This window comes from Protomyctophum bolini (genome assembly GCF_963924005.1).
Source record: "Protomyctophum bolini genome assembly, chromosome: 3".
NCBI classification, from domain to species: Eukaryota; Metazoa; Chordata; class Actinopteri; order Myctophiformes; family Myctophidae; genus Protomyctophum; species Protomyctophum bolini.
In genome coordinates, this window is record NC_137864.1 from 42,896,618 (window position 1) to 42,968,706 (window position 72,089).

The 72,089-nt window shown below is 42.8% G+C and overlaps 1 protein-coding gene across 1 annotated transcript; it reads right to left on the reverse strand.

Annotated features, from left to right (window-relative positions):
* Window positions 1-36,064: 36,064 nt before the first annotated feature.
* On the reverse strand, window positions 36,065-54,545 carry LOC308312449 (neuronal acetylcholine receptor subunit alpha-3-like; the record flags this gene model as incomplete). Its single annotated transcript, XM_080759056.1, has 8 exons — window positions 36,065-36,190; window positions 37,994-38,269; window positions 38,933-39,562; window positions 40,076-40,283; window positions 41,811-41,920; window positions 48,413-48,457; window positions 52,426-52,565; window positions 54,458-54,545. The coding sequence occupies 8 exons, from the start codon at window positions 54,543-54,545 to the stop codon at window positions 36,065-36,067; spliced, it is 1,623 nt and encodes a 540-aa protein (XP_080615182.1).
* Between the last annotated feature and the right edge of the window lie 17,544 nt (window positions 54,546-72,089).

A 72,089-nucleotide genomic window follows, 5' to 3' on the forward strand; every position in this document is an offset into this window, starting at 1 on the left:
AGTGTTCTGACAGCCTGCATCAGTCTCTCTGGGTTTATATACTAATAATAATAATAAATCCCTCTCTGTTAGTTATTCCCGCTTATATTACACGGCTACATAGTAAAGAAATTAATAATTTGACAAGATATAATAACTAAACGACTGTATCAATTTAAAAATGACTTTCATTGCTTACAGTAAAGATTTGCCATCGAGGTCTGTCCAGTGCAACATAATTAACTCTGGTAAGAGCTTAATTCTGATCAAATAGGCTACAAATCAAGTTTCTGTTTCTGTATTTTTTAGCAATAAAATGATACTGTGTGTTTGTTTACTTAGCAATGGGCTGTTCTTCATAGAAACACTCTGCTGAATGCATTCAACCAAGTCATATAAAATATATATATTATTCAATGAAATAAACACTCATTACTCTGTGTACAATTATTAATGTTGTGCAAATGTTACAGTGCAAATTACAGCATGACAACTACTCAATAACTCAATGAGTGTACAATATAAATGTACAAGTGTTGCCTTCATTACAGGCTATACATTGTCGAATGGTTGCCTAATTGACACATAGCCAATGGCTCTGTCTGTATCCAATAAACCAATGTTCAGCATTGCTCACCTCATATGGCGTCCATTAATCAAAGATATGCATCCAACAGAAATTATGCCTATTGATTATGGAAGACCTTAATTGGCAGGCAACACCTGACACCTAAAGTAGGCTACCCTTATAATAATGAAAGTGGCAACCATGTGTGCATGATAGACAAATTTAGCCTGATATCCTTATATCACAACAAGTCAATTTGTCAGTACAGGGAGGCATGATTTGCACTTCCAGGTGGGCGCTAGCCCCTCCTACAGTATGTCCAGTGTCTTTGTAAACACAAACATTGAAGACAAAAGTAACACAAACATTGAAGACAAAAGTGAGGACTCAAATTGTGATTGTTGGCCAGAATGAGATGATGTATGATGACGTACAGTATGTCATTTTTTATGAAAACGCGGCTGCCAGACTCCTGACTGGCACCAGGAGACGAGACCATATCACCCCTGTCCTTGCCTCTCTCCACTGGTTGCCGGTCCGGTTCAGAATACAATTCAAAACCCTTCTCTTCACATACAAAGCACTAAACGGACTGGCCCCCTCCTACATCTCTGACCTCCTCTCATATTCCACCTCCATCAGGACCCTCAGGTCAGCAGACAGTCGACTCCTAAATGTCCCAGCGACAAGGAAGAGGCTCAGGGGCGACCGAGCCTTTGCTGTCGCAGCCCCCAAAATGTGGAACAGCATCCCACTCGCTGTTAGATCTGCCCCCTCCACTGAGAGTTTTAAGTCTAGGCTCAAAACTTTCCTCTACTCTCAAGCCTTCCAGTCCCCTAATTTTACTCTTGCATTTTATACATAGGATTTTTTTATTGTTTCACTGATGTATTGTATTGCACTGTATTGTATTGTTTTCTTTGACCTGTGAAGCACTTTGGTACGATGAGAGTCGTTTTTAAATGTGCTATACAAATAAAATTGATTTGATTTGATTTGATTTAATGTCTATAAAGTCAGAATGCATCATGCCGCCCCTCATTGTGAGCTTTAAGATCTGCAAACTATGAATCTCATGCTTATGTAATGTATACTTTGTAGCCTATACTTCTGGCACTTCATAAGAGGGTATAGTTAGGAGAATATTAGTAGGCCTATCATGTAAAATCATTAACATTGTAATGAGTAATGAAATTATCAGCTACAGTTGATTGTGCAGTCACATACATTTTACAGGCCGTGTATAATATAGCCTATACTACAGCTACAGCTATCTCTGAGACCGCACAATATGTTCAATAAAGAGAACGTAATGTTTGTTTTGACACCGTTTGTTTTACATCATTACATCACCTAGTCATAGCATGATAAGAGCACCCCTCACTTCACACCGGTGTGATTGTTGTTTAGCGTATAGTTATGGTACACATCTTTGTCACTGCCAGACCAGAGCCTTCTCTCACACAATGCTTTGATTTTAATTGCACAGCTCTGTTACAGTGACACTATACAATTAGCTAGCATCTTTGCCTCTCCGCCTCTCAGTCAGAGATTAATGCACACATTGCATTGACGTGTGTGTAGTGCACACACACACACACACACACACACACACACACACACACACACACACACACACACACACACACACACACAAGCACACGCAGAGAGAGGTGCACAAGTACGTATACGCATGCACATTCACACACAAACTGTGATCCAGAATAGCAGCAGCGGAGACGGATGTTTGAAGCTTCTATACTGCAGTAGGCTGTGTTTATATGAGCCAGCGAGCCACTGACCGGCTACTGGCTCATTGTATACACACACATGTAAACACTACAGTCAAATCCTCATGCAGTACGTGTTCATTTATGTAACTCTTGAGAGTGTACAGTATAGATTTTGATTATTATTACAAATGTCCCATTTCAATACAGGTATACATTTCAGAAACAGGTACATTTGAAATAATAGACGATCTATACTGTACAAGCTCACAATGCGTGGCGATGCGACGCATTGTAAGATTTTAGATCTGCTATTTTCAAAATATTTCTATACATTTGTTAAGATGAGATTGTTAAGTAGATTTTGATGCCAATACTTTTGTACTTTAAACTGAAGTATATATTTTTTTTACTTGTAACGGAGTAGATTTCAGTATCGATACTTTTACTTAAGTAAAACAATCGAGTACTTTTTCCACCACTGCCAAATTGACTATATACTGTGACTCATACTGTGTCCATTTGGTTGCATTTGAATACATTAACAATGAGGATTTTATACTGTGTCTCTTTTACAGAAAACATATGGTTCCTTATATTATGGCATACAATTCTAAAGGCTTTTAATGTGACATTTTGTCGGGTATCTCTGTTAAGGGAGTCCATCGTATACGATGATGACTTCTACTTCTTCTACTGGTGAGTTTTGAGGTGACTGTATGAAGTCCAATCCGAGCGCCACATGGTTTATTGCAGTGTTTTATACGATTCAGTCAGTATTAGTTGTGGCCTTCATGGCTGCAGTGATCATCTTTCTCCCCTGGCGTCTCCTTTCCCTTGCCTTTCTCAAAATGCATTACTTTACTGTGTTGCTGTGAATACATTGAGGTTGAATTAAATCACCCAGCCTCTCACTTGCACTCGTCGTGGGCCTTTTTCCCCCATAAAGTGGGACAAACAATGCATGACAGATCGTTTTGGGAGATCGGACCGTGGTGGACACGTACAGTATACTGTTCTATTAAAGCAGCTGAAGCACTCAAGAAGAAATGAAGAGGCAACTTAACCCATTCTGAACGGGAACCCGTTTTGGTGTTAGCATCATGTCGTGCTTTAGCTATTGAAAAATAGCCGATCTACAAGCTCATAGCGCGCCACCGAGTGGCGCGCTACGAGCTTGTAGGTCTGCTATTTTTTTTTAAATCGACGTCAACGACTGACATTTTTAGAATCTGATCTCAGGTCAGAATGGGTTAATCAGACCAGTGTGTGGCAGTGGAAACCTCGTATGAATCTGATCTCAGGTCAGAATGGGTTAATAATACTGCAGTCAAAGCTAATTGTGTAGCACTTCACTGTGATGTCCTTGTATAGACCCTGAGTGTGAAACCTGTGACATGTTTTTGCAGCATGACAAAAGATATCGTATTATAGAGAGACAGAGACAGACAGGAGAGAGAGAGAGAGAGAGAGAGAGAGAAATTATTACATTTTACAATTGCCGCCCACTCCTATTCTCACAAGCGCACTTGACAAAGAGACATTAACGAGAGCTCAAATGACAGGGTCGTTAACGCGAGCCATTATGAAGTCACAAGGCTTTAAGAGCAAGTGGTGGCAATGCGGCGAGTCTCCGGAATGCACAACAGCCAGCATGGATGTGTCATATCCATGGATGTGTCATATCCTCCATTGTACTGGGTGAGTACATGAATGTGTCATATCCTCCATTGTACTGAGTGAGCGCCACTTCTACTCTGACTCACACCTAAAATGATTTGTGGGCAAGAATGTTTTTTTTTTTACTTCTCATTTACTTTGTGATGTTGACTTTGGAACTGCCAAGCAGGAGGCCTATAGAGTAAGACCAAAGAGGAGATTTATGGATGTATAGTGAAAGAGGACATGGAGTTAGTTGGTGTGAGAGAAGAGGAGGCAGAGGACAGGGTGAGATGGAGGCAGATCTGATTTGCTGTGGCGACGCCTGAAGGGAAAAGCCGAAAGGAAAAGAAGAAGAAAGAAGATGGTCATAAAAGTTGTATACACGTTTTGATGATAAACAAAATGTGGTCCCTGACACAGGAAATGGAATTCATTCATTTAAGTTATCCGCTGATTTTCATCAAATATTCTCACCATGTTTAGTTTTAATGCAGAGGCGCAATCGTTATAGTTTCAGTGCATGTTTTGCATCATATGACAAGACAGAGCAATGAGATTTATATTTGGTTACAACGCACTGGGACTCAATAACAAAAACCGAATACATATGAGGCATTGTAATTAATTAATTGCATTTTATAGCATTTTTCCAAGTGCTCAAAGCGCTTTACAATGGTTCATTCATTAATTCATTGGGAGGTGAAGCGGTGAACAGTCGACGCCAGCGTCCTCACTTCACACATTCACACACTAATGGTGGCGAGCTCACACCGACCGACTCATTGTGTCTTGCCCAAGGACACTTCGACATGTGGACAGGAGGAGCCGGGATTCGAACCGCCAACCCAGGGATCATTGGACGACCTGCTCTGATCTCCTGAGCCACAGCCGCCCCGATTAATCCAAATTAATCGCATTTTTGATTTTGGTATACGAGTATACGAGAATCAATGAGTGAGGCATGATCGGTACGCCTGAAATCAATCAATCAATGAGTGAGGTATGATCGGTACGCCTGAAATCAATCAATCAATGAGTGAGGTATGATCGGTACGCCTGAAATCAATCAATCAATGAGTGAAGTATGATCGGTACGCCTGAAATCAATCAATCAATGAGTGAAGTATGATCGGTACGCCTGAAATCAATCAATCAATGAGTGAAGTATGATCGGTACGCCTGAAATCAATCAATCAATGAGTGAAGTATGATCGGTACGCCTGAAATCAATCAATCAATGAGTGAGGTATGATCGGTACGCCTGAAATCCGGCGTCCAGTGACAAAGGTTCCGTGGTACAAAAACTAAGCGTGATTAAAATGTAAGATCAACATATGGAATGAATTCTGTATTTGGCCATATATGGAACGCTCCATAGGTTTGATGAGGTCAGATCAACATATGGAATGTCAGAACAGGTCAGCTCCATACATGGAGGTCTAAGGGTGGCAGCGGCGGCAGTGTCTTGAGTGTACAGGGTTTGATGAGGGCCCAGGTATAGGGCACAGTTGCACTAATAACTTTGGGGCCGGCCCGTCTAGAGCTTAAATGGACAGGTCAAAAGGGAGACAAGTCAAAAGGGAGACGAGAGGAAGGAAGGATCAACATATGGAATGTCAGAACTGGTCAACTCCATATATGGAGATCTAAGGGTGGCAGCAGGGGCAGTGTCTTGAGTGTACAGGGTTTGATGAGGGCCCAGGTAGGGCCGGGCCTTAATTTTCGGGCCTGTTGAGAACTAAATTTTTTGCCGGCTGCCGGCGTAGGTATCAGTCAAAAGGGAGACATCGAAGAGGAAGGACGGATGGGGCAGGATCAACATATGGAATGTCAGAACAGGTCAGCTCCATATATGGAGATCTAAGGGTTTGAGGTCAGATATGGTGGCGTGACGTGTGACGAGGCGTGATGGACTGACAACCATATGGAGGCGTGACTGACCGACGGAGGGACGGGTTTGCAGGTTTTCGTAGTAATCTACTGACCTATACAGTATACGGTCGCAGAAATAAGATTATCAAAGGACACACCTCTCTTTAACCCATTCTGACCTGAGATCAGATTCTGAAAATGTCTATTACATCCTGACAGTTTCATTATTAACCCATTCTGACCTGAGATCAGATTCTAAAAATCTTTGATTTTTCAAAAATAGCAGACCTACTGTACAAGCTCGTATAGCGCGCCACTCGGTGGCACGCTATGAGCTTGTAGATCTGCTATTTTTCAATAGCTAAAGCATAACACAATGCTAACACCAGAATGGGTTAAATATATAATTCATTAGATATTAGAGGTAATCATGTTAGCATGGCGAGTCTCACAACATGCAGTGCATTCAGATATGGTGGGATGGAACAGAAGCACTTCTGCTTTGGCACCAAAGGGTCTCAGTACCGCCATGAATTATTGAGAGACAACCTCTTCCCAGTTAGTTCCGGTTGGCTTGTCAGGCATGATGACAATATTGCTGCGTGTGCGTTATGTGCACGTGCACACTGACGTGCACGCATATACGGTCCACTTTAACCTGCACAGCAAACCCTATTCTGGGGGGAAACGTTCACCAAAAGAAATAGCAGATCTACAAGTTCTACAAGATTTGATGTACAGGGTAATGAGGTTTCAACCTTTTTCTTAATTATCAAGGCCCATGATTTATTAAACGGACCACCATTTAGCCTCTCAGACCCAAGATGGTGTTAGTTGTCGTTGGGTAAGATTCTGTGCACGCTGTATTAATGTACCAAAGGAGAAATAACAGGCAAACGCTGCTCAAAGTAACAAATATTCTACTTGTGTAGACTTTACTGGTAAATTAAGTAATGCAGATGTTTAACAATAATTTAAAAGGAGCTGACCATTTTTACACATTATTAATTTTACACTCCCAGTGTTAGGGAACTCGGTAGCGGGTGGAAGATCCATACGCAGGAAGATCCATGAATGGCCAGGTTTGAGTGTTTGTCCAAACACCAACTGTAGGAGCCGATCTACTATAGGCCATCACATCATGTATGTGCCATCATGCCATGTCTAACATTCCTGTTAGTGTGCTTTGTCACCCCCTACAGACATGGCAGAGAGGACATAAATTACCTGGTCATCAGAGGGCCAGGTGTTGTTGATTGGAGGTTCACAGTTTTTTACCTCTGGTTTTTGTTCTACACCTCCTTCTATTCTCAGTTACAGTTATATGCTAAAAGTATCTTTATTTTTGTTTTCCACTTGGATGAAATAAACCTTTTGAGTTCAACTTCAACTCTACGTCTGGACATTCCTCATTTCCCTTTTTTGGTCAAGTTTGCTGCACAAAGCCAGTCAGTTAGAAAAAGGTACTCTCAGTCAACCACCACAAGGACAAAAGGTCTCTACACCAACATTATAGCCAAACAAAAGTGAGGACGCAAATTGTGATTGGCCGGAATGAGATGATGTTTCATGATAAGCGCACCTCACTTCACACAGGTGTGATTTTTAGTTGTAGGCCTATAATAAATAACAGAGGCTATAGTGAATGACAGTATCTCTCACACACACACACACACACACACACACACACACACACACACACACACACACACACACACACACACACACACACACACACACACACAACACCCCATTTCTGCACAGCGGCAGAAGCAGCAGCAGCAATAAACAATAATGTCTTACCTGTATTTGGGAGAAAGTGCCTTCCCTTTCACCATGAATTTATCCAACCGGGCAATAGTTTATTAAATGAGTTTGCAACACATGCTCTCCAGCTAAATGTAAACAGCGGTGCAACCATTAACAGGTTCCTGTGTCACACAGTACCTGTTACAAAAGGTTCCTACTACCTAGGCAACAGACACCCATATTACTCAAAACAAACAAACAAACACGTTTTTCAACATCTATTTTATTCCTCAATGTTATACATTATTGTTGTAATAGATATATTTGTGTACTATGCCAATAGTACTTTAAAAAGAAATCAGAATACATGGATTGAAATATGGTCCTCTAGTTTCATATCCATGTGAACGTTCTGGTACAAAACGTGTATTTAGTGAATTATCTCCACTTTTTCAAGAGATGCACACGGATGTCTTTCTCTCCGGGCGAGGGGCCCCGAATGATCGATGGACTGATTTTACCAATACTTCCTGTTGTTTACCGCAGACGTCATCACCAATTGACCAGGGAAACACAAAAGTTTGGGTCACACAATTGGCAAGTGGTGTGATTAATTACCCAGCACCTATCGCAAGGCACCAGCCGATTGTGTGACCCAAACATTTGTGCTTCCCTGGTCAATTGGTGACGTTTGTGGTGATCAGAGGAAGTTTTGATAAATGAAGTCCAGCTGTCATTCCGGGCCCCTTTGCCCGGAGAGAAAGACGTCCGGGTGCATCTCGTTAAAAAGTGCAGATAATTGACTAAATACACGTTTTGTGCCAGAACTTTCACATGGATATAAAACTAGAGGACCATATTTCACTCCACGTCTTTGGAATGATTTAATGGGCGAGTACAAACGGAGCATTTATCACATTTAGGCCGCGCATTTTTAACCCGAACAGAAATGAAGTATAGGGTGTTCTATGGCTCTGTACAGTATGTGAAATACTGTACAAACTGTATGAAACAACAAGAGCCATTCTAGGGCTACCCGTGACCCTGCTGTAACACAACATTCTATTACACCACTTCGCTCTCGACTCGAGGTAGTGACTATGCAGCAGGGCTGAATAAAGACCTCTTACTCTAGAGTCTAGATATTTTATGACCTATGAACCTTTCCCAAATTGCACAGACCATACTAAATAAGTTATACGATCGAGGACGCGAGCACTAATGACATACCGGTATTTCTTCTAGCGATTTCTTTCCGGCTGCATGCGGTCTGGATAGAAAGGTCATTTTACAGAGGAGAGGGATTACCAGCACTCGGAATTGTCCTTCAGGTATACAGGCGTGGGTAGCAAGAAATAAATAAACATATTCATTTCACAACACAAAGCCTTCTTAAAGCTTCAGCCTTCAATGACATTAAGTAATTAAGGCTTTGTGCTGAAGCGGGTATGTGTCTGTATTTGCTAGCGTGCCAGTTAGTTTAATAAAAGTAAGTGGAGGACAGATCTAAGGGCAGATAATCCCTCTGGCTGTAGCCTAATAAAACCATACACACAGGTAGACAGAAATAAAAAGGCAAACCCAAGAGTATAAATGCACACACAATCACACACACACACACACACACACACACACACACACACACACACACACACACACACACACACACACACACACACACACACACACACACACACACACACACACACACACACACACACACACACACACACACACACACACACACACACACACACACACACACACACACACACACACACACACACACACACACACACACACACACACACACACACAACCAGGCTAGATCAACAGCTAGTAAAAAAAATGGGGATGAGGAGCAGCTCTGTGGAGGGCTTAAATGTATGAATTATACATTGTTCCATTTGCAGTGACCTTTCAGCCTCATGCTTCTCAAGGTTGTTTTAGAGAGTGTATAACGTTTACCCTTAAGGTATATCACTCATTCTTGAGATGAGGGACAAAAGTGGAAAAAACATGTCCCACACATAAGAGCCTTATTTTATGTAAAAAATAAATTAATTCATAAAAATAAAAGCACTTGCAAAGTTAAGTGTAATACAGTTGTGTATTATTATGCCCTTAATTTCATTATAATTGTTTTCATATTCCATCTGAATTAGTTAAAAGCAGGCCCTGTACCCAAAAAGGCCTGTATTTAGCCTGTCCCCAGCAAGTGGCCACAATTTCAAACTGCCAAAAAAGTGTCTAATACTGTCACAATCACATAAATATACATACTAAATTAAAGTAGATTGTCAACAACATAGCAAATAATATACACAGTTCATTTTAATTTATATTTTCTATTAAATATCTCATATCAAATGTTCGTCCCACGTCTCCGTCAACTCCGTCAGGTTTTTTTAAAAGTCTTAAATTAATCAGAAAATATTGTCGACAGATTTAGCCTGAAGACTCCTTTTCCAAGTCCCATTTATATTTGTTGCAACAGTGGAGTACCTGGTCTGACAAGCATTCAATTGTTTGATATTTTAAACAAACAATGTTGATAACAATGTGGTCACAGCTTTTACATGTCAACTCCGTCAGGACATTATTATGATCTTTGTTAAGAATTCCAAAATAATGTTTATTATTTTAGTTTAGGGGTTAGGTTTAGCTAACAAAATTAAGCAAAAACAAAATGGCTACATTGTACTAAAGAGGGTTAAGATGAAAACAAATGCCATTTTGTCAACTCCGTCAGACGTCAACTCCGTCAGATTTTGTGTCTGACGGAGTTGACGTGTATCTGACGGAGTTGACAAAAGTGTTCCTAAAACAATAAAATTATTGTTTTTGAATAATGGGCAGTATTCTAATTTGGCACACAGTTAGAGCATGCCTTAAGGAACATTTTTGGCTATGGGGCCATCACAGATTTGTCTCGTGGTGACCATGGCAGCCATATTACAAAAGAGCCGCCACCTGATGTTATTTTACAATAACTCAAGTTCTACACCACCTAGGATCTTGATTCTGGTGACTAATCATACATTTTCAAGGATGTGGGGTACATTGGTAATATTTAGATTTGTCCTGTGACCATAGCAGCCATTTTTTTTCCAAAATGGCCGCCACCTGCTGTTATTTTACAATAACTCAAGTTTTAGACCACCTAGGATCTTGATTTTGGCGACTAATCATACATTTTAAAAGATGAGAAATACAGTGGTACTATTTAGATTTGTCCTGTGACCATGGCAGCCATTGTTTTTCAAAATGACCACCAACCTGCTGTTATTTTACCAATAACTCAAGTTTTAGACCACCAAGGATCTTGATTCTGGCGACTAATCATTACATTTTCAAGGATGAACTTTCTCTGGGAGAGGTAAGGGCTTATTTTAGGTGCAGGTTGAGTTTCTACTGACAGGACATTAAAAGGAGGTGGGCTTTCTGGCCTTTGACTTTCCCCTTTCAGGTACAGATGCACAGTTTGACTTCACTGGCCACTGCAGGGAACTGTGGGGGAGAAACTTTGGTCTCTTGACACCCCGATTAGGTTCAGGGTTTTTTTTGGTGGAGACTTGCCTTTCATGACATCTTTGCTGCAGCAGTTGATCTCCTTACTGCCAGTGGTGGCACACTCTGGGTCTCTGGGGCATTGTATCTTGGTGGCCTCCTGCCAGTGTTTCTCCATCCTTCTCCTGAGCTCTGTGTTCTGGGGCTCTGTTATAGTCAACTTACATTGTCTTGGCTGGAGATTGCTTTCCTGCAGGGTCCAGCCCAGTCTTGTGCAGATGGCTGCTGGCCCACCTGGAGGCCCCAACCTCACTTGTTCGGTTGGTGTGATTAGGTGGGGTGGTCTTCCCCAATCAGGATGAGGGGTTTGACCCTTTCAAACGGCAGTCTGGCCAAGTGTCTGTATTTAGTTGTGAGTTTAGATACAGGATACGATTGCTCACCCAGCCCCAGGTGACATGAGGTGAAGGCTCCTTTGATTTGGTAACATTGCTTTGGTTCACATGCTGGGGACACAGAGAAAGACACTGATGCCTTCAGTGTCTGCACATCCTGCCTGATGGTCCTGAAGCGAAATCTTCTGTCTTCAGTCTTTCGCTCACTGTTCACTGCTCACTGTTCACCTCACCGAATTTAGCCCAAGGAGTTTGACCCCTAGTTTGGCCATAGACCCCCTAGTTTGGCCATAGCCACTTGCCCAAATGTGCCGACATGTGCTGACCTCATCACATCTGTGATGATGGCTATGGCCGTTTTTAGCCAACGTAGTGTTTTTTGTACAAAACTAATGATTGGAATGGATCCAGAATCATGAAAAGCCCCTAGTTTGACATGCCACATGCTACTTAAAGCATAATTAAATTTAGAACATTTAGCCTTATATTGGTTGTTGATGGTACCCAACTTTCAGCAGCTGTCAAACATGCCCCTAGGGTGGTCAAATAGAAACCAATGTGGGATATGTTAGTAGACACCTTTACAAACATTGGTGAAGAAAATTCTTGGTAAGAAATGTATTCACATATTTTATATTATTCTGATAATATTCCCTGAGTAAATTGGTAAAATAATAGCAGGTCCACCATTTTTGAAAATGTCTACCATCCATGGTCACAGGATAAATCTAAATAGTACAACTGTATTCCTCACCCTTGAAAATGTATGATTAGTCACCAGAATCAAGATCCTAGGTGGTGTAGAACTTGAGTTATTGGGAAATAACAGAAAGTTGGCGGCCATTTTGAAAACAAAAATGTCTACCATGGTCACAGGACAAATCTAAATAGTACCAATGTATCCCACATCCTTGAAAATGTATGATTAGTCACCAGAATCAAGATCCTAGGTGGTGTAGAACTTGAGTTATTGGGAAATAACAGAAAGTTGGCGGCCATTTTGAAAAATGGCTGCCATGTTCACAGGGCAAATCTAAATAGTACCACTGTATTCCTCATCCTTGAAAATGTGGGATTAGTCACCAGAATCAAGATCCTAGGTGGTCTAGAACCTAAATCAGTTAAACTTGTCAACTCCGTCAGATGTTCGTCAACTCCGTCAGACGTTCGTCCCGTGATGTTTTTGTTAATTTCCAAAGAAATAGAAAATTCGCTGTCAAATCTTTTGTGCTTATGTATTGAAACACCAACTGAAATGATACGTAATGATGATTTTTTTTTTTTTTTACATGGTTTTCATGTTATAATATTGAAAATAAAGGTTGAAATGACGGTTTTGAGAAATTGGATATTTCATAATAGTGTGATATTGGAACAAAATAATATTAAAAGATTTGTATTACTTAACTTGATTACTGAAAGCCATTATAAGATAACTGAGGACTTTATATTATTGTTGAAATGATAAAATTCAATTAAAAGGGATTTTAGTGTGTCTGACGGAGTTGACATGAATCAGGTATTAAGTGCATAAATGTCCCATTTTAGAAAGAAATGTTATGCGAAAAACCTGTTCCTTCTCAAGATTGGTAGTTGAGACCTGTGTCTACAAATGCATCTATTTGATTTGAATGTATCTTAAAAAAAAAAAAAATCCAGTTTGAAAAAAGTTTTGTCCCTTATCTCAAGAATGGGTGATATACAGGGAATATACTATAGCCACACATGCAAAAGAACTGAAAGCTTAAGGCCTGTTTAAGCTCAAGGGACTGTTTAAGCTCAGCTTCTGTGCATTAAGCTAGAACAGACCTGGCTGTATAGCGCATGGAAGGAACACGTTATTCCAACCAGTTAATTTCCCATCCATCAGGCGTGTTTGCATGTTTTTGTGAGGGTACCTACCCTTGGGGACACGGGGAGAACATGCAAACTCCACACAGAAAGGCCCTTTCGCCAACCCCGCCTTCGGGTATGGGCACTGATGACGCGGAGGAGGAAACACGCCGCCAGCACCCACAGCATCCCAAGCGGCAATCGAACCCAGGACCTTCTAGCTGTGAGGCGACAGCACTACCAACTGTGCCACCGTGCCCCCGTCTACTATTTTCTAACAGCTAAAGGATAACAAAATGCTTAAAACACCAAAAGGGGTTCCCGCCCAGAATGGGTCATACGAGATTAACCAATATCATGGTCACAAGTAGCTCTTCAACTGGGACTGAGTCGGAAGTACATTATCCAGATGACATTTTGGCCTACAGTACTACTAGGATAAGGTTCTTTTTTTTTTTTGCAAATCCCACAGAAAATAGAACATGAAGCGTGCTGCTATTACAGAATTCAATTTCAATTCAGTTTGACGGTCCAATTTTATCCGTAACCTCCATTACAGAGATTGCAGACTGCAGTATAGCAGTGTAAGGGGACAGGGTCTATTAGCTGGGTGAGGTGACTGAGGTGTTCCATTACATCTATAGCCTTAAGCATTCAGTGCCTACGTCATAATACGTACATGTAGGCTACTATACTGTACATTGCACTTATCTTGCGGTCATGGAGAGAGGTGATGTGGCAAATGAAACCAAACCACCAGTATCAATGTTTGATTGTCAAACAACTTGTTAGAGAGAGAGAGAGAGAGAGAGAGAGAGAGAGAGAGAGAGACAGAGACAGAGACAGAGACAGAGACAGAGACAGGGACAGGGACAGGGACAGGGACAGGGACAGGGACAGGGACAGGGACAGGGACAGGGACAGGGACAGGGACAGGGACAGAGACAGAGACAGAGACAGAGACAGAGACAGAGACAGAGACAGACAGACAGACAGACAGACAGACAGAGCTGTGCTCGTCTTAACCAGCACATTTATTTATCCTGACAAGGAAATCAATCAATGAAAGCCCTGTAAGTTGAAATGAATTGTGTGTGTGCGTGCGTGCGTGCGTGCATGACATTCGAGCGCTCTTTTACCACAGCTCATTCACTCTGTCTTCACTGGCCTTTCAATACAATGCCCCGTCCTACATTTCTCTGTCGCTTTCATTTCAATCTTCTGTCTGTCTCTCTCTCTCTCTCTCTCTCTCTCTCTCTCTCTCTTGCACGCACGCGTGCACGCAGGCACGCCAAATGAGCGGTTCAATATGTTTATGTAACGGTATCGCAAAATGCTATCAATATGGGCGCTATACACAAAGCCAGCACGTTTCAATAAAAGGGATGAACCCATGTCCAATGGGTACTGGCATGCAGACAAAGCTGGCTAAAGCAATAAACCGAAACAAACCAGACCGGTCATATCACGCTATAGTCTCCTCCAGAGAAGGCACTAGGACCATGCATATGTAATTTAATTGTGTCCCCTCCAATCACACATGTATGCATCACATTCACACTGCTGTTCGCCATCCCCCACCCTCCCTCTCCTCCAACCCCAGGATCTTGTAAACCACTGGTTCCCAATGTGTTGTCCGGGGACCCCCGGGGGGGTCTTTGAGGGCGTTCCATGGGGCGACCGCTAAATGATTGTTAAAGTTAGGAACCGAATGGACCCTTTCAGACCTCCGGGCAGACCAAGGACCGGATGGGGGGGGGGGATTACATCTCCACACTGGCCCCCAGGAGAAAGTCTTGGAACTGTTGCACCCCGCAACCCGTCTCCGGATAAGCGGTTGAAGATGGATGGCTGGAACTACTAAAGCACTGCTTCTCAATGTCGGGTCCAGGGACCACCAGAGGGCCCAAATGGACCAGTACCAGTCTGTATACGAGGAACAAAATGGACCCGTGTTGATGTGTTAAATGAACACAGTGTAGATTGGGCTCCCGAGGATAGAAAGAAATCATTCCAATTCCATTCCAAAGCAGTCCATTAGGACCACTGTTGAGAAACGATGTATACAGACTGTACAAATAGAACGTAAAGGGTCCACTTGGTTCCATTTTAAAATTAAGTTATTAAATTGAAAAAGATTGAAATTAGCAGTATAGCGTCAAACCAGGGGTTCTTTGAAATGAGAAAGGTTGAGAATTGGCTGTATATTGTAAACAGCCGCTGGGCAACCTCTCATTAAGGCATATATAAGTTGTATTATAGCTTTATCACTGACCTAGTTCTACCATATTTCATCTGGTATGGCCAGGCTCTATAGAGCGTCGCAGTCCCACCCCCTTTCAGAACGACGAGTGGCCCAGGAAATGAATCCCAATGCATTTTTCCCATAGGCTTTTCTTAAAGTATTTATTTTAAAGACGGTTACGCCGCAGACAAAGCCAACTCGGATCAAGACAAATCATGACAATGAACACAATATTTTGGGCCGATCAAATCATTAGAAAGAAGAAAATAAAGGCAGGAGACAACACTATTTGTTTTGTTTTTCTTCTTATGAATTATTTGATCGGCCCAAAACATTGTGTTCATTGTCATGATTTGTCACGATCCGAGTTGGCTTTGTCCGCGGCGTAACCGTCTTTAAATAAATACTTTAAGAAAAGCCTATGGGAAAAATGCATTGGGATTCATTTCCTGGGCCACTCGTCGTTCTGAAAGGGGGAGGGACTGTGACGCTCTAGTCTATACACTCACACGAAACAAGACAGGAACGCCCAAAAACGTCACATCCAGTTTTTTAACAAGACAGGAACGCCCAAAAAAGTCACATCCGTTTTTTTACCCTGGGAAGAATTTTCTATGGCTGCCAATGCAACTTTTTCCAATCCTTAATCACATACGGACAAACATCTATGCCGATAATATCTAACTTGCGGAGGTAGCGTGCCTTGTCCACGGGACAACAGATCTTTCAAGGTATGGCATTGCAAATACGTTTGATAATCGCTACTCTGCGCAATATTGTTTTGGAAATGCCGCAAGTTGCATTGCAGTGAACGAGAGCAAATCACAACTTACCCTGGGGGGGTGGGCGGAGCCGCGGAGTCGCAGCCGACGCCCCTCCCTCCGCTCTGATGACGCGTTTTCGTGTCAGTGTATAAAGGCCACCACAAATAAAGGGGAAACGGGAGAGAGGTTTTTTTGTCTAACAAAAAGAGTGATTGATGAAACACAAATTAAATAAGACACTGCACACTCTCATGTGTGGCCATGCCCCGGCAACATGCATGGTCCCAGGTGGAAAGTGGAGACTCAGAAGCAGGTCTTATATTTGTGTGTAGGGCAAGGCTACTGTGTGGGGGAGACCATTGGCCAGGTGTCTCCACATCCCCTGATTAACCTTATTTTGACCTGACATCAGATTCAAAAATTGTCTTCTACATCCTGACAGTTTTCTGAAAAAGCCATGTTTCTATATGGTATGTCAGTCGTTCTTCGATTTTTCAAAAATAGCAGTACAAGCTCGTAGCGTATATGAGCTTGTAGATCTGCTATTTTTCAATAGCTAAAGCATAACATAATGCTAACACCAAAAGGGGTTCCCGCCCAGAATGGGTTAAGTCCGCCTAGCACCCTGCAAAACAATTAAGACAGTAACAGAACCGCCCTGGCAAATAACAGGACCCAGCTGGTGTCACACATGCACACATCCATTCTGCTAAAGAAACCATGCAGTGATTCTCAACCGGTGGGCCTTATGGAGCCCTCTGCCCATGGTGGGCCGCGAGATTGTAATTACAATAAAATATTAATATCAAAAGAATCATTGAATTCACGGAATTCTAAAATATAGTATGGAGGAATAGTATGATCACTAAGATACCCACATGATGCGGCACATCCATCCACCCTTGTCAGGTGTTAAGTGGTCAGATGACGCATGAGATTTTCCGAGTGGGCCTGATCTCCACAAAAGGTTAACAACCACTGTATCACTGACCTATATTTCTACCACATTTCATCCATCTGCTGAAAGAATTGTGACAGTGATCAGGCAACGGTATACAGTACACACACATAGCGTCTGTCCAGTTCTGCGATTAGATCTCCACACGAACGATCTGGATGGATGACAGTTAGCAGCGTAGCATAGTGCTGCGGTCAGCTCTCCTCTCAGCACGCTCGCCGTGTCCTGTTGGCCATGCAGCTATCATCATGTCCTCTCTGTCTGTGGCAGCCAGGCAGGATAGGCTATACGCACGGTTCTGTAGCTGTCTGTAGCTGTCTGTGGCAGCCAGGCAGGATAGGAGGCTATACGCACGGTTCTGTAGCTGCATGCTGGGTTTCTCTGGCCGCCCTCTGGGCACAAACATGAGTTTCACGCTCTGATGACACCACGACTTACCATAACATAACATATTATGTTGCAGCCAGTGAGTCTCAAAGTGATCTGTTCCGAGAGAGAGAGAGAGAGAGAGAGAGAGAGAGAGAGAGAGAGAGAGAGTGAGAGAGTGAGAGCATGTGTGTGTGTGTGTGTGGGTAACAAGAACACTCGGCGGATTTACCCTTTTTGCCGACTTCTCAAGACAAGTCGGCAAACCGTGGAGAATATTCGGCAGAATGTGAAGAAGATTCGCCGCGCGACGACTCTTCTTCAGATTCTGCCGAGATTTCTTCCCCTTTCGCCGACTCTTCGTCACTTTCCGGTCCGAGTTCTGTCTGAGAACTCGGACGGAAAGTGACGAAGAGTCGCCGAAACGGGAAGAAATCTCGGCACTGGAGCGCGCATCTAGCTACTGACTAATGATCATGCACGCTGATCAGACAGCAGATCAATAATAGCATGCAAAAGCATTCAGCTTTCACAAGTGTGCCCATATAGAGAAGGAAAATAATTAAGAATTCGGTGGCATTTCTTTCACATTGCAAAAGAGCAATTTTTGCTCTTTGTCCTAGATAGAAATGTGATGATTTTTGTATAGTTGTGGATTAACAAATTATAAAGCACAGGGCCTCGCATTTTTCAATGAATAGCTAGCCCAGTGTTTTGATATGTCCAGGTGTGCCGCCTGATTTGTCAGAAAGTAGCCTAACACTAAGTTAGTGTTACTTTCTGTCAAAATCCTACTGGGCTGCAGGCTTCCTATTGTTGCGTTGTCACATGTCTAACCGTCTAACCATTAGACGTGCGATAACAACAACACGGAACAATAGACTCTAACGACCCTCGGCCATTGAAATGTTAATGCTTAGACGCTAACACTGAGGAGCTAAAGTAAACGTGACGAATGTCACGTTGTTGTGATGAAACATAATGTGCCACGAAAAATAGCTGTCCAAAATAGCTGTCCATAGATGTCCAAACATGATCGCCTCGTTCGGCCAGAAAAGGAAAGCATAAATCACAAGCAATGATCCTGTGGTGATCACAAGGATCGAAACGTCTGCTCTCTGCATTGACAACTTGTAAACTGACAGCGGAGCATATTGGTCCCAACTTTTGACCCAATACACCATCTAGTGGCTGAACGACGGAAGACATAAAGGCATCATCATTGTTAGCGTTGCTATTCAGATGTAATTCAGTCAGGAAGTAGAGTAGTGATGTCTGATTTGATGATGATGGCTACTGCTAATGACATATTTGGCATATTTGGCAACAATGATGATGATCAACAATTGATTATTCTAAATTATATTGATGTAAATAGTAAAAACTATTATTCTCTATGTCTGCATATCTTATCAGAATACTTCACAGTCACATCAGAATATTTCACAAGAATATAACACAAGAGTCAAATGTACGGTCAAATGTAATGAATTTTATTTAAATATAGAAACAACAGTTTTTACAAAATATATAGAAAAAAGGTAAACATAAGTGTTTTAAGTGTAAAATATACTATACTATACTATACTAAAATATACTATACTATAATAGAAAAAAGTTGTCGCATCTATCTAAAAGTTAAAGAAAAAAGTTGCCATATGTACAAAAACAGTTGAAAAAAGTTAAAAAAGTTGAAAAAGTTCTCAAAAAGTTCTCAAAAAGTTCTCATATGTACAAAAACACTGTTTCAGTGAAAAAGTTGAAAGTGAAAAATAGCTGCAGTGTAGTTGTAGTTGTAGTTAGCATCTCCACACTGGGCCATTCACTTCAGAGGCACTCTTCAGCATGTCCATGATGGTGAGATTGTCCCTTTCAAAGTCTTTCCACAACTGGGACAGATTTCCCTGTGTAGCCTTCGTCTGCCTTCGCTGGTAGCGGCGTAACTTCTTTTCTGACACCATACGCAGCTGGAAGTTGATCAAGGTAGCTTCCTTGTGCAGCAAATCGATGAGCATATAAAGCGGCAAGTTTGCTCTCTGTGCTTTACGATTTAGTCTGTTATGCCACCCCTCGACATCATTGTTCGTCCTGATGGCACGCTTGTACATACACCAGTCCTCTGGCTTCCACAGTCCACTTATCCAGGTGGACCGCATGTAGCAGGGCTCGAAATAGCGACCATTTTGGTCGCAAATGCGCCTGAATTTTAACCTTTGCGACCTAAAAATATATTTGGGAGCACCAGTGCTACTACAAATAATTACTGTGGTGCGCCTGGCTACAACGATCAATTCTCGAAAAACGGGCGCTCTGAGCCGCAGCCGCTCTATCCAACTCCACTGCAGACTCCTGTCTGCTAGCTGCACTAGCACTTGATGCTAACAAACCAACGTGTGTAGTTAACTACTCTTTGACAGTTGACACAACGGTACGGGACAACGTTGAGCGCTGCATCGCTCACATTCCAGAGCGCCTCGGCTCGCAACTTCACTATGTGTCAGAAAGTACATTATTTCAAGGCAGCGATTCAGAAAAGACCGGAGCGGTACGCTACGGACTCTGTGATTGTAATTTGTAAAAGAGGAGGAGGCGGACCGGCGTGTGTGTGTGTGTGTGCGTGTGTGTGCGCTCGCGCGCTTGCAAGAGAGAGAGGTAGGGAATGAGAGAGAGGGAGGGAGAGAGAATAGCAGACTTGTAAGTGTTTCTACCTGGTTTCTACATAGCAGCAGTATTGCTACTTTTACTTAAGTATAACATTAGAGTAATTTTCCAGCACTGAAGTGGTAGGCATAGTGAGTAGGCATAGCTATAAATACCATGTTTTACATAGAAATTATTTTATATTAGAAATTCTAATTATATGATCTAAATAGGCTATGAAGGTGAAAAACACAAAACAAAGAAAAAGAAAACGGGTGATGTGACTGGCTGGAATCAGTGTAGACTAGATCGAGGGTCCTCAACTGGAGATGTTTGATGCCTCGGCCTCTTTGAAGAGATGGATGGATGAGGGACAGAAAGTCTGGACACTACATTTTAAATTCTGGCATGTATTTTTATACTTTAGTCATTTTATGTTATTTGTAAACCACACGTTATATTATTGTTTTTATGAATGTAAAAAATCGATTACATATTAGTGCTCCTTAGATTTTGGTGGGTGCTCCTAATTTTTTTCTGGTGCTCCTTAATTTTGAAATTGGGAGCACCAGTGCTACCAAGTAAAAAAGTTAATTTTGAGCCCTGTGTAGTCAACGAAGGGTTGCAGCTCGTCTGAGGCACGTGCTGCGTGCACATTGAATGCACCTTCAATCTCATGGGCGGGAAGATATTGAAGGGCAGACAACATCTTGAGGTAGTCTCTGACCCGTGGTATGGTTTTGTAGGCCACTGCCAAGCCAAGGTCTTGAACGTGTCTCCACAGAGCCTGGGTGAAGTGGAAACTACAGCCATGCATCCGAGCATCAGGAAAAACCTTTTGCGCAGCACGCCAAATCGCTGACTCAAAGTCTGTCACCATGTCGACGGTGCTGAGATTGGGTGCGAGGGTCAGCATCTCCTTGAACACGGCAACATAGTCACGTTTCCTCCGAGTTGACATCAGGACAAATGCCAGTGGCACTTGTTTGACATTCACGCCGTCAGCGTCTTCGAGAAAGCCATGAAAGCTGAAAAGCTGCTTGAACGGTTCCTTAACAACTTTGAATGTACCATCTAAGAATACTTGTTTCACAGACCGGAGAAGATCCAGTTGTTTGGATGTGGCAAATATCAGGTGTCGAGAATTGTTTGTGTAGAGGTCTGCTTGCAGAAAATCTCCTGGTACACTGGAAATGTTCAACACAAAGTCCAATTCCTCTTTTTTTGGCTCTGCAGGCCTCAGCTTCTGTCTTCTCAGGTTGGCAGCCCGGCTCAGATTGGCTTGGTTGATAACATAGCCCGTTTCGTCTCTGACTACAGACTCCACCACGCTGTCAGCTGATGTGAAGAGATTCTGCTGAGTGACTTCAAAGACCTTTTTGTAGAGCTTCACCTTAACTTCAAAGCCAGGATCTCCGTTATGGACGTGGTTGTGCGGTCCAGGTGTGTATACGTCCCCAACCTGCGTCACTACAGCTTGACAGGTCAGATCTTTTCGTCTTACAGCGCAGCGCCAGGTTGTCTTTTGTCCACTCTGGGCCCTCACGGTGTAACTATAGCCATAGCTATCAACTAAAAGCCTGGCGCCTCGCTGTGTACCACCTTCCACCATGGTGTAACGAAGAACTGGCGGTTCAGCTTCTGCAGCTCGTTCTGGTACTGGTTCAGCTGCTGGTAGTGGAGGTTCAGGTTCTGCAGCTCGTTCTAGTACTGGTTCAGCTGCTGGTACTGGAGGTTCAGGTTCTGCAGCTCGTTCTAGTACTGGTTCAGCTGCTGGTTCTGGTGCTGCTGCTGGAGAAACCAACCTGGATCTCTTCGGAGGAGGAGGAGGTGGAGGAACTGCTGGTCGTTTCACTTGACGTCTTGACATCTTGACAATACTGGCTGTACTGAATTTGTACTGAATTTTAAGCCTCTGTAACCTACCTTTTTAAAGAAAATATAAGCCACACCCTTTTTTACCTCAACGACTATCGTTCAGGTCATTGCATACTGTATGCGAACGACTGTCATTCATTCAGGTAATGTCATGTTATGCGACCCCATAGCCCCTCCCCACTTTAATGTGACTGCATAATAATGTAGATCTTGCATTTCCTGAAAGATGAAGAATATTTGCAGTGACTTTATTCGTGACAAGTAGGTCCCCAGGTAAAAATACAGGTAAAAATACAATGCAAGGAAAGGAAGAAGAAAGAAAATAAAAACACAGACTGCACAGAAATAAACAATACAACAACAAACATGACATTTAGGATGATTAGGAACAACGCTGTATAAACAGGCAGTAGGCCAAGAGTAAAAGGATGATTTAAGGTGACAATATCAATGATCCGGCCTGGGTCATAGTTCAGGAAAAGGAGAATATGGGACATTGACCACTGGACATTAGTTTGTAGTATAGTAGCCTATAGTAGTATAGATGTATAGCTTATATGTATAGTTTCATTATAGATATTCCACTGTTACTTTCTTAGCTTACGCATGTTTCATGATAAATGTTTTTATGTGATGTATTCCCCATGCTTTTTGTTCTTGCTCTTAACCCTGGATTAAGAGCGTCTGCTAAATGCCTAAATTGTAAATTGTAAACAGATAAGACCCATTTTATCTATCAAACGCATCAAGGTAAAACATGTAATCTACAGAGAGGAAAGAATAAGCTATTTCTTTAGATGTTTTTTTTAATATTGGCAAGGATAATGAGGATTTAAATATATATATGGGTTATATATGTACCCATGCTAATAGTCAAACAGTTAATACAATAATCAATGAATCAGGTACAACTGTTGAGCAATTACATATAATAATTTGTACTCATCTGGGACATTTACATAGCATAGGCCTAATTTATTATATATATATATAAGCAGACATTGCAACACTGCTTGTCCATCACAAATGGCATTGGCCTGTAGTGAGCTTCTCACATGCAAATATGTGTAGCCATCATCATCATCATCGTTGCTATTCAGATGTAATTCAGTCAGGAAGTAGAGTTTTCGCACTATTCAACTATAGTGTAGATTTTTGTCCTAACACAAACAATGAATGGAGAATTTACATCATACGTGTCTGAGCATGCCTGAAAAAGTGTCATTTAGGGCCTAATATTTTTTACAATTGTTTCAAATTGCTATAAAAAAGGGTGAATTAGGGTCTGATAATGATGTACGGTGCATATTCAATTCATGTAACCTATTTTTCCTTCTTTTTTTTGCAAAAGAAATGGCCAGTTTACCATTCAGGTGCCCATTCTTCCCGTATCCGGAGCTACTCGTTTGTTGTTTGTGTCTATCTGTATCAACAACTGAAACAACGTACTTGCCATTACATGAGGAAATGACACAGGCAGCTGTACCTCCATGGAAAAAATTGACCTACTGGGAAATGCACCCCCCTTTGATTTTTGACAGAAGCACTTTCTATGCATATTATGATGGAACTATAGCAAGTAAAAGCTGCACATCATGTATAGTTTAATGACTATGGCAAAGATCATAAACAGGTCTTAATAACAAATAAACAGGTCTTAATAACAAAAACAACAGTTCTTTGACAATCTCACTAAAGTAATAAACAGGTGACTAAATAGAGGTACAAAGAACACTTCCTCTCTGGGGCAACTTCCTCCACTAAATCTGAGTGACAATGACATTTATTTTCATGTTCATAAGTCAAGACTTTAGGGCCCTGTGCAATACAAATGTGGAATATTGAATGAATAATGAATGCATTTGGTTATTTCTAACATAAATTAAAAACACATAATATACAAAACAGGAAAACAACTAGCAAAACACAACAATGTTCGAAAAAGAGTATGATGAAGCATTTACTCTTAATTATCACAATTCTATACACAACCCAAACATTTACACTCCATGTTCAGAGAAAACGAATAAAATCTTAAACAGTAGTACTCTGTCGAGTGCCTACTTGTGCGCAAGTACTGTCGACCGCTACAAACGTTCAAATCTCAGCCTATACCTCCGAGCATACGCACATTCGTACAAGCGCGACCACAGTACTTGCGCTCTCTGCTTGCACAAGAAATAAAAGTTTACCAATTTAAACCCTGCATAGTACTTGAGTTATTGGCTATTGGATGGGCTGTCTAATAGCCTACAGTGGACACATACAGGATTTGATTATTATTGTTGCATTGCAGTATGTTCACGTAACACTTTAGTATTAAGTTTGCATCAATGTGTGTTTTTGTCTGACAGTCGAAGGCCCAGAGAATGTTTTTGCTGGTAGTTTGAGTGTAATAAATAATATAAATAATTTTAACTGGAGGGAAAGTATACCAGGAAGGTCTGGGGAGGGGACATCTAGGATCTAACTCGTTACAAGTGAAGGTAGCCTAATACACAAGTTTTGAAAAACAGTATTCTTCCTGAAGTAGGCTTAATGTTTCTTTTTACTTTCCATTAGCTGATGTAATAAAGATGACAGTAGTTGACGTTAGTGGTTCAGCACACTACCGTAGAGAATGAACGGGAAAGCGTTTCCGTTTAGCTATCCCAATGCAGCAGGTCCTGTCAACGTTGTATGGACGTCACATGGACGTCTTTTTTGCAACGGACTGAGTCTGCATGTCGTCTCCTGAGTTTGACTGTCAGGTCGTCTCGACGACGTTGTACGGACGTCGTATGGACGTCTGGCTGGGACGTCGACCTGGACGTACGTTTTGGGGTTGGGTTTACACTTTACAGAGAGGTCTGTTTGACGTCGTATGGACGTTGTATGGACGTCCCGTTGGTTATGCGCTTAGAACGTTTTGGGGTTGGCGTTTATAGAGAGGTCTGTCTATTAGAACAAATATGTGTAGCCATCATCATCATCATCGTTGCTATTCAGATGTAATTCAGTCAGGAAGTAAGTAGAGTAGGTCTATTAGAACAGTGATTGATCATTTGCATTTTCAGAACTACAACAGAACTACAACAACAACATGAACTCTGTGTGGTAGATCACTCGACTTAGCATACCAAGTGATGATCAATTGCATTCGAGGCTGCGGGCTATATAATTTTGCATATTTGCATCTCGTTACTACAACAACAACATGAACTCTGTGTGGTAGATCACTCGACTTAGCATACCAAGTGATGATCAATTGCATTCGAGGCTGCGGGCTATATAATTTTGCATATTTGCATCTCGTTAGTTAGCCTATTCTGTACTGTTGTAGTAGGCTAGACATTTACATTACATTTATCTGCCACTGCACTGTTTTATACAGTATCACAACAACGTCACGTTTACTTTAGCTCCTCAGCAGTGTTAGCGTCTGTTTGTTTACTTTAGCTCCTCAGTGTTAGCGTATGTTTTGGTTGTGTTGCTTTAGCATCGTTAGCACATTAGCTAACATTCAGAAACTTGCAGCTGCAGAAAACCCCGAATATTCTCCCCGAAACGTGGAGAATATTCGGCAGAATGTGAAGAAGATTCGCCGCGCGACGACTCTTCTTCAGATTCTGCCGAATATTCTCCACGGTTTGCCGACTTGTCTTGAGAAGTCCGTCCGAGTTCTCAGACAGAACTCGGACCGGAAAGTGACGAAGAGTCGGCGAAAGGGGAAGAAATCTCGGCAAAGATGAAGAAGAGTCGGCGACCCGAGTTCTCCAGTATTCTGTGTGTGTGTGTGTGTGTGTGTGTGTGTGTGTGTGTGTGTGTAAGGGAAAAGGATGTAAAAAGGAAGTGAGAGAAAGGTCACTCTGATAGACTGGCCCCACATAGATCCTGACAAATAAAAGGGCTCTCCCTACCGGAAGATAAATCATTATTGTAAATTGCATGCATCCCCCACCGTTATAATGAGACGTCTTCTGGGGGCAAGATTTGACAATTAGTGCAGCCAGTCACGGGCTATTTACTGTACAGTTGATTCTATCGTTGTTATCATAATAAGTGTAATGTGTTTTTGAACTGCAGTGTAAGGACAGTGCTTATCAAAGTTCCTCCAGGGTTGTTCTCAATTGAGGGGGTTCCTTCCAGAGACTTTTAATTACAAACCCCACGAGATATCCGACACGTTAATTCACAGACTTCCATTACACTTAAAACTCCAAGAATGAACAGTGAACAAGGTATAGATAGACTGCCTTCATCTTTTATGCTCCAGATGAATGGCAGAAAATCCAGGACCCTCTGAAACTGGACAAACTGATCTCTATAGTCATTTAAGGCACTATACTTAAACACTTTTTTCCAATTTTTATCCCACGATTTTGCAAACTTGAATTTTTTCACCCGTGTCAATTATCTAATGTAATCCTGGGCGCTACACTTCCTCTGCCAACCTGGGGTGGGGGGGGGAGCGGACTGACCTCATGCTTCCTTCTATGCATGAGGAGTCCAAGCTGCTTCTTTTCACCTGACAAGGGGGAGTTTTCCCCGGCAGGACATATAGCGCGTGGAAGGAACACGTTATTCCGACCAGTTCCTTTCCCCTCCATCAGGCACCCCGGCCATTTAAGGCACTATACTTGATGAATCTGCAACACATAACGTCTGTACTAGGCCTGTCAAAAAAAATCGATTCGAGTTAGAATCGCGATTCTAATGCCGTCCGATTCAGAATCGATTCTCATTTTCCAAAAATACCTGTGCATGCAATGCATTATGATTATGGCCTGGGTTTCTGCATAGTGCATTTACTACCAGCTAAGCTAAGCCTGCCAATTGTATTTATTTTACACCTGTTTTAATACTAATGTATTGTTCTGGTATTGAGTGAGAAGAGATTTTGTAACTTTTGTACTAGTTCAAATTTGTGCAAGCTAAAGAAATGAGACATGTTCTTACTCTTGGATTTAACCTTTGTGTGTTTAAATAATTCAGTTGATAAAACCTTTACAATTATACAAGCTTTTTACTAAATGTACTCTGCTTTCATGCCAGAAGACTGGAGTAGATCATGCTAAAATTCTATTTAATTGTTTTTAATAAAATTTAAAAAACTGCTTTAGAATCGAAAAAAATCTTTTTTGAATCGAGAATCGGAAAAATCGAAAAGATCGTTTTTGAATCGAATCGTCACCCCAAGAATCGGAATCGAATCGAATCGTGGGACACCTAAAGATTCGCAGCCCTAGTCTGTACCATGTTTTTCTGTAACCCCAGAGTGTATTCGCATCCTAATGTCCACTATGTTTCACCTTATGTAAAATTGTGTTATTTGTTGTCGTTTCTTTTCTGTACTTTTTTGTACTCGGGGCGTCCTTGGAAAAGAGAGCATATTATGCTCTCAATGGGCTCCCCTGGATAAATAAAGGCCAATAAAATAATCGACCACATACAGTACTGCATATTATCTCGATTTAAGAACGACTGGTGAAGAAGGATCTGAGTGCATCAACAACCACATACTGCATTGTCTCGATTCAAGCCACATACAGTATGTCAGAGTTTTATGTATTGATTTCAGTTCTGCGTTTAATACGATTATGCCTGTAGTGTCGGCCCGATAAGCGGCTGGAAATGAGCACAGAGTCAGGAGGTAAAACGCATTCCAAAAATAAGGTTGACAGCATGGGAAATGGCAGCACGCAGGCAGCAAACAAATAGGGCATGTTGGTGTGCAGCTCCACCATGCCCTCTCACTGAATCCAACACTGAGTTGGTGTGTGCTTCCTGGCAGCCCTTTATAGTCAGCTGGACCAATCAGTGCAGACTGTACCATATTACCTGGTTAAACATGCAACACTTTCCTGAACCCCACATAACCCACGTCACATGAACCTATAAATCTATATCCCTACACCGGTAAGTACATATCAATGATGCCCACTATTGCAAGATAACCCACATGTCACATTATCATTAGCAGCTCCAATGCATCACTCAAACACCCCCATGGCTATTCCACTGTGGTCCAGTCCAGACCAATACATGGTGCTCTGGTAGCCTGGGACTCTTTTAGTCTTTTCCCTGAACACACTGGAACAGACAGAACAGAAGCAGTCAGTATTCAAGTACCCATAACACAGTCTCATATTACATAATTGTATTTTCATGTTCATCATACTTTCAATAAACCAGTTCAACTCATGACTCTTCCTTTGTGTGCAAATATACATACTTAAATGTGCCCAATATCAGTAACGGAGGACCACTTCGTTACAATGCCCATCAAACTATTCGATAAACTTTTGGCCTTGGGTATCAATCACAATCTTTGTCTCTGGATTTTAGACTTCCTGTCAAACTGGAAGCAAGTGGTGAAGATGATAGGTAAAACATGCTTTCTCGTGTTCTCTCAGCCCTCATTTGCACTTCATACCCATGACTGTATTTCACATTCTCAATTTGTTTCGTTTTTTAAATATACAGATGATACAACTAAAAATGCTGACGAATCGGCCTACAGGGCCGAGGTGGCAGATTGGTGCACTTCGAATAACCTTATTCTAAACCTGGCTAAGACCAAAGAAATTATCTTTAATTTCCGGAAAGGCCAGATTATTAAAGTTAACACTAGTAACACTATAACATCCTGAGTAAAGCCCACCAGAGGCTTCACTTCCTACGTCTCTTAAAGAAGTTTGGTGTGAAGCGTTGGTTCACTTCTATAGGGGGAGGGCATAGTGACCATCTTTCTGCCTACATACAGTAGTAAGTAGGCTAGTAGGATGCTAGGCTACTTGGCTGCCAGTCTGTAGTTCGTAAGTTTGCTTGTCAGTGACGCTGGTGTGTACATACTGTCACTGCAGTACACCATCTTCCTCTACTATCTTTGACGTGTCACAACTCTTCTACTCTATGGCTCTGGATCGACGGCGGTATTATTACCATTCGTGAAAATGTTCAGGTGTTCTGATCCGATAGCCGCCTCCCGTCCCCTCACGTCAAAACAGCTCTCAATGTTTACATCTTACTTGACGAGAAGACATGTGGACATATATCCTTACGGAACCAGGGAGAGGGGGGGGGGGGGGGGAAGACCACGAGAGTTACGAGTGATCAGTCAAACATGTGTTCTCTCCGCAATAAATAAATAAGCTGTCTGTATGCGACGATTGCGATCTGACCATTATTATTTTGATTACACTGTCATGCTCGTTTGAGGACAGGTAGAGAGAGCAGAGCATACATGTGTTTGGGAATGTTTCTGAAGGTTATGTTATTTTGTCAGCTGACACCCAAATCAAATAAACCATACAGCGTGTATTTAATTATTTGATATCGCCGACAGTCAATGCACTGCCAGGCTACAATGGAAGCATCATTCTGACGGCCCGCGGTGGAATGGACAAGTTAGAGTATACAAACGGACAGGGCAGACCCATTACTGTTGTGGATCAAGGTTATGTTATTTTGTCATCTGATCTGACACCCAAACCATACAGTGTTTATTGAATTTGATATCTACAATGGTATATGTCTCCACACCACAGTGAGGCTGGAAAATATAGCCTAGGCCCTAGCAGCCTACTACTATAGCCTACTAGCCTACTGGTAGGAAGGAAAATGTCAACCAGAATAACCCGTTCTGAGTGAATCTCCTCCCTATGCACTGGCCCTATACTGTGGAGAGTGTCCTCGTACTCTCAGTCACAGTGTGGTATGGAAACACAACAGTCTTAGAGAGGAAACAGTTGGAAAGGGTGGTAAGCACGGCGCTAGGATGCAGAAGGTGATCGCCGACCCCTCCCACATCTGTCTCTTTTTGCACCCCTGCCCTCAGGTAAGAGACTTTGAAGTGCAATGGACCATAAGCAGACCACGGCCATCTTACCATATAAGTGAATTAATGGCAAGGTGCTAACAAGGTGCAACTTCCCATTGGCAGCCCATTCATCCAAACAGAAAAGTCTTATCTAATTGTACTGCACAACATCAAACTCACCAACATTGCAGCAGCTGTACGAAAAGCTTGAGTTATTCTCTTTTTATCCTCAAAGTTTTTGTTTCATAAAAATCCACCGTAGACATGTTATATGAGCTACTTTGTGTCCTTGCAGGTGATTCTTTTTCTAAGTGTTGCAGTTTGGAAGTGCTCATTAGATATCACTCAACTGCCCTGCAGTACCACCTGTTTTGAATTTGCACATAATGCAGGAGGAAGCAGGACATTGCTTTACTGAAAACGAGTGCTTCCAAACTCTGAAGGCAAGATGGCCGCGGTCTAATGGTCGATACCTCCCGCTTTAAGAAGAGCACTTATCCCGAGGCTGTTTGCCTCCTGAATGCCGACCCTATTTTCACTCGCACTTTACAGCGTGAAGCTGCTTTGTAAGAACGATGAACTGCAATGAATTGCCATTTATTTGACATGAATTGTAACGTTTTGCATTCATCTTAGTTATTGGTCTCTCTCATATGATGTTTGTACTTTTGTATCTTTTTCTACTGTCTGAATATGTGATGTGAATACTGTATGTGTCTATTTAAACTATTTGTATGTCTGTTTTTAGAGCACTGGAACAAATTCCAATCAACTCTGTTGACATGGCAATAAAGCAGGGATACTCAAATAGATTTACCTGTGGGCCACATTACAAAAATGGCAAGGGGCCAGGGGCCAGTAGATACAATTACGACATTAATGATACTTGATAACTTCTCTCTTTCAATTGCTTTATTTTCGCAAAATGTATCAAAGTACAATGTGCATGCACACAATATGTAAATAAATAAATGTGTTACATTTTCTTGCATAAACACAAAGCTGTTTCCATAACTGCACAAATTATTGCACATAACATGAGTAGCTGTTATAACATAATAACATAACATGAGTAGCTCTTTGCCTGCCTGCCTGCCTGCCTGCCTGCCTGTCTGTCTGTCTGTCCATGAGTAGTTATTTGTCTGTCTGTCAATGAGTAGCTGTCTTACTGTCTGCCTGTCTATGAGTAGCTGTCTGCCTGCCTGTCTATGAGTAGCTGTCTGTCTGCCTGCCTGCCTGTCCAATTGTCCATGAGTAGCTGTCTGTCTGCCTGTCTATGAGTAGCTGTCTGCCTGCCTGCCTAATTGTCCATGAGTAGCTGTCTGTCTGCCTGTCTATGAGTAGCTGTCTGCCTTCCTGTCTGTCCAATTGTCCATGAGTAGCTGTTAGTGTTGTAGTCGAGACCACCTAAAGCGAGACCAAGACAAGACCAAGACCTAGGAGGGTCGAGACCAAGACCAAGACCAATACCGATGCGAACCTATGGGGCCGAGACCAAGACCAAGACCAAGACCTAGGAGGGTCGAGACCGAGACGAGACCACAAGACAAAAAAAGGCGAGAAGCGCGAGACCGAGACAAGACCAAGACAAATGAGAGGCGAGACCGAGACGAGACCACAAGACAAAAAAAGGCGAGAAGCGCGAGACCGAGACAAGACCGAGACCACGAAAATTTGGTCTCGAGACCGGTCTCGAGACGAGACCATGTCTCGAGAACTACAACACTAGGTACAGATAACAATCTTGATCTGAAACACTTCCCCCAAATTAAACCATGTGCATTGCGCATGCACTGAATTAACCTGTGAACTGTGACCTCACAGTCAGTTTGACAGTTTCCGACCAAAACCTTTCAGATTAATGGCTATGGGCGTATGGCTCACCTTCAAATTAAAACAATAGTTTATTAGTTGGTTTTGGTTGCTGCTGTTTGAGCCTTTTAGTAAATAAATCGGTAGTGAACCAACAATGTCAATGAGGCATGCATGCACGTTATACAACAAAGGATTTGCACATGATCGTTTTTATTATAGCCTGGCCCTGACAAGACATGATCACATAAGGTGGACGATGGATGGATTTTACTTTAGGTATAGATGTAACGTCAGGTAGGTGGTGGTTCTTTACTCTTCTCATGATGAAACTAAACCGAGGCGATGCTTCATAGTTCATACATATGTCGCGGTCGCGCTGCAGTGCAACGCGTTGTGAGTTGTAGATTGGCTATTTTCAGATCAGTATTCAGATCACCGCTCAACCTCGTTTATTAAAACGACTACAGGCTACAAGTTACAAGTTACAACACAACACACATTATTAAAAAAACCCGGAAAGCTTGCAGTCTTGCACTGTTGGTAGAATATATTGAAATGTAAATGCCAGGCTGTAGCCTATGCCGGGCGCTGCATGCGTATTGCCGTGCGTAACTCTCCGCCTCCCGGCCGACACTTTATTTATTTATGCCCATTGCCTGAGACTGATATAATTTCATGATAGAATGATCATAATAACATCAACATGTGCTCTTCTTTGGACCTGTATGAACGTCATGCAGCGCTGTTCCCCTTAACAGCTGTCTTTAATTAATTAATGTGAATGCCGGTCTCCTCTCACTCTCTCAGTCCTTGCGATCGGGTTGATATAATAGAACGTTTTGCATCTCGTCTCGAGTGGTCTCGGTGGGGGAAGAGACCCGAGACAATAAGTCCGAGACCGAGACAAGACCAAGACAAATGAGGCGCGAGACCGAGACGAGACCACAAGACAAAAAAAGGCGAGAAGCGCGAGACCGAGACAAGACCAAGACAAATGAGAGGCGAGACCGAGACGAGACCACAAGACAAAAAAAGGCGAGAAGCGCGAGACCGAGACAAGACCGAGACCACGAAAATTTGGTCTCGAGACCGGTCTCGAGACGAGACCATGTCTCGAGAACTACAACACTAGTAGCTGTCTGTCTGTCTATGAGTAGCTGTCTGCCTGCCTGCCCAATTGTCTATGAGTAGCTGTCTGTCTGTCTATGAGTAGCTGTCTGCCTTCCTGCCTGTCCAATTGTCCATGAGTAGCTGTCTGTCTGTCTGTCTATGAGTAGCTGCCTGCCTTCCTGCCTGTCCAATTGTCCATGAGTAGCTGTCTGCCTGCCTGTCCAATTCTCCATGAGTAGCTGTCTGTCTGCCTGTCTATGAGTAGCTGTCTGACTGCCTGCCTGTCCAATTCTCCATGAGTAGCTGTCTGTCTGTCTGCCTGTCTATGAGTAGCTGTCTGCCTGCCTGCCAGCCAGCAAGTTGGTTAACAGAAAATAAATTGTTATGGCTGAGTAAAATACAATAAACACAATTTGCCTGAAAATAGATTACCCAGCTATGACCTTTTTCATGAAAAAAAATGAGTAGTGATATGGCTGACTGAGTAAAATAAAACAATCTACCTGAAAATAGATTGCTATAAGTGAAGAGCAATTTTCGCAATTACCATTTCCGCAATTTTCGCAATTTCCATTTCCGCAATTTCCGCAATTTCCACCATTACAATTTCCGCAATTTCCATTTCCGCAATTTCCGTAATTTCCATTTCCAACTATTAATGGCAGCTGGGTTTCATCATTCAAATAAAATAGAATTCTGTCCGTTTAGCTATAAAATTATGTCAGGGAATAGGGATACAGAGTATATGTCTTTCATTTGCATTGCATCTCTCTCCCCCCCCCCCCCCCCCTTCATAACTTCATTCAGATTTATTTATTTTTATTTCATTTTCCAGATTTGTTTTTCTTCTTTTTTTTTTTTTTTCATTGGTGGGCCAGTCATAATGGTCCCGCGGGCCTGATGTGGCCCGCGGGCCTGAGGTTGAGTATCACTGCAATAAAGTATTGAATGTTGTTTGTCTGGAGAGCTGTGTCTTTCCATCTCTGCCTGTGGTCATGGTCATGTCCTCAGTACACTATATCCCATCTAACCCGCAGCACAGATTTGTCTGACTAATGACTGTAGGACTGTTGATATGTCTAAACAACATATGCATGTACCCCATAACGCAGTGGTTTTCAACCCTTTTTATATCATATGTATATCATGGCCTTTATTTATTCTGCATTTGAGCCACGGACCACCATTTGATGCGATTTAGCCTCGCAGTCCCAAAGCGAAATAATATTTTGTTATCATTGGATAATAATTTTGTTCCGCACAATTCCATGCTGTATTGATGTGGTACCATGAGGAGAGACAACAGGCAAACAATCAAAATAAAAAAATATTCGACATTCGCCAATTGTGTAGACAGTAGACTTGTGTACATCAAGTAATGCGGATAGGCTATTTAACAATAATTTAACTGTTGAGAGCGTATGGGTCCATTTGGGTTCATTTTTCGCTCTCAAGAGTTCTAATAAGGGTCCGTTTGGTCATTTAGCTGCGGAACGCCCTCAAGGACCACTGGTTGAAAAGCACTGATCTAATCCACCAGTTATGGTGTTATTATAATGCTCAGAAAATATGATCTCATCACTAAGTGTTCAAATAGAACTGAGATGTATGAAGATTTCTATTAGAATTCTTATGAGCTGAAGGCGTATATACTGTAGGATATATCTGCTATATCTGGTAACTGGTGTCCATGGCTAATCTCTATAAGAGTTATAACAAGATCAAAGACAGCTTAGCTTGCGTGTGTGCGTGTGTGTGTGTGTGTGTGTGAGTGTGTGAGTGTGAGTGTGAGTGTGAGTGTGTGTGTGTGTGTGTGTGTGTGTGTGTGAGTGTGAGTGTGTGTGTCGGCACGCGTATGCGTGCGTGCGTGCGTGCGTCACCTCGCGTGCATTTACAAGAATGACCAACAACTGACATTCGCTTCTTCAAGTTAAGAAATATGGCATTTATTTCAAATTCAAGACACGTACAGACCCAAAGAAAAGTTGACTCATTTATTTTATAGAACATGTTTTCTGTCAGTGTGCAGGAGTGCAGTATTACTGGCAAATCGATCAAAACCAAAATGTTAGAATTGAAAGAAAAAAACTGGAGATGTTTTTGAAGCGCCAATAGTTTCCTGGTAAAGTTATGAAAGATCCATGCACGGGAAGGAAGGCTGCATATATATACTGCTCGTCTGTGTTGCATATCAACCCAATTAAAAGGTGACAAGGAGGGGTGGAGACGCTCAAATTAATAGCCATGGAATTGGATGATAGAACCCTCTGCAAAATGTCATACATTAAGTGTCATGCTATTTCAGGAGCAACGATTGAAAGCCTCAATTAATCCAATATTTACCATGGCAACCAATTACCTCACGGAAACCCTTAATCAAAAGAACATTCAAATCACATGGATTCTAATTACAAAACAAGAACAGCGAGTCCTGCCTACAAGCACAGACAAGAGCTCCATTACAGCAGGATTCTAATTGGGGCTGCTGTGGCAAAAATAAATAAGAAAAATGGGGGGGGGGGAAATATATATTTGTCTTTGACAGCGAGCTGCTTGATGAATCAGATGGCAGAGTGGTATACATCTGTCAATGTAGGGAAAAGTTAATCAGCCGTCATGAGGTCATGTGCTGTGTAATAGAAGGCTCTAGTCGCTTTCACTGTGAGAGGGAATATTATCAAATCAACAAACAATCTGTCCTGATTCATGTCCTGAAAGAAAACTATATACTTGAGGTGCGAGTGATTTGTCCGTGCCCGTCTCTAACGCATATCATTCAAAACTATAAGACGCCGTGACTGAATGTATACGGCCGATAGATATATATTTTATTTTGTATATGCGTTAGCGAAAGACACGAACAAAACCTATACATAAAAACCGTGCTTTAAGCCCAAACCACACCAAAGGGTTCGTTTAGGGACAAAACGTTTTTTTTTTTTATGTCAACCACACAAATGCAACGCCTTTGGTGTGGTTGACTTAAAAAAAAACGTTTTGTCCGGACCCGACCCTTCGCTGTGGTTTTGGGCTCTATCGGACGAGAACGTGAGAATCCCTGTTGGTCAATATGAGGACAGGAGAGATCCTGACTATCGCAGGATTGGTTCACAGGATCACAGGATTCGTGGGGCGGAATAGTGAGCCCCTGATTGTTCGTTTTTTTTCTTTTTTTGGGGGAAATTGCGGCTATGAGAAGAAGCCAATCAGAGGCTGGAGGAAGAGGCCCAACGTTCCGAGGATGCACACCGTCACAAACACCCACAGGAAGATTCTGTCGATAACCATGGCCACGTACTTCCAATCATCCTCCACCTGTGGGACGGTGACACATGCATGGGGGACGACGACAGTGAAGCGTAGAAGGAGTGGAAGGTAAAGAGTGGTACGGCGAAGGAGGTGAAGGAGAGGGGGGAGATTTATAGAGGAGAGAGAGGAGGGGGTGATTCAGGACCAGAACGGAGACGGATGGAAGGTTTTTGTGAGTTAATGGGGTGACGTGACGACATATGGATGTCACAGGGTTATACGATGGGGGCAAAAAGACACGATGAAAAGAGATAAACATGTTTATTTACTTTCGTAAAAACAAATCACACCCGTGTGAACTGAGTGGTGCAAGTCCCCTCTCCCCCACCCTCCTCTCCTCTCTCCTCTCTCTCTCTCTCTCTCATTAGCAGGCAACAGTGCAGCACTAATACTATCTCTCTCTCTCTGTTTCTGGCACAACAGCGCCCCTACTGGTACTCATAGTCATACTGGTGCTCATTAACGTCACATAGGTGAACACATATGGTGAACAACACATATAGGTGAAGACGGACATTGCTGTTCCTTGGAGTGGTTGCACAACTCAAAAACAGGAATAACCAGGTGCTCACCGGAGATACAAAATCAAACGTGACTAGTAAATAAATGTAAAACGGTGCTCACTCACACGGATCAAATGGGAGACGATCCGGGCACTCAAAGGTAAAAAGAGGATTTATTAAATTAAAAGGCAAGTGGCAATTATGTTTCCACCACAACTGGTCTTCAACAGGGTGGGAATTAAATTAATGAATATTTCGCCCTGCATGAAGACCACTTATGGTCGAAACATATTGCCTTAATCCTCTTTTTACCTTTGAGTGCCCATGGATCATCTTTTATCTGTGTTTATTTACGCATTCGAAATTCATTTCAAAACTAAAACAAATTACTATGATAATGGAATTCAAACCAAAGTATCAAGAGCAGACACCGAGTCGACACCATGTGACAACGCTGATTGAGTCAAGGGTTTTGCATATCTCTGCTGTCCGGAGTAAACCTCATAACTCCAAAATGTTCATTTTTCAGGAAATGAAAAATGTACATTTTTTAAGGAAAATAATAAAACCTTATATTTTTTTAAACGATGCAATACTGCCTCATCAAAGTTGGTGTCGTGACGTTAGATATTGTCAATGACTTGCATGAGAAGGAAAAAGGTGGTGGAGTTAGCTGTTTTAGCAGACAGTTTGAGGGTCCAGTGGAGTTAATGGAAAGTAGTAAAAAAAAAACACATTGGACAAAACCGTCCAATGCGGTTTCTTTACTACTTTCCATTGGTTCAAAATCTTCGAAACGACACACGGACGTAAAGGGTGCCGGCATCACAGTGATGCTATGCAGCAGCCATGCCCGGCATCACAGTGATGCTATGCACCAGCCATGCCCAGCATCACAACAATGTTCTCCCCTGTCCTCCGTTAGAACGAATAGATGAATTATGCATGGTGTTTGCCACACACTGCACGGGTGGGTCTGCACGATGTGTTCCGGGGTTTAGAAAATGTAAAGTCGGCCACAATGTGGGTCATTCTGTTTCCACTGTCTTGATTTTGGAGTTCTGTCAACTTACTTCAACAGTAAAGCTTAACATAGACTACTTAACACCTCATGAATTAAAGTGTATTTGAAAAATGATTAGGCTGATTTTACAATTTGTGTGACAATTGAGAGTTGTTGTGCGTCTCAACCAGTAATAATCTGTTCATACCTCGATAACGTTCATACCTCGATAACGATACCGATAACGATATATCGTGCAGCCTTTTAATCCAGTGTCAACATTGAAAACGGCATATCACTCACCTCCTTGGCTTTGTTGCGGCTCTTCATGTTCTCGGCGATATATTTGACACTCTCGATGGCCTGCTTGATCTCGGGAGACATCACGGAGTAGGCGACCACCGCGTTCATGCTCTGAGGACTCAGCTGATGGCGAGACAGCTTCCCCGGGTCCGCCGTCTCCGGCGCGTGCTGCTGGCACGGGCAGGGACATTTCTTCCCGGCGCAGCCCTCCATGGAAGAGGAGAGCTTGTTGTCTCCAAACTCCAGACAGTTCAGCGAGGTGCCGCCTCCTACCTGCTGGCAGAGCACAACCAGAGGAGCAAGCAGGGCAGGGGTGTCAGTCGTGGATTCTTTGTAAATTGTAAATTGATTCCACGTCTAGTTTCAGTGCTATCTGGCTGTTTGGTTGTGAAACCACATACATTGCTCAGTACATATATATCAACTATATACAAACAAGGGTCCGCCAGATCCCCAAATACGATTGCCCCCCCCCCCGCCGGCCAGCATTCACATTAGTAAAGTTGTTTCGTGCCCGAGTACACTTCAATTCAACTGCAATGTCATTTGCACAAACATTGCAGTTGAATTGAAGTGTACTCAACAACAATCGTTGAAAAGCATGCGATGATGACGACAAGTGACATGAATCCATCCATCCATCCATCCCTACATCCAGCCAGCCAGCCCACAGTACCCAGTGATCCAGCCAGCCAGCCCACAGTACCCAGTGATCCAGCCAGCCAGCCCACAGTACCCAGTGATCCAGCCAGCCAGCCCACAGTACCCAGTGATCCAGCCAGCCAGCCCACAGTACCCAGTGATCCAGCCAGCCAGCCCACAGTACCCAGTGATCCAGCCAGTGATCCAGCCAGCCAGCCCACAGTACCCAGTGATCCAGCCAGCCAGCCCACAGTACCCAGCGCTCAACAATCCCGCCGACCCGGCCGTGCCGCTCACCTGCGTCAGGCTGTTCTTCCGCCGCTTCCCTCCCTTGGCGCCCTTCCCTCCCCCGCTTCCTCCGCCCCCTCCGGCTCCGCCCGCCTCCCCTCCGCTGCTGTCCGTGGATCCTCCGACGGCCTTCCCCTCCTGGTCCGTGGGCCTCCTCATCAGCATGACCCTCGGCAGCACCCTCAGGAAGACGGAGCGCACCCATGCCGGCATGGTGTGCGTCGTCGGCGTGCGGTAGTGCACGTTGAGCACGAACACGGTGATGACGATGCTCAGGGTGACGAAGATCATGGTGAAGAGGAGGTACTCGCCGATCAACGGTATGACGAGTGACGTGGAGGGGATGGTCTCGGTGATGACTAGCAGGAACACGGTGAGGGAAAGCAGGACGGAGATACAGAGCGTGACCTTCTCTCCGCAATCGGACGGGAGATAGAAGACCAGCACGGTGAGGAAGGAGATGAGGAGGCAGGGGATGATCAGGTTGATGGTGTAGAAGAGGGGCAGGCGGCGGATGTAGAAGGAGTACGTGATGTCCGGGTAGATCTCCTCGCAGCAGTTGTACTTGATGTCGTGCTTGTAGCCCGGCGCGTCGATGATCTCCCACTCGCCACTCTCCCAGAAGTCTTTGAGGTTCACCTATATAGGGAGATAGGGGAGCGCAACTTCATTTAAGTGAAGTGAACCAAAGGTTCATGTTTTAGGTTGTTGTTAGAGAAAGTAAAAGATGAGTGTAAATTTTGTTTCATTTGCTGCTGTCTTTCATTTTAACAATTTTGCCACTTTTTGACAGGGGGGTCGGTGGGCATTCGAAAAAGTGGTTAGCTAAATAAGAAGATATTTAGCCCCTTGTTCGAATGCCCCCAACCCCCCTGTCAAAAATAGGTAAAACCGTTAAAACAAAAGTTTAACACTCCTCTTTTACTTTCTCTAACAACAACCTAAAACATGAACCTTGGTTTGACAGCAGACGAGGAATAAAATGAATTATCTAAGAAAGGGGTTTGTGTGTCATTTTCATTTGTCTGCTCATTTATTCCATATAACGTCATGATGCACATGGTAATACACAATGCACGGGATCGATCAATATAACGTCATGATGCACATGGTAATACACAATGCACAGGACCCATCAATCGAGCACCCAACCTTTGACCCTATGAGGACGAGGTCTATCTTGGCCTTGTCGTACGTCCAGGAGCCAAACTTCATGGAGCAGTTCTGGTAGTCAAAGGGGAAGTAGGTGATGTCCATGGGGCAGGAGGACTTAAAGATGGCCGGAGGAACCCAGGTGATGGTGCCGTCGAACTTCAGGAGAGCTTTGGTCTTATCCTCCACAAGAAAGTCTCCTACGGCACTATATAGTGTAGCAGTGCGTGTGTGTGTGTGTACATGCGTGCGTGTGCGTGTAAGTATGTTTTAGTGTGTGTTGAATAGTGTTTTTTTGTGAGACAGCATGTGAGTATGTATGGACAGACAGAGGAGAGGGTTAAGCAGGAAGCAGTAGTTAGGGTGAGGAGGACATCTCAACAAAGAGGAAGAAGAAGAAAGGCGGAATGAGGAGGATTACGGTAGAGAGATAAAGAGAGAGAGGGCAGACGATAAAGAGAGAGAGAGAGGGGAGACGATAAAGAGAGAGAGGGGAGACAGGGATTTGACGAGCACAGAAAAGGAGTATTATGGGCCAACGACGAAAGTGAATTACCATCTCACTGTGAATAGTAGAATTGACACAAAGCCTTTGACTTACATTATGAGTCGCCATTCTAAGAGGAAATGAGTTCAGAATTAGATGAAGGAAAAGGAAGAATTGATACAAAAAAAAGAAAAAAGCTCTTCATGCAAATTACTCTCTCTGCACCAATAGAGCCTCAATTTTGCATACCTATTGAACGAACACCCTTTACGTCGGTGTGTTGTTTTGAAAATATTGAACCGATGGAAAGTAGAAAAAAATCGCATTGGATAAATTAAACCATTGGACCCTCAAACTGTCTGCTTAAACAGCTAACTCCACCACATCTTTCCTACTCATGCAAGTGATTGACAATATATAAAGTCACAACACCAACTTTGATAAGGCAGTATCGCATCGTTTAAAATATATGTATATATATCTTAATTTCCTTAAAAATATAGATTTTAAATTTCTTGAAAAATGAACATTTTGGAGTTAGGTGGTTTCTTCCCAACAGCAACAATATATCAACACTGATGCATTTTGTTACAAAGTAGCCTACAATAGCGGGCTGTAAAATAAGAGGGCTGGACCATATAGTCATTAAAGGTCTGGTGACATTTAAAAAAAAACCGTATATTATATATATTTTTTGTTTTCTGAGCTCAATTGTACCCAAACAAATAATGTTTAAAAAGTGCTCTGATGTGTCTGTGGACTGTGATGTGACAGTACATTTTAACAGCGGAAGTGCATTATTTGTCTATGGGACCCGGCGACTACCGAAGCGAACGGCCGATAGTCGAAAATTGGGCGTAAGGAATGTCGCCCGAAAAGATAAAAATTATTCATCTTTTTGGGACGATACCGGGCGATTATAGGCGATGTGTCGGCCGATGCTCGCCCGCTGTTAAAACACACTGTAACAGTCCACAAATCCCATATATGACATAACAATTTGCCAGCAGATGTCACTGTTGAGGGATTTTGCCTGTTTTCACTGCAGCTCAAAAGGCTTCATAACACACAGAGAAAACCCCCAGACCCACAGAAAATCCACTGTATGTTCAAAGTTCAGGTTGTGTGGGTCTAATTGAGGTCATAAAACCTAGAAGAAAAAGGGACAATTTTAATAAATGAAAGTGAATGTCATGAATTTAAACCTTTTTAATGTCACAATGATTTGATGAACGATGATAGCCTTACTTGTTGTAGAGCACTATGTCGGGTCTCCAGATCTTGTTCGAAGGAACCCTGATGAACTCGATACCGTCAAACTCCACCGGCATCCACTTCAGCTTGTAGTCATTCCAGATCTGAAACACGATGCAAACAAACACTGGAATCATAAGTGGTCTAATCAAGGACCCCTAGGGTCCTTGAGAGAGTTCCAGGGGGACCCCAGCTTTGATAATTAGGAATCAAATGGTCCCTTATGGGTCTGTAACTCAGAGAGTATACAAATGGAACCAAACGGTAAACTCTCAGAGTTAAATTAACTTTGATTTTACAATATACATTGGGGTCCCGCAGAGATAGAAATGCCATTAAATGGAGGTCCGTCCGTAGCCTATAATTCAGGTCAAACCTGGGGGTCCTTGAAATGAAAATGGGTGAAGATCACTGCCAGAGAGCCGTAACATTCTTCTCTTATGGGGCTTATATTTTCTAATGGGGGTCCGTGGGGCTAATGAGTGTAAATTTGGGGGTCCTTGACATGAAGACGTTTGGGAACCAGTCCTATTATCCCCTTTGTGGCGAGTATACAGAGAAAGAGAGAGGGGGGGATTTGCTTGCTTTTCTCTCAACACACCTGCAGGGTGCAATTTCAAAGGCAGTAAAAAAATCCATGGCTTTGGCTATATATTTCCATGCCAGTCGAGATGAATTCCTTCATTAGCGAGGCGAATTAATCCACGGTAATTACCGTAAGGAGCTCTTTAATTAACCAGTTCATGGCATGCTGCCTTTGCCCCATTTATCTGCCATGGGAGTTTATATATGGTATGATTGGCTGGAAGATGCAATGACCTGATATAAGGCATGTGTGCGTGCTTTATTGTTTACATAAAACACCAATCAAGCCTCACTGCCTCCATTTGCATCTAAGGGTTATTAAAGGGCTGTGCGCGGAAAGAGTATATGTCATATATATGTACAATATATCCTGTTGCGTTGGCACGCGGTTGAGTGATTCACATACTGTACATCTACATAGGTTCTGTTTTCACAGCCCGTTCAACACATGTAAGACGTACTAGATATTAACCCTTTTTGGTGTTAGCATTATGTTATAATATAGCTATTGAAAAAAAGCAGATCTACAAGCTCATAGCGCGCCACCGAGTGGCGAAAAATCGAAGAACGACTGACACAGAAACATAACTTTTTCATAGTCATTTTCAAACAGACATTTTTAGAAATCTGATCTCAGGTCAGAATGGCTTAAAGGAGAAATCCAGACCAAAACACATGTACCCATGAATCAGCCTATAATCCTGTGCTGGCCTTGATTTCCTGTTCTCCATGTTCCCACCCCTCCCACTAGAATGGTAAAGCTATAGTTGTCGTCATTCAAAATGTGGTAGTAGCTCCAAACTCGTCTAGTGTTCGTCCTGGAGACCTAGAGTTCTCAACGGGCCTGAAAATTAAGGCCCGGCCCGGCCCGGCCCTGGGTTCTGTATGAACGGTATAGCTCGATGGTGACAAACAGTGCACGTGTGAGTACCAGGACACTATTAACGTTTTTTGTCATTTTTCTTCTGGTTCTTTTTAAAGGTTTTCTGAGCTCAATTGCACCCAAAAAAGACGTGAACTTTTAACATTCAGTAGATTTTTTTGTGGTCTGGGGGTTTTCTGGCTCAAACAAGTGCTCAGATTGTTCCTGTGGACTGTGATGTAAGAGTCCACAAATCCCATATATATGAATTTGCCAGCAGATGTCACTGTTTAGACCCGTTTGCCTGTTTTCATTGCAGCTCAAAAGGCCTCAGAATACACAGAGAAAACCCCAGGCCACAGAAAATCCACTGAATGTTTAGTCGACTAAAATGTATATAGGCGGGCCTTGATGCCGTCGCCGATGCTATTTTCAGCTTGCAAACAAGTGTATATAAAATTACGTTTTTATTTGTTGACGAAATTGTCAATATATTTAGTCTTATAGTTTTAGTCATCATACTGTAGCTTAGTTTTCATTTTGTTTCCATTTAGTTCTCCGCCAGTGGAAAAAGGTAGTCGACGAACAATATTTCATCTTAATATTATAGTCCACTATATGAGTCCCTCAACACTGGATCAGAGTCCAGCAGACAGCTGGCAGGATGGTATTTACTGTAGGAGTGGTTTCTCCAGGCATCTCAGGATCATTGAAGTGCTATACACTGTATACTCGCCCTTCAGAACCCACACACTACTGTATACTATACAGTGTATATACAGTAGTGTGTGGGTTCTGAAGGGGCGAGGTTTCCTGGCCACTAGTATGATGGTGGCTATATTTCCAGAGGGTGGGTTATTGATGCTGTCCCAGAAGATAGAGATAGAGTGGAGGAATGGGGGAAGAGCTCCAGAGCTTAATGAGTGTTTGATTAAGTGTAGCCTATGGCATTTTGTGAATGGCTGAAATGCATGTTGGAAATTGTCTGCTGAATAGAGAGCTTATGGGCTTACAGCACAAAAGATAACCATTATTGCCCGGGTAAAATAATAATAATACTGGGAAGAAATGAGAGATCAAGAGAGGCGGAGAGACAGAAAGGCTCGACGAGTGCAGGGACAGATAATAAGATGACTGATAGAGGGGGGGGGCAAAGACAAAAATGATTGCTCTTAAATAATCCCTCTGATGCAGGATTGACTCATACAGAGACAGAGACTCAGAGAGAGAGAGAGAGTGACAGAGACAGATAGACAGAGAGAGGGATCAGAGAGAGAGAGAGAGAGAGTTATAAAAGGTAAAGGAGAAGGAAATTGTTGGCACCCTAACGTTGCCTCAGGGATACGAACAGAAGGAGAAATGAAATAATGAAAGAAGAAAAGGAGGCCAGACAGACCAATTTGGAAATCATACCTCAGCTTGTATATTTAAGGCCGACAAAGGAGGTCTTTCATCACCGTGCCAATTAACTGCTTGTTGCCATAGTGTTTAACTGTGTATACATAGTGTAGACAGTGTATCCATAGTGTTTAACTGTGTATACATAGTATGTGTATCCATATAGTGTTTCACTGTGTATACGGAGCTAGCCATTATACCCACGCTTGCTGGATTGCCATTGCAGCTTTGTGACCCAGCATGACAACGGGTACAGGCTTTGGTTCCGACTGTCATTAGACCGACAACCTATACCTCATGTACCTTATTTCCATATCAAAAAATAAACATAAACATAAACTCAAACCGCAAGCACGGGAGCAGCGCATGTCCGACCGCATGTCCGACCGTTTGTTTTCGAGCATGTCCAACCTTTCGTGTGTCGGATCTGCGTGTGCATCCCATGACAACTATAACGGGTCTGGACCTCGGAAGAGTTTCACATAAGTAGCCTTGCCGAGCCATGAGGCCCATAGGGCAGGAGCCTATCTCCTGTTTCTGTAGCGTGAGGCAGCTTGATGTACAAGTACACCCCCTGGACATGACACTAGTATGTCGCAGGGACAATCCAACCCTTGATGCTGAGTGTCAAGCAGGGAGGCCCTGGGTCCCATTTTTAGAGTCTTTGGTATGACCCGGCCGGGGATCGAACCCCGACCTCCCAGTCTCAGGGCGGACACTCTAACCACAAGGCCACTGAGCTGGTTTCACATAACAAATAGATAATATTCAAGCATATCAGAGCTACAAAATGAGGTATTACTTGCATGGGATTGGTCGGTTTTTGAAGTACACACTTTAGAGAAATGTGATATAGGAAAAACTGTAATTCTGTTCATGCAAGGTGTGCAAGACCACAGAATTAACCCACCTATATATTAGTCAACAGAGTGACTTTGATTAACACTTTATCTGAGGCCGCTCTGTTGACACAGCTTCCCGTTGCTGATCCCTTTGTTAAACAGTGGCTCAGTGAACCATAAAAGACAAGAATATAAAGCCAGCGACACAAGCCTGTCGACGGCGTGTTAATGAGGTTTACATCCTCGTCTGCCTCTGAACTGCCACCGTAATCTGAGTTTACACTGGTGACTGGTCATGAATCACGCTGCTGTATAAATATATCATATAACGTCTAAACTGCCTCTTTAACTTCTGAAGGCGTACGTTGTGCAATTCCTCTACGGTTCCAGCTAGGTGCTATGTGACGGACAGTTACAGTACAGTGCAACTCTGCCCAAAACCAATGCAAATACATGCAGTAAAGAAAACATGCTGGCGTGTGCTCCCCCCACATTTGACTCTAACAAGAAATACTTTTTCTTTCAAAAGGAAACTTAAGGCACCAATAGTTTTGTTTTCGTATTTTACTGTTAATGTACATTTTGTATTGTGATGCTTTGCCTGGACTGGACCCCAGGAAGAATAGTCTCCACTACGATGGGCTGATGGGGATCCTTAATAAACTAAACTAAACCAGGCTGTGTGCTAGCCATCACGTCAGCTTAGCTACAGTTGTTTATTTGAATACAAAATCTAATAATTAACGAAACAATTCATCAGCAGTAGTGGACGGTAATGAAGTACAGTACACTTGCTGGTGTACAGTACAGTGTTTTAAAGCAAGTACTCCATAACTTCAACCCAAGTACAATTTGACTGAACAACTTTTTTGTTTTTACATCCGTCCAGGACAGGCTTCAGACGCGCTTCCTCAGGAGACTTGGCTCAGATCTGAACCCATTTGAGTTGGCGTTATAGGAAGGAACCCGTTACGACCGCGTGCTCTTACTGATCGTCGAAAAGGCCTATTTGACCACTATCTACAGTACACGTCGACTAAAGTACTGGGGGTTTGTCCACTGGGTGCTGAAAGTTTAAAACGTTTACCAAAAAAAGGGTGCCAATTTTAAGGAGACAGCGCACATTGAATTAGGGTGCCATTTCGAGAGGACAGCTGACTACGAGGTCAGGAGTTCAGGGTCTGTGGCAATGGATTATGGGACTAGTGGTCAGTGAGTGAGTGTCCCATGGTCATAATGCCATATAATATTGATTAGACTTAGACTCAATGTATTGAGTGATTAGAGTCTACCATATTCACACCACGGTCTGAAAACAGTGTAGTTCACTGTACACTGTACAGTCCTGCAGTGTTCATCTTATTCTAGAGTGCACGAATGGAACCAAATGGACCCTTACGGGTGTGTAACGCTGAGAGAGTATACAAATAACCAAATGGACCTCTGGTTCCAGACCATTTGTAAAGTAATGCTGAACGTTTTACTGTGCATTCAGTGTTTTTTTCTTTTCTTCTCATTATCATGTTGTTCACTGAGGCACGCCGATGTCACGCGCCAATGAACCGTGAGCCGTGCCATGTCATGTATTTCACAGGTTCTGGGTCTGTGGTCGGGAACAGGACAACTCACCCCTTTTTCGTTTTCCTCACAGAATTTTCCCCAGTGAGGGGTGGGAGAGGCTGGACAACTCACCCCTTTTTCCGTTTTCCTCACAGAGTTTTCCCCAGTGAGGGGTGGGAGAGGCTGGACGGCAGACCGTGGACCACTACCAGTTGACCTGTAGTAAGTCTCATGGTCGGGGGGGTAGGACCAAGTCTCATGGGATTTGGGATTTGTTTATAAACATTTTGGTATTTGTTTATAAACATTTGTGATTTGTTTATAAACATTTGTGATTTGTTTATAAACATTTGTGATCTGTTTATAAACATTTTGGGATTTGTTTATAAACATTTGGGATTTGTTTACAAACATTTGGGATTTGTTTATAAACATTTGGGATTTGTAAGTCTCATGGGGGGGGTAGGACCACTTCCAGTTGACCTGTAGTAAGTCTCATGGTCGGGGGGGTAGGACCAAGTCTCATGGGATTTGGGATTTGTTTATAAACATTTTGGTATTTGTTTATAAACATTTGTGATTTGTTTATAAACATTTGTGATTTGTTTATAAACATTTTGGGATTTGTTTATAAACATTTGGGATTTGTTTACAAACATTTGGGATTTGTTTATAAACATTTGGGATTTGTTTATAAACATTTGGGATGTGTAAGTCTCATGGGGGGGGTAGGACCACTTCCAGTTGACCTGTAGTAAGTCTCATGGTCGGGGGGGTAGGACCAAGTCTCATGGGATTTGGGATTTGTTTATAAACATTTGGGATTTGTTTATAAACATTTGGGATTTGTAAGTCTCATGGGGGGGGTAGGACCACAGACGGCTGGACTTTCTCTAACTTTCACGACAGCAGACAGCCTACTGTAAGTGCAAATATCATTTATGAAAAGGCTACTACAGTGAAGTCGGTTCACGGAAGTTGTTGTATATAGGCTATGTGGGAATTATCTGATGAGGTACCATTTGAGTGGGAAAAAACCTTACATGTACTAAATTATACTACCGGTAAATTCAATATAAGTAAAATAATATAGCCTTTCCATAGGAGGATCTTTTTATATTTTTGCAAAAAGAATACAAACAGCCAATAGCATATAGTTATCCCCGTCATCTAGGAAATGGACAATAGGTTGTGTGCATTTGATCACACTCCTATAGCGTGTGACAGAGTGGTTGGCGTGTGTGTGTGTGTGTGTGTGTGTGTGTGTGTGTGTGTGTGCATGCATGCGTGTGTGTGTGTGGCTCTAGGAAATGGTCAATAGGTTGTGTGCATGCATGCATTAAACGTACGTGTCTTAGCCAGAGATTTGTCTCCATGATCTGGTTGACCTCATCCTGTCGAGAGAGAGAGAAGAAATCTTGTCACCTTGTGTGCGTTTGTACGTTTGTGCGTGTATGCGTGCGTGCGTGCGTGCAAGGGTGAGAGATATAGGGTTAATAAAAGAATGGTAAAATGCACACAAACACAGTTGAAATATGAATATATGCAATATGTTTCTGGCTGGCAGGCAGGCAGGTAGGCAGCGACGACGATACGTTTGTTTGTGGTCACGTCGTCTTCTTGTCCTGCAAGATGATATGAACACTCAATACAACAGCAGGAAGTACATGGGGTGTTTGTGGCTGCAGGAACAACAGGACAGAAGGAACTATGTGAGAATAGAATAAGGAACTATATATGTGTGGAGTGTGTTTGTGGCTAGAAAGCACTCATCTCTCTCTTACCTTCACAGACACGACGTTGATTGACAGCCCAGGGTGGCTGTCACTCTGTTAATAATGGATAGCGAGGTCAATGACCCCAATTGCCCTCTGTCTTTTTCTATTAGAATGTTTCCACTAGACAGCACACGGTGTGTGTGCGGCGCACACGCACGCACACACACACTACTGCCGCGTTACACTGTTTTCCCCCATTGTGATTTCAGCTCAGTTTCATAATAATGTTCTCGCATCCAGACATCCATCTAGCTATCCGAGTGTTATGCCTGCCTCTCTCTCACACACACACACACACACACACGCACACACACACGCACACTCACACGCACACGCACACAATATCCAGGCAAGCCATGGCCTTCTCTGCAGCCAAGTAAAGGAAGCCCGCTATGTGTCACAACGGTTGATATCGCCATCGAGACCAATATATATACACAAATCCATCGCTACCTCTGCGACCCCAGCAGGAGATGAGATCAAAGGTGAAGACCCTCCATGCAGCAACGGACCCTGTTGAGATGCCTACACAGTACACACACACTGGGGCCGGCCGCGCCACCTGGTCTCTGAAAGGAGTGCATGGGGCCTGGCAAACAGCACAGCATGTGAGAGCGGCGAGTCTCAGCAGACTGACGGTCATATAATGGCACAATTACCTGCCCTATATAGCCCTATACAGAGCACTTTAGAAGCTGTCCTCTTCATGTGTTGTATAGGACTACAATGTGAAATAGACATTTCTGCAAGCACACACGCATGCACACACACACACACACACACACACAGTCACACAGATCTTTCTCATTCTAACCTTGCATAGACAGATGCATCTCTCGGTCCACTCAAATAAGCTGCTGCCGATCGGCTATTTCTCACTCCTCTTCTGCTGCTAATCCATTTCCTTTTCACGGGCAGGAAATGTAATCATAGTAGACATAACTGGTATAAGGTAAAGTAGCTACGTATAGCTTTTCTCAATAGGCCTACTGTAGGTAAAAAGTATTTTTTTATTTTTATTATTTTTATTTAAATTTTTATCCCACGATTTTGTAACCCAGTTTTCTTTTCACCCAGTGCCAATTGTCTAATGTAATCCTGGGCGCTACACTTCCTCTGCCAACCTGGGGGGGCAGCGGACTGACCTCATGCCTCACCTGACAGAGGGGAATTTCCCCGGCCGGACGTAGCGCGTGGAAGGGACACGTTATTCCGACCAGTTCCTTTCCCCTCCATCAGGCGCCCCGGCTGGCCAGGGGGAGGTAGTTTTAGAGACCAGGATTACGGCATGTTTTTGTGAGGGTACCTACCCTAGGGGACACGGGGAGAACATGCAAACTCCACACAGAAAAGCCCTTTCGCCAACCCCCGCCTCGGGTATGGGCACTGATGACGCGGAGGAGGGAACACGCCGCCAGTGCCCACAGCGTCCCCAGCGGGAATCGAACCCAGGACCTTCTAGCTGTGAGGCGACAGCACTACCAAAAAGTATTTTCTTTTTTAATCGATTTTATACATTTGAAAACCTGTGAAGTATAATAGACCTTCTGTATAATAAGGAGTACTTTTCAGTTTGGTACTTTAAGTACATTTTGATACCAGTATTTTTGTACTTTGAATCAACTTTACTTTAGTCTATGGGCTCGCGTGAGTACATGAACCATGTGACCGGGTAGTTTTCTGCCCCCTCAATGTCACAACTGTTCTATTAGATGGCTCTGCTTGTATACACAGTATATTTCTACATTGCAGTACTTATACTTGAGTAAGAATTGTGAATGAAGTTTTTGCACCGCTGCGTAACTGTGGGATTTTCTGCTGGAACCGTTACCTCTGTGAACGGATTCTCAGTAAGTGGTCAAAGAGGGATGGTTGGGGACTCTCTCATGCGCACGCACGCACACGCACACACACACGCACACACACACACACACACACACACAAACCTATACACCTAAAGCGGAAAATAGAAGATGTACTGTACAAGCAGATCTTCAAGGTCAATCGTATATCGGTTATTGTTGGTGTGAAAGTATAGATCAGGGATAACTCCAACTCCTAACCACTAAATCAATGAAGTTATAAAATTGTCTTCACACAATGTCCTCATTTCTCAAACGCTTGTTGATGTACACACACACACACACACACACACACACACACACACACACACACACACACACACACACACACACACAGGAAACTACTGTACGAGAGTGCTTTTAGTGAGATTGCATCCTGGACACGCTCGCTGTACACTGAAAAAAAACAAAAAAAAACGCAATAGTATAATAATGCACTCTTATACGGTTCTTTCTCACACTCTCCGAGTTCAATTGACACTCCGGGATTTTTGCAGTGTACTAGTAGTAGTACCTCTGTGCTGCAGGGAAAAGCTATTAGGAAGTGTGAAGGTTAGTGCGTGTGTGTGTGTGTGTGTGTGTGTGTGTGTGTGTGTGTGTGTGTGTGTGTGTGTGTGTGTGTGTGTGTGTGTGTGTGTGTGTTCATGCAGGGCACATACACGCATTGGATGTCGAAATAATGGAGTCGTGTGTTAGGTGTGGCGACACTGCCGAGGCAGGTCAGCCTTTCATGATGTTTCAAAAACCAGTCAGTCATTGGTGGGAGAACACCTGGGAACGGTCAGTCATTGGTGGGAGAACACCTGGGAACGGTCAGTCATTGGTGGGAGAACACCTGGGAATAGTCAGTCATTGGTGGGAGAAGTATACTCTGATCTTTTTTTCTCGTTTTCGTGCAGAGAAAACTGTCCATTACTGTATCTCTGAATCTACGTCGCTGTCCATGGTTCTGATCAGAACGGCGTTATGTTCTGTCCATGGTTCTGATCAGAACGGCGTTATGTTCCGTCCATGGTTCTGATCAGAACGGCGTTATGTTCTGTCCATGGTTCTGATCAGAACGGCGTTATGTTCTGTCCATGGTTCTGATCAGAACGGCATTATGTTCTGTCCATGGTTCTGATCAGAACGGCGTTATGTTCTGTCCATGGTTCTGATCAGAACGGCATTATGTTCTGTCCATGGTTCTGATCAGAACGGCGTTATGTTCTGTCCATGGTTCTGATCAGAACGGCGTTATGTTCTGTCCATGGTTCTGATCAGAACGGCGTTATGTTCTGTCCATGGTTCTGATCAGAACGGCATTATGTTCTGTCCATGGTTCTGATCAGAACGGCATTATGTTCTGTCCTCATGTCTGACTTCAACCAAGCATCTTGTTTGAATATAAACGCTTCTAAAGAGACTTTTATATGATATGAAAACGTTTTGAAAACTTCATGAGTTCATGCAGGTCTACAGCAGTAGCACTGCTTAATATTTAGGGCAGCCATAGCTGAGGGGCTGGGCCATCTGAGCATTAGAAGGTCAGTGCATGGGTTTCACCCTGGGCTCCAACATAGTCTACGTGTCTGATCAAGACACGTAACCCCCCCAAACAGCTCCTCTCAAAGCCATCTGAGCAGCCATCTGCAGCCATCTGTCTGTCTGTCTGTCCGTCTGTGTCTGTCTGTGCGCGTGTCTGTGTGCGTGCGTGCGTGCGCCATAGGCCATCGGTCTCACCACTTTAACGAGCTGCGAGATGGAGACCTCAAACTCCACCGTGACGGGATCCGAGACATTCTCCACGGGTCTGATGAACTGGTTGTACCGTCGGAACAGTTTCCTGAACAGCCTGTCCTCTCCCTTAGAGGACAAGGTTTCTGTGGGAGAGAGAGAGAGAGAGAGAGAGAGAGAGAGAGAGAGAGAGAGAGAGAGAGAGAGAGAGAGAGAGAGACAGAGAGAGAGAGAGACAGAGAGAGAGAGAGAGAGAGATTTATGTCAGTTAGTGGCCTGCTTATTTTATTGTTGATAGAATTATGTTACCTCTTGTCATGTGAGAATGACGTGAGTCCATAATGATAATGATAATGAACTTTATTTATATAGCACCTTTCAAAACAAGGTTCCAAAGTGCTGCTCTGGTTAGAGGCCCTCAGTAAGTAGACAGTTGGATATAGTGTCACGGTGGCAGAAAGACTGAACCCAAATGCAGAGCAGAGTAGTTTAAAAAAACAAAAGTATTTATTTAAATCCAAGGCAGCAAGGGACACAAACAGAAAGGTAAGCTAGCTCAGGAAACATTCCAAACTTTTCAAAAGTACAAAGAAAATCTAGGAATCACAAAAAGGCAAAAACACTAGAGTCCAAGGCAGTAAAACATATAGTCCAAAAATATCAAACCTTTCAAGACAACAACAACAACCAGGAAACTCGGGGGAAGAATGACGAATGTTCTGACAGTGCGAGTGTGGCATGAGTCCAGTCTTATAGTGAGCAGGTTAATTGTGGAAGTGTTCACAGGTTTGTATTGTGGGCATGGCTGGGCTGGGGATGGCGTGGGAACAGGTGTGTGACAATGACTGAGGGTAGGAATGGAGAGTGGGAGTGGCTGACAGGGAGACATGGTCTGCAGACCATGACATACAGTATAGAGCAATTCACTATCTAAACTGAATGATGGATACAATGTATGTAACCTACAGTATACCAGACCCTGATGGAAAAAAGCTGTTTTACCCTTTTTTATTTTTTGTTTGTTCTTCTTACTAAATTCATTAGTACTCTCAATACTAGTTTACTAATTACTTTTACTGTCTTGTACTGTCTGTCTTTGTTGTATTTGTCTTGTTCTGACCTTGATTGGGGGGAGGGGGGGGATATAATGTCGGATACAACAAAATGTACACATATGTTTATTCATTGCTCAAAAAAAATGAAAAAACACCATAATGCCGCAGCCTCTGTTGGACATGCACTTCCTCGACCCCGTTTTGGAATAGCACTTTTGATGCCTTCAACCAGTTGTCATATACCAATTGCGCCCAACCCGATAACTGCTACGTATATTTGGAGTTCCCAACGACGATGCACCAACTACCTCTCCCCAAGCCAATTTCATGTAGCTTTTTCTTCACTCATAGCGAGGAGACTTATTCTCCGCAATTGGAAATCTGATAAACCTCCAACATAAGTTGGGTATAAAGGATGTTCTATCCTTTATACCGTTACAACAGGTACAAATCTCGACCAGACATTTGTAAAGGCTTGGTCCCCTTTCATTGAATTCACCCTTTCACTATCTTTTGATTCTGTATCCTATAGCTGTAATAAGTGTTTTCCTACATGTCATCTTTCCCTTGACTTGTAGAAACGATGTACTCTTTCAAAGTTTTTCATTTTTGCTTTTGTCATGTTTTATAGTGAAAATTGGATGTGTGGTAACCTACCGGTATTTTCCTTTATCAATTGTACTGTCTGGTTAGAGTCTGGTTGTTTCACTGTGTAGCCCCCTTAATCTGTTTATTGGTTTATGGTTTTATTATTGTTGATTTTGTCGTCTTCTTCTTTTGTGAGGGAACCGGGGAGGGTGGGGTATATGTAAATGTATATAAAAATCCTATAAAAAAACAAAAACCTAATAGCGAGTCACAATCAAATGCAATTTGAAAACGAGAAACACCAAAGGAAAAGAAGACAAATAGCAGCAGTTGGATATGTACAAGCACCTATATAGAAAGGGTAAAAACACTCCATAATCTAGGTGCCTGATCACCTCTGGTGACTAGGTTCGTCCTAGGGACCTCAAGGAGGGCCTTATCCGATGATCTGAAGATGCGTTCAGATTTAGGAGGGGACAGCATTTCGAGGATGTAGGTCGGGGCCAGCCCATTTAGGGCTTTATATGTAATGAGTAAACTTTTTGAAGTTGCATATCTGGCGCTCACAGGCAGCCAGTGGAGAGTCGCAAGTACAGGTGTAATATGGTCCCGTTTCTTAGCGTTGGTAAGCAGTCGGGCAGCAGAATGAAACCAGAGCCTCCAGGTGTCCATTATCTGTCTCTGTATAGCTATACAGTATAGTACAGTACAGTAAGGTCATCATCAGTATCAAAATGGGGCTCCGTGGACACACAGCTCCAACTCCATTAAAATGTGTGTCATGCTCTGATGCTCATTAAGACCTATAGGGCCGATTCCACAACGTCTTCTAAATCCTAACAGTTTTCTGGAGAAAGAGAAACGTATGTTTCTATATCAGTGCATACTCTAACTTTTTCATGTCAAGGACCCCCACAATTACATGTATTTGGCCGCCGACCTGTTGTTCCAGGGACCGAGAGAGCCAGTGCATTTTCCAGCAGCGGCATCAGTCGCCGCCAACAACAGCCGTGCCAGTATTTCTGCATTAGGCCGACAACCTACCTACCCCAAATCTATAACCCTATAGACCTATATGCAAAGAACCTGATTACTTCAGACCCAAGCATGTGAAAAACAGAACCACAAATAGAATGTTGGGACTAAAACAAAACATACAGGCTAATACGAGGAACTGTATTTATCTAATTGCATGTAACTGTAACAAGTGCAACCTACAATAATGTGGGTGAAACTAGAAACACAATAGAGCATAGACCACTAAACCAACATAGATAAAAATAATGCAACAGAAACATTATTAATTATACAGCGTTTCATGACACATGGAATTGTGTCATGAAATGATCATGTCATTGGGTTTCTGAACTGCCCACAGCCCAGTCCCAAGAGACACGGACAATTGTGGCATTTTATCATCAACAACCAATTGTAAAAGATAGGTTGAAAAGTGGTGACATGGTCCTTTAAGGTGAAAAGGTAATTGGAGAAGACACTCTGACTGGTTTAATTAATGTAGCACACCCAAACACACCCATGACTAACGCAGAGTCTAAAACGCAAGCCCTTTAGTGCAGTGTACCGACCTCTAGTACCAGATAATGCACCGTTAAATTGCGTGCGTTTGCGGCGTGCGTCATAGATCATATAAATAGGGCCTGTCTGTTGCACACTTGTATGGCGCGTCAGAGTGGAACAGGCGTCGCATCAAGAAAAAAAAAAAAGAGGAAAAAAAAAGGGAAAAACAGGGTCTTCACTTCCCAGATGCCCGATGACCACCGGGTGATCAAAACATGAAAAAAATAAGTGTCTCTTTAAAAGGTATATTCAGTGATTTCACTTAATTCAAATATCACTTATTTGTTTTGTTTTGTTGTGACAATCCTCCCTACTATAGTGTGTGCTGACCATATAAGGAGTTCCTCCCTGTCCCCAGTTGACCCCTGGGGGTAAAAAAAAACGGTATAGGTTTCGTTTTTGGCTATATACAGTAGGTGGCCCAGCCTTCATCTTCATCCAATCAAGATAGAGAGAGGGGTCATCTGGCAATCATGATCAAGCGGGGGCGGGCCTTGGTGTGCGTGCTGTTTGCGTGTCCCCCTTAGAGTATATATGAATAGAGACGGCACCCAGAGGAAACACTGAGGCGAAATGGACATAGTGGCCGAATGTGATATTGCAGCCTGGCCCCAAACACATGAACGCGCTGGTCCGTTGACTATCTTTGTGCACGTTCACGACGGCAGCACGCTCGTGCGCGTTCAACGGCAGCGCGTTCATGTGTTTGGGGCCACTCACTATTGCAATCCATCCCAGAATGCACTCTGTTCCTACCCGGAAGGAGGAGTGAAATCGCCTCATGCGCTTTTGAGCAACTTAATGCAAGTGGATGGGAGGAGAACTCGGATGTCATCTCTATTCATATATACTCTAAGGTGTCTCCCCACTGTAGTGCGTGCATGTGCACTTCTTGTTACCGGGGCGGACCGGGAGGTTTCCAAATCACCCAAATCACAGAATGCTCCTTTAATGGATTCTCTTTTTAAGTAAAAAAGAAAGTGGCAAAAAAAAAGAGATAAAGGCAAGAATTATTAAATTGGGAAGCTACCGTAAATAGCCCAGTCTGGGAATTGTTTACAGCCCTAGGCTAAATTAAACTGTACTGAATTTTGCATGATAAATGGGATGACTTGAGAAGAAACATTGTGTTAATTGGAAGCACAAGATGAGCATTTTTCTCATTAAAATGCCACATTTGGATAATGACCAAATCTAACAGGAATCAAGACACGCTAATGTAGAATAATGCACTGTCACTCAGAAATATGTAGTCAGTTGATCAAGAAAAGTAAAAAATTAAAAAAAAAAAATAACGAGAGCCAGTGTATAAATGGTACAGTATATAGGCAATTTTCTTGGTATATTCTCAACTCACCGACCAGGTGCATGGGCTTTCATGTCAGCTGAGGTCATAGAAGAAAACATTAACTCTTCCTATGAGACTAATGCTTAATTTATACTCTGCTGTATAGCTGTACAATGGTACAACGCAGCAAAATAAATGGTACGCTTGTAGATCGGCTATACTTTCTCTTGAACCTCGAAGATTCTTGTGCCAATCCTGTCATACAGGGAAGGAGGATAGAGAAGAAAAAGAAAGGATAAAAAGAGAGAGAAGGAGGTCGACTCATACTGGACACTAGAATGTCCTCGTGAGACACGAGGAGAGAGAGGAGGAGGAGGAGAGGCAGCCAGAGGTTCTGGAGAAAATTGACAAAAGGGAAAGTCAGACAAAGTGATATACGTCAAGCTGAGGGACACAAGAGACAAACGTAGAATACAGAGTGATCAGAAAGAGACAGTGAGAGAGAGGCAGAAAGCACATGCACGCACACACACACACACACACACACACACACACACACACACACACGCACGCACACACTTCTCTACCGTGTGTGAAGTTGTCAGTGATATTACGTGATGTATCCGGAGTCAGTGAACACTTCCAAGTCAAGACAGATGTGCACTTTAGTGTCCTGGCACGTACTTGCACACCATGTATACAATCTCCTTCTTTAAGAATGCTGCAGCGTTGCTGCATGCTGTTAGATAGCTTACATATACATTACACTCTGCATGCATTGTTTCTTTTGCAACTGGCTGTCATGCATACATGCATGATGCATGATCGACAGACAGACAGACAGACACAGAGACAGAGAGACAGAGAGAGAGAGAGAGAGAGAGAGAGAGAGAGAGTTGAGACCCTGCATGCAGAGTTCTGCTAAACTATTCTCCAGGGAAAAGCCCGGTTCTGCGTGCAGGGCTAGATTAGGCCGATATATCCGCCTCAGGTTTGAATGGCTTTCCTTTATGAAGCCCTTGTTTACCAGAGTTGAATACACTGCAGGATATGACCCCCCTCAGACAACCATGACCTTTCCCCCTCCAGCCAGTCACTCAGAAGATTAGACCTATACTTAACCAAATTATGACCAAAGAAAAGGAACCACTTATTGGAATTGAATTTGCACGATCGATCGCAAACAAAACATATTTGGCCAAAACTGAGACCGAATTACATAACCACAGCAACTGATAAGAAGTGGAGAATGTCATTGACAATGTGCAGACTGCAGACTGAGTGATGGTAGTTTGGCCATAGAGAAGGGCAGACACAGACGGACTTGGCTGCCCGGAAAGGACAGGCGGTGTCATTGTCATTGTGACGAGGGAGCTGTAGAGACAGTATGACACGACCTAAAATCTGCAAAGAAAATATAGGGAGAAACTATTTTTGAATTCCAAGGTCCGACAGAAAGGGAGGAATGACAAATGGGACAGGAAAGAATGTGCAGTTGTGTGCAGGCTGCAGGCAGGCTGCTAAATATATCACTTCCGCTTATGTCACAACAAAAGGGACAACCCGTTGGACATTAAATACGGTACACATGTATAGACCAGTCCCTGCCCACCACCACGGAGGTCGTGGGTTCAAATCCACAAGGGCCGTTCAAATCCACCGTGGTGCATCCGGCTTTGTCCATCGTCTACTCTACACAAACACAGTTGACCTGTGTTCTGTCAGGGGGAGGGAAGCCGGGCAGGGAGATCACTGCCGCTGCACATGGTCCTACATACGGGCTGTCAACAGGGAGTGTTAGGTGGGAGGAGAGGGACGAAGGCTGTGCGTCCTCCCGGTGGGGGCTCCTCAGTGGGATACAGCAGCAGTGACAGCATAGATGTGTGTGAGGAGGAATATAGCGACAACATTAAAAAACATAACACTTAGTTTTAGAGGGAGAGAGAGAGAGAGAGAGGAGGAGAGCATATCAAAGTAGAACCTCACAAGTGTTGTCTCGTCAGAGAAAGTAATGGGACAGAGACTGCATTTGGGGGACATGGAGCCTGTTCCTCCATCCTGTCCTGATTGGATGATAGTTATCCAGCACACGGCCTCTCTATCTGCTGCCTCTCCAGGGACTGTCCAGACACTCTTCTTTTTTTAGGACCTTCTGCTTATCTAGGCAGCTCAGTGGCCTTTAATGTGGTTACAGTGTCCGCCCTGAGACTGCATGGGGGCAGGGGTGGCCTAAGGGTTAGAGGAAGGCACTGAACCCCCAACTGCTCCAGTGGAGCTGCTTTAGTGGCCAACAGTATAAGACTGAGGTTGTACTGGTCAGCTCCCAGGTTTTATTGTGTGTGTCTGTCTGTGTGTTGTGCAGGGCGTTGCTGAAAATGAGCACTTGTGCTCAGCTACTACCCTGGGTAAATAAAGGAGGGGAAAAAAATCAATCAAGGGTTGGATTGGGGGCAAGTCCCTGCAACATGGGGGCCTCACAGCAAGGCTTACTTACTACTTACTTGCTTATCTAGGTACTGAAGGATAACCGAGATATGATTCCACGGCGAGAATCTCATCATAAGCCTCAAATGAAAATGGGAAATCTAAATGTAGATGGATCCCTGGATCATGACCAAGATGTCTTCTGCATTATATCAAATGTTGGATGTTTGGGGTGACGAGGCTCGAGTGAATCTTATACGGATATTAATATGATGTTTTATTCATGTTTTCTACTCTATTAAACTTCTAATTCAAATTCAAATCTACATATATGACATGGCTGTCGTGTCATGTTATATAAGAAACAACATGAAGTGCCTTTGGATAACGAACTATAGCATCTGGGCTGGGCTGTTATAACACTTCCCTCATGCTGCCGTTTCAAGGCAGACTCGAGGCTGAGTCACCATGGATATTCATCTGGTAACGATCGTCCATTTCCAAACCCCCTCCCCACAGCTCTGAGAGACATCACACAGAAAGCATCCTTCACTCCCCATCACCCTCTATTCATATGTGCACCGATCAATAGCAACTTCTACTTCTCTCCAGGGTATCAGTGAAGGCTATAGCTGAGACCAGAAGACATGAGGGGGTGAGTATGCTGGAAGGAAGGAAGGGAAAGAAAGAAAGAAAGAATAAATTTGCCATAGAGAAAAGAATAGCCTAAGAGCCTTAGGAGACAGACAGACAGACAGACAGACAGACAGACAGAAGTCCAGCGTTGACAGACGCTTTGGAAAACGTCTCTCTCTGGTTATATTTGACCATGAAGAACATCCATAAGATCCATTGTTTTACAGGAAACGCTTTAAACGTGTTGTCCCCCTATCCTCGTCTGACTGCATATAGAAGAGACTAATTGAGTTTGACGGATGAAAGGAAAAGCCCATAATTAAAGTGGACCTTCTGAAGAAGGCTTCCCATCATGTCTCTGTGAAATAGCACTGGCCCGATTACGTCAAGATCCTCTGCCCGGAAGGCCAGTAAAAACTCCTCGTCATAGATATGGCAATGACACCACACAGTCACATGACGCTGAACTCCCCATGACAGGATCCTTCTTGAGAGGCAGAGGCCGTGTCCAAACTCATACACTCATTCACTCCTGCTACTCTCCCTTACACAGAGAAGTCTATGTAGAGAGGATTATATAGTGAAAAACAAGCCCAAATTGATTAAATCAATTAATTACCAGCTGCATTATTATTATCTGTGGGTCTGCTGCTGACCTTATGCCACTTTTTAGCTGCGCTCTGCTGTTATGCTCAAATTAGTGACCCTAAAGAATCCTGAGGCAACATGGCTGGAGACGAGGCAGCCGATCAGAACTGCTCAACTAGCCATGCCGTGCAGACGATGGGATGTTATGGGTTGTTGCCAGTGGTGGCAACTGTCGTGACAGAAATAAGCTAAGCAGCCTCCAAAAACCAAACCAGGCAAGCAACTGTGAATGAATCCACGTTAGGCTGGAAATATGCAGGCTTGGCAACCAGTGTTGCCAACTGGTGACAGAGCAGGCTCAGCAGAAAACGATCTCCTGTCGGGACTTTCACAAGCTAATATTGACCAGCTTGCAGCTGGTAAAAAGAAAGAAAACTACTGTAAACCCACACATTTCAGATCAATGCTTCCTTGGGTCCATTACGTCATTGCAATGAAAACTTCTCAAATCAATGTTGTCATTTTTTCGATCAGGGCAATATACAGTATGATGGTATAAGGCTGGCGATAGGCCTTGTGATTGATTGATTGATTGATTGATTGATTGATTGATCTGTATAGGAAAGTACAGTTCAATATAAGGTCTGCTATAGTGTATAAAACCCAAGCTTGTTTCCATTGGGGTCCTTCATAATTAAATTTATCAGAACATAAATGACATACAGATATACAGAAGTACTATAATGCAATGCATCATATAAACGGCTAGAAATGGATAAAGCATACATTTACTGTAAAGGGGAGGGGGGGGGGGGTTCGAATTGCATTCCTTATGGCTGTTGGTAGGGCGTTCCACATTTCTGTGGCATACGAGCGAAATTAATTGAACCACTTGTTTGAGCCAAATCTGGGCGTTGAACGTGATTTGTGGAGCTCCGTCTGCCCATTGGTCGTACCCTACTTTGTGGGATGAGTCCACTATATAATCAATTGACATTCAGGTACTGCAAAACGGCAAACTCGATAATATAGTTAGTACAGTATAGAGTGAGTGCCTTTTGACAGCCAGACAGAAGAAAAAGAGATTGGCGTGCGAAAATTGGGAAGCAGCAGAGGTGATAAAACAAGACTGAGAGAACATTGGGACGGGCCAAAGGCAGAGCCTGCTCAAGACGTCACTCAGCAGATTAGCTGTTCTCTTAAACCATTCTGACCTGAGATCAGATTCTAAAAAATGTCTTCTACATCCTGACAGTTTGCTGAAAAACCTTATGTTTCTATATCAGTGGTGCTCAATATTTCATGTCAAGGACCCCCAAAAATTATACGTATGAAAATATGTTGTTCCAGGGACCTCCCCAAAAGCAAGGATTTGAGTTAAAATGTTCACTCTGTAATAATATATATTCAAAGATTTGCACCACATTTTCACGATTTTTCAAAAATAGCAGACCTACAAGCTCATAGCGCGCCACTCGGTGGCGCGCTATGAGCTTGTAGGTCTGCTATTTTTCAATAGCTAAATTATAACATAATGTTTAAAACACCAAAAGGGGTTCCCGCCCGGAATGGATTAAACCATTCTGAACGGGAACCCCTGTTGGTGTTTTAAGCATTATGGTATACTTTAGCTATTGCAAAATAGCACCGAGAGTCTTTGAATATATTATTCTTTCCGAGTGAACGTTTTTAACTCAAATCTTTGCTTCTGGGGGGGGGGTCCCTGGAACTACATATTTTCAGATTGGGGTCCGCAGCCAAATACAGATAATTCTGGGGGTCCTTGTCATCAAAAAAGTTGAGCACCACTGACATGGAAACAGAAAAACGGAAAACTCAAAAACTAGAATCGAGCTCCGGTCTAAATGGATTAAGCCAGACTTCATGGCTCTCTGTTTGATAGCTGTGCAAATGTGCAACCCTGACTAAATTAAAGTGATTTTCAATTTGAGTAGAACCTTGTCGGCTTGTCATAAATCAAAATGTTGTTGATTGCCTTCAACAAAAAAGTCCATTTAGTGTGTCATGAATAAATCAATCGGTCACCAATATTCTTTGTATAATGCAGGGATGACGAGGAGGAAAAATAGGTGCTTATAGCTTTCAATGCTGAGCAGCTTGTGGGCAAATATTGCCTATACCAAGTTTTGAAGAAGTGGGCTTAGGAAATAAACAATGGAGGCTGTCTGGAAACCATTTCTATTTCACCTACTGTATATAGTCCAACCAACAAAGAAAGATGGGCCATGCCGTTGCTCAGCATTGATTGATTTCACATTTGTGACTGTTTTTGATGCAGAGACAACGTTTTCGGGGGAGGAGAAAGACGGATTTGTTTTCTCAACTCGCTATCTCTAAATATATTTTTTTATCCCACGATTTTGTAACCCATTTTTCACCCCTGTGTCAATCATCTAATGTGATCCTGGGCTCTACACACCCTCCACCAACCTAGTCCCCATATATGGGGGACATGGGGAGAGCAACGGACTTGAACTCATGCTTCCTTCATGCCTGAGTGTCCAAGTTGCTCCTTGACAGGGGGGAGTTTCCCTGGTTGGACGTAGCGTAGCGCGTGGAAGGAACACGTTATTCCAACCAGTTCCTTTCCCCTCCATCAGGCGCCCCGGCTGGCCAGGGGGAGGCAGTTTAGTGACCAGGATTTCAACTCGCTATCTGCAAGACATTATTCTATAATCCATATCTACAAAACTGGTGGGTCAAACTGAACAACCAATATGTCAATTTGAAGATATGATTCCCTGCTTTCATATCGACATGAGAAATCAAAATCAAAAGACTTAGCCTTGGTCAGAAACAGTCACATTTCTCACATTTACAGTGGTTGGTTTGAAGGTTTGTTTAAAAATAATAAGAAATATGAGCATCCATGCCGTTATCAATTAAGGTATAGTATTTCTCAAAGGGTTGACGGTACCACCCCAGGGGGCATTGAAAGAATGCCAATGGGTAGAAGTCTTTGAAAAGGGATGTTGCAGTGTTCTTGGGGAGACATTTCTTCCTTTTTATATGCCAGTTTAATATGCCAAGTGCTGAAGTGCACATTGTCGTCATTTCATCATTAGAGTCCTTTTCGTTCATCTAAAACTGCTGTCAAGTGAGGCATCCATTGGTGTAATTATCCCTTTTTGGACGGGACCCCTTTTGGTGTTAGCATTATGTTATGTTTTAGCTATTGAAAAATAGCAGATCTACAAGCTCATAGCGCGCCACCGAGTGGCGCGCTACGAGCTTGTAGGTCTGCTATTTTTGAAAAATCATGAAAATATTTATTTCAGAAAAGAGAAGAATCTTTTTAAATTTTGAAGTCAGGCCTAAATGAGTTATGGCAGATAAAGAGCCGGGAGAATGCTCTCCGGCTGGCCGCTTTCAATCTCAATTAATTACCCATCTTTGGCCATTCATAAAAACACTATTTCCGATGCAATGTACCCTAATTACGTCATTATTATTTGCTGTCCTATATATTTAGAAGATTGCTCAAGTTAAAAACCTGTCAAAGCTCATTATGCATTATTTGCTTTTTAGTGCAATAGTCATCAGAGCTCGTTCAGGTTTTGTACAGGTGTAACTGAAGCATGTCTGGGTATGCCACTGGGCTGCCTGGGATGGCTATTGGAGCACATTGAATTGCCTTGTGGTTGAAACATGCTATAAATAAGCCTTGCCTTGCCTTGCCTTTGTGGTTTCTGAGAACCAATAATTCTATACAATATTCCATGTTCTTGTGTTCTTGTGTTCTTGTGTTCTTGTGTTCTTGTGTTCTTGTGCCTTGTGCAATTTACATAGGCTACAGCAGACCTATGTTGGTGATCAGCACCTACGTGGGTGTCGGCCTTCTCAGGGTGATATATCCTGGAGCCGAATTCCCGTGGCTATTTTTGTATGACAAAGGAGTTTGTTGACATGAACAAAAACAGACTGGTTGATCAAAGGACTTGCCACTAAATTGTATGCAATATATGTCGACACCCTACTACACCCATGTAAACTGCTTAAATAGTAACCTAAAATACAACCACCTGGTCAGTTGGGCTGGTCACGATATGTGGCCAGTTGGCTCCTGTGTGAGCCTATATGCTTTATGTGCTGTGTGCTCTGAATAAAACAACATCATGGAACATCATCTCGTCTGTCTGCCGTGCGCATTTTCTCTCCTGTATGGTATTTTAATATACCACACCTTGCCTCGCCTCCGTCCCTAAAACTGTAGTTTGGATGAGCATTTTTAAAAGACCATCGTGAAGTTGTGTGATCAAATTAAGCTATACATCTGTTGACCTGCTGTTAGCTCCTTGTTAAATCGTCTCCAGTGCATCATCAGAGACACATCATTCGGTATAGGTCAAAGGTCAGGTCACCTGGCTCTTTCACCATAATAGATGCACATTTCTTCCGGCTGCCATCCATGATAAATGGAAAGATTGTTGTTTGGTTCCATATTCAGCTTGGTTATATTCTCATACTATACGTTGTCCAGCAATGGATTCAGCAAGTTTTTAGGTATTTTGATTGTTGTTTGTGATTAGCCAAATTAGACCCAATCTATAATTGTAGCAGTTGTTTAGCACTAACCCATACGGTGTAGGCTATCCCTGGTGTTAAAAGTAACAAGCTTGTTTATTTCGTTTCTTCTCCCTCCCTGGGAATAAGTATAGGCTAATGATCACAAATTCCAACAGTCACATACAATCTGTTATTTGGCATTCAATGAGATGTTTTCGATGTTATATAAGCAACACAGAATAATGAATAAACATTCATTTTCAAAGTAGAATTTTAGCCTAAATCTTAATTGGGTATGTGGGCGGTAGGAAGGGACTTGGATACTGGGTCGGGGGAAGCTGGCCTATAAGGGACTTGGATACTGGGTCGGGGGAAGCTGGCCTATAAGGGACTTGGATACTGGGTCGGGGGAAGCTGGCCTATAAGGGACTTGGATACTGGGTCGGGGGAAGCTGGCCTATAAGGGACTAAAATGTGTTGTTCCTCCAGAGACCTCCCAAGAAGCAAAGCTATGAGTTAAAAACGTTTGCTGTGCCTGGGCCGTGGCTCAGCGTTCCAGGCACCTTGGCTGGCAACCCAGTCTGGCAGTGTGCCGCGGGTTCGACTCCCGATCCCGACGGCCTTTACTGCATGTCTCCCCCCCCCCCCATCTCTCTCCCCCATCTCCTGTCAGCCTACTGTCTGTCCCTCCATAAAAAAATATAAAATAAAGGTGAAAGCCACAAAAAAAAAAGTTTGCCGTGAACAGAGTTGCACTCATTTTCACATTATATTTCATCTCATATTTCACAGTCAGCTGCACACACACACACACACACACACACACACACACACAGTGCTACAACATGCTCTCCATTAAACGTTGCAGACTTACAGTGCATTTCTATAGCTTGTATATGAACCGAATAGAACAACAGGACGCAGCGTCACTTCTCTGCTGAGCTCAATGGCCACCCTGTTCTATTCTGACTGTCGCCCTATTGCTTTCAACGGGTGCGCTCGTCCTATATAGCCTATAGCGACTTTATCCCGAGCACTTTAACCATATGTATACTGCATTCACCCGTTCACACACATCACTTTAACCATATGTGTACTGCATTCACCCATTCACACCAGAGCACTTTAACCATATGTATACTGCATTCACCCGTTCACACACAGCACTTTAACCATGTACCGCATTCACCCGTTCACACACAGCACTTTAACCATGTACCGCATTCACCCATTCACACACAGCACTTTAACCATATGTACTGCATTCACCCATTCACACACATCGTCACATACTGACGGCAGAGGCAACCATGCAGGGCATTTGCGTCGTGCTCCTTATCCCATTCTGACCTGAGATCAGATTCTAAAAATGTCTTCTACATCCTGACAGTTTCCATTCTGACCTGAGATCAGATTCTAAAAATGTCTTCTACATCCCGACAGTTTTCTAAAAAAGCTATGTTTCTATGTCAGTCGTTCTTCTTCGATTTTTCAAAAATAGCAGACCTACAAGCTCGTAGCGCGCCACTCGGTGGCGCGCTATGAGCTTGTAGATCTGCTATTTTTCAATACCTAAAGCATAACATAATGCTAACACCAAAAGGGGTTCCCGCCCAAAATGGGTTATAGCTGCAGTCAATCTATTCGCTAAAAAGGTCTGTATTGTATTGTCTTTCCTCTAAAGATTTCGTTTCGTGTAATGTATTTAATTTCTTGTCTGGTTTTGTTTAATTTGTTGTCTTAATTGTTTGTATGATTATTCTAGGTACATTCTCAGTTATCCTCCCCTTGTGACTAAACTGAAAAAGCAATACAAATTTGAATCTATAAAAAAGGGCCAGATGAAGGTTTTCCAAATAACATAAAAAATTGAGAAATATGAAATGGTAAACTCAGGGGTTGAAAGTTCGGGTACCATTATAAAACCTACTGTATAAAGCAAAAAAAATATTTATGCTTTAAGTAGCATGTGACGTGTCAAACTAGGTGATTTCATGATTCTGAACCCATTCCTTTGCACGAAAAACACTCCTTGGGCTAAATTAGGCCAAGGAGTGGGCACAAAAATGTGCCCAACTGTGATGACCTCATCACATTTGTGATGACGGCTATGGCTGTTTTTAGCCCAAGGAGTGTTTTTTTCGTGCAAAACTCAGAATCATCAAAAACCCCTAGTTTGACACTTCACATGCTGCATAATGGAAATTTGACATTTTGTTAATGGTACTGTACCCCCTATTTCAAATAATTAGGAAGAAGAAAAAATCATTCTGAAAGGGGGCGGGACAGCGACGCAGGAGAGGAAGAGTGTGAGAAGTTAAATGGATGACGGTATGTGTTCTGTGGCGATGGGGACAGGTCTCCTCTCTCCTAGTTATGATTGAAAATGTGCCTCAAAATTATGTCCACTGACTAAAGTCTTCCACGCGCGCACAAACACTCGAACGCACGCACGCACATGCACACGATATGGTCAAATGGACTTCATGTCAAGCTTCATAAAAAAAGTGTCGTAAAATTATACACAGGTTATTTCTGCCCTCAGCTGCCTTTATGATTTTTGTTCCATCACTCTCCTCTCTGAGAACAGCACGACTTCCACGTGATCCCCTGAGCTGCTCTCTCTCTCTCTCTCTCTCTCTCCCCACCCCCTCCCCGTCCATCTATATTTTTCAAACTGTCAGTCTACCATATTCTCCAGCTTGTTTTTTTACTTCATCATGTACGGATTATAGGTTAAAAATAAAAAATAAACTATGTAGCATTCTGAGAGTCCACTGTGATTTGCTTTGAACTATGTAGAACATATACCGTACGTAACTCTGACATTCCCTGTGAAGGAAAAGTGCAATACAAATAGTTGTCGAATACAATCAATTCTTATTTTCTGTTAACAAATCTGCTCGGAGAGGAGAGGAGAGGAGAGGAGAGAAAATACAATGAACATAATTCATATCAGTAGGCCTAACTTGATGCACTTTAAACAAAGAGTGCAGTATAAATTATTCAGCTCAATAGTGAGGACTTAGTAAATCACTTCCTGACATAGAATACAAGATGTTAACAGGCAACCCAACACATACTGTACAAGTTGTGAACTAAGTTGTGACACATTATGTACAGTTTGGGGAACGAATACTGCATATAAAGTATACTGTATAGATTATACATTCTGCGTTCTCATTCATTCTGGATGATAGTCCAATCAGGACAAGGGAAAAGAACAGACAAACAAACAAACAGCTGGAAAGGTGCAGATTCAGAACGATAGGGGAATGCTGGTGACGCTGCTGAGAGGCACGCGATGATGGAGATGAGAGGATGATGCCCTGAGAGAAACACTTAAGAGGGTGCGAGAACCATTTGCTGCTCGCGTCATCCTCCCCGTGGGCGGCGCGCAAATGCTTTTACAGGGAGGAAGAGAGAGAGGAGAGACAGTGAGGTGGTGGAGGTGGAGGAGTAGTGTATACTATAAGACAAAGCAGGAGAGGGTGAAGTGTCCCTTTAACTACTGTAAAATTAAGAGTACAATTTGGAGGTATATTTGTAATTTACTTGAGTATTTCCAATATCCAGTACATTTAACTTCTACTCCACTATACATCTCAGAGGCGAATATTGTAATTCTATTCCACTATATTTATTTGACAACTTTAGTTACTATACTAGTCACTTTGTAGATTTTGATTATTATTACAGAGAGAACATACATTAACCACTTCAGCCCTATTTCGGCCATTTGAAAAGAGCAGATCTACAAGCATTGTGAGATTGTAGATCTGCTATTTTCATAAGATTTGTATACATTTGAAAACGTGTGAAATGTGGGACTTTCTGCATAATGAGTACATTTACTTTTACCAAGTACATTTTGATGGCAATATTTATGTACTTCTACTCAAGTGCGTTTGGAATTCCGGGCATTTACTCGTAACGGAGTCGTTCTACATTGCAGCATTGATACGTTTTACTTATAAGTAAAGCAGAATTGAGTACATTTTTCCACCACTGCAGAGTATAGGAAGTGCAGGAGGACGGGGAGTTGAGGGAGACACAGGTGCAAAGTACCACCAGAGAGAGAGTGTGAGTGAGTGAGTGAGTGAGTGAGAGTGTGTGTGTGTGTGTGTGTGTGTGTGTGTGTGTGTGTGTGTGTGTGTGTGTGTGTGTGTGTGCGCGCCATGTTCATGCACAATAATGAAAATGATGCCTTTTCAGATGTCACAGCTAATACACCAGATATTGTTGTTGTTGATGAGGACAGTAGAGAAGTGACCATTTTGGAAGTGGCATGTACATTTGACCACAGTCTGGAAGAGGCATTCCTTACCAAGGTGCTTAAGTACCAGCGTCAGCCACTATTGCTATTATACAGCTTGGCTATAAAAATGTAAACTACTTGTGTTCATATTTGGAAGCCTCTGTAATGTCCATAAATCAGTCGTGAGGGGCCTGCAGATTTCAGGCATGCCCAAGCCGAGAGCTGATCAGGCAACGACAAAATTCTGTTCAGTGTCTGCAATAATTGGCAGTCGCCATATATGGAGAAGGCGATGCTTTCTGTACCCGTGATCTGTATCCTGAAGCACTTGTTGTAGAGTTTCTTTCAAGCTTGCACGTCCACTATTGTTTGTGTTCAAGAAATCCCTTGTAAAATGTGAATGCAAATAAAGATGTTAAATGTGTGTGAGCAGATATATCAGCACTAAAAGCAGGATGACATTCACAGACCACCACACACTATTCACAGTTGCACACCGGGAGCGCACTATTAGTTTGTATTGGCAGTGCGGTCAGCGTGCCTATATCGAACACACCCAGTGTTTCAGAGTGTCACACACACTCCTCCCGACCGATAGGGGCGTGCGTGTTGAAAGCCAATGGCAAACAAACAGCTCGGATAAAAATGCCTTTTATTAAACAACACGGAATGCAGCAATGCTATAATCGCTGTCCCAGTAAAAAAAACACCCGTGGCCCACGTGGTGAGTAGGCTACTTTATATTTGAAATCTGAATGTTTATGTACCGTATACACATTTACACTGTAAATGTAGCGATCGCGTAAAACAGGTGGAAGTTAAGCCATGACGCTTGTGAAGTACGAGCGTCATGTGTTGTGAACCATATGGCTAATGGCGACCCATTGGTGTGGTTTGGGCTATAGACTCACGCCCCATACATAAAGAAACACAACATATCTCTGATTCAAATAGAATTATACAACTTTCCCTCAGAGGTGGTGGCTGACCAAAATAAAGGGGTTAGATGAGAGTTAGCTTTCGCTGAATATTTTGACATACAGGACTGTCCTCATTGCATCCTAATCCTGGCAGGATTTGTTCCTGATTGGACTATAAAAAAGTAATCTCCATTCAGACCAAGGACATCCACTCCTGATCCTGTTAATTCAACTCTGAGAGTGTCAGCTCTGAAACTCTGAAAAAGGTCCCTTGTGGATACATTTTGTTAAGGACTTTTCTGTGGACGTGCATGTTTTGAGTTATATCATGCTCAGTCTGCTGTTGGGGAAGAAATCACCTAACTCCAAAATATACCCTTTTCAGGAAATGAAGAAAACCTTTTTCTCCTGACTGCAACGCTATTTTGGTTACTTATTAACTTTATAAAAGGCTAAATGTCAAATGGAAATGATGTTAAGAGCATGAATAAAGAAGGGTTGAATCAGCTAATATGAAACTCCTCGACTTACCAGAACTGTAATAACAGCTTCATTTGTGCAGATATTGAATAAATATAAAGGGGAAACCTTCAAACGAAGAACAAGAACAAAAAATAAAAAATAAATAAAATAAACAAACGAAGAGGGATCTAAGGCAGAGAGAGGGCTGGTTTCTATGAGGGCCTCTCTCTCTCTCTCTCTGAGTCAGTTTCTGTTCTACCAAGCTGAGCTCGTCTGTTCCCTGATCTGGGCTAAAAATGTTACTACAATAAAGGATTGTTACAACATGCGCGCGCACACACACGCACACGCACGCACGCAGCTTATCAGTGGGTTGCACAGCTCACTGACCAGATCATCAATCATGCATTCAAACGCAATGCATTGAAAAGAATAGCATCCTCCGTGTGAATGTGACAACGTGACAGGAGCGCTAACATGTGATAATGTGACAGGAGCGCTAACACATGCCAAGTGCATGCATGCCGAACCTCCGAACCAAGCTAAACATGTTGGTTTTGTCCTTTATTCATTTTATTTATTTATTTGACAGGGACAAAGCTCATTAATCAACATGTCAGTTTTCACATCAATGTAAATGGGCCAGAGTTAGCCGAAGCTAAATTTAATCTGTATACAGTCCCAAGGCAGTGGTTCTCAACCAGTGGTTCAGGGGACCAACAGTGGTCCTTGAGGGGGTTCCAGGTGGTCCCCATGCAGCTAAATGATGGGAGAGTTGCTAACCAAATGGACCCTTATTATATTTAACTCCTGAGAGTGCATAAAATTATACGATTTTATACTCTCAAGAGTTAAATTATTGTTAAACACCTGCATTACTTAATTTAGGACACTATAGGGCTGTATTTTGCGTGTCTTAAGTACCAGGTCTTATTCCCTAACTTGAGTAAACTAAAGACCTGGAGGTGTGATCAATGCTCTTTGGCCACTCAGAATAGCCAAATGACATTGATCACGCCTCCAGGTCTTTAGTTTACTCAAGTTAGGGAATAAGACCTGGTACTTAAGACACGCAAAATACAGCCCCTTAAGTCTACACAATTAGAGAATCTAGATTATTATTATTTTTGGTACCTCTACCAAACATCAATACAGTATGGAATTGTGGACAAAATGTTATCCAACAACAAAATATTAGTTTTGGGTCTGAGAGGCAGAATCTCAATAAATGGTTGAGATTCCGTATGGCTTAAATGCTGAATAAATAATAGACCTCGACATGAAAAAGGTTGAAAACCAGCTGGTTTAACCCATTTTGGGCGGGAACGCCTTTTGGTGTTAGCATT